Source organism: Crotalus tigris, unplaced genomic scaffold, assembly GCF_016545835.1.
Source record: "Crotalus tigris isolate CLP2741 ecotype Arizona unplaced genomic scaffold, ASM1654583v1 scf7180000019328.220996217465:2438092, whole genome shotgun sequence".
Lineage (NCBI taxonomy): Eukaryota > Metazoa > Chordata > Lepidosauria > Squamata > Viperidae > Crotalus > Crotalus tigris.
Window position 1 is genome coordinate 1,520,863 of NW_024097488.1, and position 72,089 is coordinate 1,592,951.

At 38.9% G+C, this 72,089-nt stretch overlaps 1 protein-coding gene across 6 annotated transcripts; it reads right to left on the reverse strand.

Moving 5' to 3' along the window:
* Positions 1-11,074: 11,074 nt before the first annotated feature.
* On the reverse strand, positions 11,075-57,325 carry WBP1L (WW domain binding protein 1 like). 6 transcript variants are annotated; one of them, XR_005558909.1, is made up of 6 exons: positions 31,893-35,312; positions 21,790-26,616; positions 20,343-20,406; positions 16,803-16,865; positions 16,579-16,681; positions 14,595-14,631 (listed from the first exon to the last, which is right to left on the reverse strand). XR_005558909.1 is itself a non-coding variant. In XM_039361706.1 (5 exons), the coding sequence occupies exons 2-5, from the start codon at positions 21,808-21,810 to the stop codon at positions 12,564-12,566; spliced, it is 1,029 nt and encodes a 342-aa protein (XP_039217640.1). In that variant the 5' UTR covers positions 21,811-26,616; positions 31,893-32,852; the 3' UTR covers positions 11,075-12,563. The 6 variants fall into 6 exon arrangements, 4 of the variants coding, with proteins under 4 accessions (XP_039217640.1, XP_039217637.1, XP_039217639.1 ...); XM_039361706.1 differs by lacking the exons at positions 16,803-16,865; positions 20,343-20,406 and adding an exon at positions 11,075-13,306 and having other exon boundaries at positions 14,470-14,631; positions 31,893-32,852; XR_005558908.1 differs by lacking the exon at positions 20,343-20,406.
* Between the last annotated feature and the right edge of the window lie 14,764 nt (positions 57,326-72,089).

The window sequence follows — 72,089 nt, forward strand, 5'->3', positions numbered from 1 at the left end:
AGCTAGTAGCTTTATCACCACAGTGGTACCTCAGTATTCATCTTTAATTGGTCCTGAGAGGCACAACAAGTACTAAAAAAGGATGAGCACCAAATAAACCATGTGACCTACCACATGACCCTTTGTTTTGATTGGGAAGGACTTCTTATCTGTCCCATTTCCTATGTCAGCAACCTTCCCAGCATGGCTGACTTCCTATCTGCTCTCTGCAGCTGACCTCCCTTTCCTTTTGCAGCAGGACAAGTACTAAACAAACAATGAGTACCAGGACTACAGTTTTGCATAAAAATGCATCAAGTACCAAATTCGACAAGTTTTGAAGCAGTTGAGTACCAAGGTACCACTGTATTTAATTTCTCACCTGCTCCTGCTCTGAATTTCTCACCTGTTCCTGCTCTAATAAACTCTTCCCTCATTGTTACATTTAATCACTACATCCACAGATTAAACTCAGAATAAAATTCAGTATGCTTGATTCCATTCTAAGGGAATGGGGTGACAATTTGCTAAATGCACAGCATAAGGCTGCTGAGTAAGTGTAGAAAGATGCTGTTACACCTTGAAAATCTAAGTGCAGATTAAACAGTATCCGTGAGAAGATTATCTAAAATGTCACAAAATGTTGAGAAGTGAGAGAATTTGCCTTGGTGTTTGCGTGATCACCATGCAAACTTCTTTGAATTCAAATAATTATTTGAATTAAAAGACTTCTTTGAATTAAAATCAGCCTAGATGGTCTATTTCAATTTAGAGAAACATGGACAAAAAAAAAGTGCCTTACAATCAATGGCTGATTTTCCCCTTTTGCAACTTTTCATTTACATTTCCAAACATACTCATCTTCTGTCTCAAAGTTCTGTAAGATGCTCATATAGTCCATCCCTTAAATTCATTCCTGGTGCACCTTTCGCATGATAAGGCTGCTTCCCTTGGACCATTAACATAGGATAAAAAGGCAGATTTATTGCTAAGAAAATAAAAAACAAGATTTATTTCTTTCTAGTTTTTATGTTCCACTCTGGTTTTTTTTTCCAAAAGTGCCATTAACATTTGCATCTTCCTATTTTGCACATTCCTTTTTCATCTCAATCAAGATGAAATATGTTCTTCTTCTAGGTTTAATATTCAGATTCAGATATCTCTTTGGCCTATGTTTATGACCTTGGATGTCCCTTGAGCTAGTAAACACTCCTTCTGAAATCTTGCTAATGGAATGTTGATCTACAGGACAGTCAAGAAGATGGTGCTGAATCACTTGTATCAGTATTTATATCCCTAACAGCTGCATCACAGGTTAAATTCTCGTAATTCAGCTTCAGGATTCTATTCCCTAGCTGTGGTTTGCTGAAGCTCACATTCTGTCAACCACAGTGAATGCAAGGACATGTATATAAAAATTTCAAGAGGACATTTGTCGGACAGGAAAAAAAAAATTAGAAATTAGAGCTCCCTAGGTTTCTCAATACTATAACATTAAATAATACCTTAAGTCAATACTAGGTTATAGATCAAATTAAGGTATAATCCTATAGCTATGAAAACCCAAATTTCAGATGTGGAACAACCCCATATATAACAGTATAATCCAATATAGATAGTCCTCACTTAACAATGGCAATTGGGACCAGAATTTCCATTGCTAAGCAATGTGGATTGTCTTTGTTAATTGGAGATCACAAGTTGTTAAGCAAGGACTTTGTGTGACTGCAACTTGCAATTTCCTGATAGTTTCCAACAACCAAAATTAATAAGGCAGGTAGTTACAAATCCTGGATGGCACATGCAGGCTGATGGGTGAGTGCTATGGATTATAGAGGGAGGGGATGCTGCAGTGCGAGAGTGGGTAGACAAGGGAAGCAATGTTGTGTAATGCAAGCTAGTTGAAACTCCTGAATTGTGATCATATGACCACGGGTGCTACAACAGCCAGAACTTTTAAGACTGGTCACCCTTCATTTAGCAGTTGCAACTTTAAAGGTTGCTGAAACAAGTAGTCATTAACCAAGGATTACCTATAATGGTTTCCAGTCAGAGTTAAATTCTCAGATATACTTTTTATCTAAGAAGTAAATTGAGGTATCAAACCATACTCCTACAATTTAATTAACCATTCTTCCACAGGATTTTATGGTTCCAAAAAAACCATAAAATCCTTGCAGCTTCAACGTACAATGTTAGTTCAGTGTACTTTGAACAAACATATGGTTTAGTGAAATTTAATAAAAAATATCTCAGCTGTAACGGAATTGTAGCTTTCAAAATCTGTTCCATTCTACTATGAATCAGTTTCTAGTATTGTTGAGTTTACATTACCACCAGTTAGGAAAAAGGGATCCAAACTCTTTATTATATTTCCAGCAGTTTTTTTTGGAAAAGAAATTATTCAATTTAGCAATCAAGACTAGAATAATATACCAACAGTAGAACCAATCACTTAAATATGAGCCAGCAGTGTGCTGCAGCTGCCAAAAAGGCCAACACAGTGCTAGGCTGCATTAACAGAGGGATAGAATCAAGATCACGTGAAGTATTAATACCACTCTTCAATGCCTTGGCAAGGCCACACTTGGAATACTGCATCCAGTTTTGGTCACCACAATGTAAAAAAGATGTTGAGACTCTAGAAAGAGTACAGAGAAGAGCAACAAAGATGATTAGGGGACTGGAGGCTAAAACATATAAGGAACGGTTGCGAGAATTGGGTATGTCTAGTTTAACGAAGAGAAGGACAAGGGGGGACATGATAGCAGTATTCCAATATCTCAGGGGCTGCCATAAAGAAGAGGGAATTAAGCTATTTTCCAAAGCACCTGAAGGCAGGACAAGAAGCAACGGGTGGAAACTCATCAAGGAGAGAAGCAACCTAGAACTAAGGAGAAACTTCCTGACAGTGAGAACAATTAATCAGTGGAACAGCTTGCCTCCAGAAGCAGTAAATGCTCCAACACTGGAAGTTTTTAAGAAGAGACTGGACAGCCATTTGTCCGAAATGGTGTAGGGTTTCCTGCCCGAGCAGGGGGTTGGACTAGATGACCTCCAAGGTCCCTTCCAACTTTACTACTATTACTACTACTATTATTATTATTATTATTATTATTATTATTAATACAATTGTACCAATTCTAAGTATGATGTTCAAAGTAAATTTAGTATTCTCCCACAGTAAATCCTACTGTCACATCTCTATAACTGTATTTAGATTCTGCATCCATTTAATCATATATTCCTTACTATTTCAGTTTCTGAATCATACTTCAGTAGTAATTTATAAATTTCATTTAATATTCAGTCTGTTGAATTATAATATTTCCAAATTTAGTTAAGTTTTCAATGCTTGTTTCTTGTTTTTGTAGCTTTATTGTAGTTATTGCAGCACTTGTATTTGGAGATAACTGAAACCAATTAAAAGTAGAGCTTTGTATGCTAAGACACGAGTTCCCCAACCTTTCTGGCTTTGCAGACCGGTGGGGAAGGGAGTGGCTGGCAAGTGCATGCGCGCAGCTCCATTCGCGCAAGTGGATGTAAGTGCATGCGCACACTCGCCTACCACTTCCACGGCTGGGTTCCAAACAGCTCACGGCCCAGTAGTGGGCTGCAGCCCATGGATTGGAGACCCCTGTGCTAAGAGATTCTTGCTTAATCATTTTTATTTTTGTTCTGTTAAAAATAAAATCCTTTAACCTAAACAATTTTTTTCCACTGAGCAAGTTTTTTAGAATCTTTATGAAAGGAAACTTTTAATAATGAAGCGAGATGCAGGGGGAATATATCCTGCCATCTTGGACATTCATTTGTATTAATTTTATACTCACAATAGCATCACTTATATTCCCATTAATGTTTTAAATTGTTGTTGCCAAAGATTTTTAGAAAAGTTTGTATCTTCAACTGACAATTGTTGCTTAAATAATACTTTTTATAACTTTTATTCCTTCTGACATAAATGTTTTATGCAAAACTGAGTAGCACAAATAAAGTAGCACAAATTCTGATAATGTAGTTTGTTTAGGAGCAGGAAGTCCTGCAAGCCTAATCAGAAGTGCTGCTTTAGTTTTAATTTGCCCTTTTAATTTTTAAAATGGTTTTGTGTAAGTGAAACTTAATACCAAAAAGTTCTCCTGAATTTTTGGTTTTCATTATTGATTTTAATTGCTAATATTTTTCCCCTTTTCTAATTTGGAATCATGAAATTACTTATTTAAACAATTATACATTTTTGTAGCTTATTGCAGAAAGGATAGACTTGGTTAAGACCTTGCTCTGCAATATCTTGAGAACAAGAGTTCTTTACCTGAAGATAAAATCATAAAAGTAAGGCTTGATCAGAAAGTATAGCAAGAAACTTGGTTTTCAGCATCAGAAACTGCTTTCCCTTTTGAAGTAGAATGGTCCAATGAGAGGGAATTGTAATGTGTGCAGGTTTCCTTCTCAGTTTTCACTTCCATGAAAACAAAGGTGCTGTTGGTCCATTTAGTGTCCTCAGCAATGTCTACTTTTATATGTCAAAAATTATGTTTGTGTGTGTCTGTGCGCGCGCGTATGTATGTGTATATGTATATATGCACACACACATACACATAGCAGCAAAGAGAGAGGTTTTTTTGCAACTTTTCAAACTATCTCTTTGGTCACCTAGATTTTTTTCACCCCAAATATTACAGCAATACATTAATAAGACTGTGTCACTTTGAAACTGCGAATAAGACAACATATAAACTGGAATAAATAAATGAAATAGTACAGGAAAGCACATGAATTCCAGAAATAAATGGATCTATTTAGAGTTGTCTTTTATTGGCTCTTAAGAGTGTTTCAAGTATTAAACTGAGTCAGATCTTGATACTGAATCAAATTATTCAATTTTTTTTTTGGGGGGGGGTGTCCTTCTCTGCTGCTTTCCCAGTTTAGATATATTACAGTAGCTGCCTAAACTTTAGCCAAAGATTCAAGAATCTACATCAATGTTGCTAATCAATATGTACAGTATATATGTGGCTTGATGCTCTGTGAGCTTGGTTGTTTGCTTCCAGACATTTCATTACCTGACTAGATAACACTATCAGTGTGAGTATGCTGATGCTCTCTCTTTGCTTGCCCTGTCAGTGTGGTAGGATTGTGTTTTTCTCTTTGGTAATTCCTCAATCGGGGTATTGCTGTCTGCTTGATTGTTTGTCTGGGTTAATTCTGCAATTTACTAAGCCTTTTGTGATTCCAGTCTGTTTCAGAACATGACCACCAACAACTGATAGCATGCTGCCTTTTTTTAAAAATAGGGAATATATAAATATTATAATGTAAAATTTATAAAGCAGCCTTAATTTTTCCCAATGTTTTTTAAAAATACATAATGCCCCAAACTATTGTAAAACCAGGAAAAATGGGAAATCATGTTTTCATCCATCAGTATTCATTTAGTATTACCAATCTGTTTATTGAAGCTCTTAGCTTTCTCCCAAAATATTAAACGATTCCTGGCTACTAATTTCTTACTCTTCTTCAAACCATAAATCATGGTTTATAATCTGAAGGCTAGATTCATAAAATTATTAAGTCAAAATCAAGTAAGTCGCATCATACAATCCCCTCCTCACATTTGGCCTTGGTTAACTATGAAACTCTTAGTTTCTTACAGAACCACAATGTAATTTTCTCTGCCTCTATTATGTACAGTGAAGGAAGCCATGTCAAAAATATTGATTTTTGTTTTGCTTTGCTATAACTTTATAAAATTACATAAGACATCCTTTTACTTGCCTTCCAAACCCTTGCAGTTTTTTCTTTTTTAAAAAGATTTTACAGGAATCTTGCTGTCAAAGAAGCAAGAAACAGGAACTTTTTAACAAGGGAAAAGAGCTAAAGCAGACTGACCATAAATTGTCATGAGGCAAGGTGTAGAACAAAATGCTTGCACAGCCAACCAGCTATAGTCCTGTATGCATGTGGTTGGATCAAGCTGAAATATTAAAGAATGGGAGAACATCAGAATACCTCGTGTATCTTCCATTACAGAGGATGACCCAAGTAAGAGAGATGATGGGACATTATAGTTTAAATGGGAGGCCCGTCCCAAAGATAGGAAAGCATCCCGCCTCCTGGAACAAATCAACGCTGCTGGTTGCTGCTGTTTCCAACATCCCTCCTATACCTTGACTTGCCTCAGAGAGATCTATGAAGTAGAACAAATGCTGAGAACAAATTTCAGAATGCAGAAAGAAAAATGCTCCGTCTTAGAAACATTTTAAAAAATGTTTCCCCATGCTTTACTTCTCCTTCCTGTACCATTCTTTTTTATTCCTATCTTGTTTGAGCAGGACCAAACTTGAGAGGCCCAATTTTATAACCATTTGTTAAACTTTAAGTTTTTAAAAAAGTAAACAATAACCTGATTCTTAAATTCATACTACAGCTTACTCAAAGAATGTGAAGGGATGTGGCTCAAAGGCTGTTCCCAAAATGGATTTCCCATAGAAAAATAGGAAATCACATGATGCGTTCAGCTTTTATAATAGAGCATTTGTGCTATAAAGTTATTCCAAAAACACACCATCACAATTTATGCAGAGCCAATATATAATAAGTCTAAAAAAAATGTCAAAATAAACTTGCCCAATACTCCTACTACAATTGTTAGCTATTTCTTAGGATGATTTGCTAAACTTCCCACTGCACTTTTTTTCCAGCATCTTATGATTATAGCCTTTTATCAAAAGGTCAGGAACAAATTTTCTAGCTTGTCTCTTTCTTACACAACTGCCTGCAATTTCCAAAAGAACAGCAGCTCTTCCATAGGGAGGAAGGTTTGGGGAATTTGTCTTTTGCTAACTTCATTCACAACAAGTCACTTCATTCACAAGTCTTTGCAGGACTTCAATACATCTGCAAGTTATCCAAGGCCGAAGGAAAATGGGAAGCACAGCTGTTAGTACAAACATGCATAATTAAGAGAAACTGGAAAGAGACTGAAATATGGGATAGCTTATTCAAGCCCACTATGTCTCTTTCTCAATCTATTAAATAATGTAGAATTTATCAACCTTTCATTCAATAATATATAGGAAGCAAAGACATATATAGGAAAGGACACTTCATAGTCCCTGATAATTTGAATTCTTTGCAAGAACTGCATTTTTTCTTTTCTGGTTTGGCCCTTGAAAAGAACATCCATCTAGCTTTTTGAAATAAGCAATACACACATCAGCATTTCCTGTAACTTGGGAGTGACACTTTTAGGGTAGTGTAATTTTGCATCTTAAAGATGGTAATGCATCACAGGTCAAACTAAAATGCATTTAAAACGATTTTCGGATTTAGCTATGCTAAAGTTTATTGCATAGAAAACTAATCTTGTATCCGTTACAGAACTTTTGCATTTTTCAGGTGCTGCAATATTTTTATAAACAAAATTCCTCAGAAAGAGGAAAATGCATTCCAGTTATCTGTGGAAATGAGAAACTAATTTTCAAAGTAGTTCCACAAATACAGAGCACATGATGTAGAGAGTAAACAAATTTTATGCGATTGTCTAAAATCAGGGCAAGCCCTAAACACAAGAATTTCTACATCTGCCTTACAAACAGCTCCTTAATGTTGTGAAGGGTGTGTGTCTTCCCCTTGGCAGCAGTTGATACAGAGGAGCCTCCCAGATCAATGAGCTATCAACAATAGCCTGTTGTTTTGCATGAGGAGAGGGTGAGTATGCATCAAGACACCTGAGATCAAGACACCTGAGATAATTCTCCCCATGTTATATAACAGGCCCAGGGGACATATTAAGCCATGACAAAAAGAGGATTATTTTCTTCTAGCCTATGCAGGAGGACGTAATAGCGGATGGAGAATAATACTGAAATACCTGCGGGCTCCCTAAACTGGGCATGTAGTCAAGTGAACTGGAAAAACATACAACCTCGGAACACAGCTGCTCTTCAATTACAAATAAATCCACAAATAAATTCTCTGTCTCATATTTCAAATGTACTGATGAGGGTTTGGCACTGAGGAAGTTAGTGCTGCTTTGCTTACTTACCCTTAGATATGTACACTAAGCATAAATTGCCCTGAGCATATACAGAGGAATTTGGCACCTTTCAGATGAGCTTAGATTTCCTTCATGTGGGCTTTCCAGAAGTAACAGCCACTTGTACTGTCATCACAAATCATTCACAGAACATATTGCGTTCTATATTATTTCTCTGTGATTTTAAGGCTCCTCTATGATTCAAGTGCAGTACAAATGTGCTGTGAAGATCAAAATGATCTAACTTGATGAAGATACAATAAAAGCACAAATAAGGCAATCAACATTAAATGTACACTTGCTGTATATTTGGGGAAAAAAGCTTTAGCAATGTCTTAACTGAAAATAGATAAGAACTTGGCTTTAGTAACTAATTGCTACATTAACTTAGTAACAGAGTTGATGTTTCATACTAAGCCAAACTGTCATTCATTTGGGCTTGTGTTAGCAAGTGTGAAATCAACCTCCATAGTTAATAAATTAGGCCACTAGTAAGGTTTCAATGGACTATGGTAAAAATAGACAAGGTATGTGAACTTGTCATGGTGGCAATGAAAAAGATAAATTTTGTATGAGGTATTCTTGAGCATGAAAAATAAATTTATACTGCATTTTTGTATAAAGCTACAGTGCAATCACATTTGAAATACTGATAGTGTAATATAAGAGCTATCTCAAAGCAAAAATCCATTTGAAAATGTTTCAACTACTTCAACTACTTAGAACGAGTAGTAATTATTCGACACAGAATTTATTAAAAAATATGCATAGTAAAAAGAATATGAGTTTTCTTCAACCAATGGGCAAGAGTACTGAATTAGACATCCTAAAGCATGTTGCACAATGTATAATGTATGAAACTTCTGATTACTGATAGAAATTAAAAGTTGTAGACCAACATTCACTGTATCTCTTCAAACCTTTTCAACAGGATGGTATTTGCTATTCCTAAAATACCAGATTGTTATTGGTATTTTAACTCTTAACTCCTAACCTAATACTTAGTTTTCAGAGGAAAGTAGGTAAATTACACTATATTTGGAAAAATGAGGCTAAATAATCAGTTTTTGTAAAACAACAGCAGACATTTCTTTAAACTGTGGAAGTTGTTTAGTTTGGTGTTAATGTGCAATTAACACAATAGAACATTTTGTCTCATATGTACAGAATATGACAGGAAATGTTCAGTATGACTTAGTTATAATTATTTTGTTACTAGGGATACTGTTTGAGAGGTAAAATGTGATTTGGGTTTGTCTATTATTACCACATTTTGGATAGAAATCTACAGGAATGACAATATAACTAAAGTGATAAGGAATGCATATACTCCTCTTGGTGTGTCTCCAAGACATTATGTCAAGACATTAGAAATGTGTATTTCTTATATTCAGGAAGATGGCAAAAACAATTAAAATATAAGCAATTTTTCAATTCCTGGAGTTTTTAGATTTCTAGGGTTAAAAAAACATCCTATAAATCAGTGGTTCTCAAACTTTCTAATGCCGTGACCCCATAATACAGTTCCCCATGTTGTGGTGACCCCCAAGTGGGTGTGGCCACCAATAAGAGGGAGTAGGACAGCTAGGGAAAAGGGAAAAAAATGGCGGACAGCGTGGTTTGGCGACCCCCGTGAAATGGTCGTTTGACCCCAAATGGGGTCCCGACCCACAGGTTGAGAACCACTGCTATAAATGTTGCCAGCACTAATGTATATCATGATTTTATAAAACAAAATTGTTGGATTGGTCTTTACTGCTGTATCAAAACGATATTTTGGTACCAGCAGTAAAGACAATGAAATTCAACAATCTTCTTTTATAAAATCATATTTTGGTACCAATTTAGGAAGGCTGTGTTAGATACAGTGCATAAATTAAGTCTATTAAGGCCCATTGGTCATGAGTGCTATATGGAACTTCCATTGTTGTAAATACTATTCAGTTTGAAACCATGAAAAGCTGTTCTTTCAAAACCAGTTTGTAGACAGACTCAAAACATGTTCTATGAAAAAAGAATGTTGGATTATCAAACTTTTCTCTAATTTAGAAATGTTCCTACAAAATGATTTCTGAGGTTTCATTTTTGGAAGAAAAATATTAAAGCAATAAAATAGCAAAATATTATGCAATCTGTTCTTCCTGACTAATACAACTATGGATGTGTAGTATAAAATTACTTATTATGGATTACTTATTAGTTTTGTAAATAATACATTAAAATTTACCCATACAGCATATAATGGGGAAGTGTGTAGGATCCAGAAGATCATATGTATGGTGAATATTTTTCTTTTATTTATGATCCAGGTATATTTAAGATGTAGGATATAATAATTATGGTCTATTAGGAAACATAATCAAGTCTCATAAAGTACCAGAATGCCTTATTATCTTATAGATTAGTTTGTGTTTCTCTTCAGTAGTGCTTTCTTGAATTATTGGGCCAAGTGGTATATGCATAAAATGGCTGGATATGGCTCTAAAGTGCATAATAGCATAGGTATGCACTAAAAGACCAGCATGTACAACAGCTCTGATGCAAATGAAATTCTACCCATCCCAATTGTTCATTTCCATTCACTAGCTATATATAAATAATGATAGCTAGTGATGTTCGGACACCAAGCAGTTTCATGTAATGCAATTCAAACCATAAAGTTAGAGTGGGATTTTGATCACTGATGAACAAATATTAAAACAAATAACATCAGGTTTCTTTTCTATTTCTACATAATTCATAAATGGAAAATATTCTTCCAAAAGTAAGACATTTGATATCTACTTATTTGTTACTGTTTTTCCATGGTAGTAAGCAAGATGGGAAGAATAGTCTAGTGAAAAAGTGCAGCTCTTGCTTCTACAGTATTGCTATTTTCACTATATAGCTGTATATAAACAGATACCTGCTACTGACAGTGTACCTATTAAGCATAAAGTTGTATCTACATTACTCTGTATTAAGTTATGTTCACAATTCCATAATCAAATGTAAACAAACATTTTTCACTGTGATATTTCTGCTCTATTTTCCCCAAAGAAAATGAAACACAAGGAATTATCAGAAAAAAGGCATTATATTTGGGTTTACACCATATTTCAAACCGATTTTGGTTTCAAACAATCAAATTTGAAAGTCTACTTTATAACAATGAGTGACCCAGACAACCGTAATTCAAGAAAAACGAAAGGGGAAAATAAAAAGAGATGTCCATCACACTTAATATAGAAACCAAGGGTTGGTCTCTTCCACAGGAACACTCCGAGGAATGTTAGTTTCAGTTGTTTTGAGTTTCTTTCCCTTCCCTTTGGTGTTGTTACTAACAAAAACTCCATTGTTTGGTTAAAGCAAAGCAACAGTCTTTTTTTTTCTGCAGTCTTACAGCAGCAAATTTCATCTTACCAGTAGGAAACACACATGCGCGCGCGCACACACACACACACACAAACAAACTCACAGACATTGTACAGTAGCCTGTGCTGCTTTCAAGAAAGCAAAACACAGACACTCAGTTCTTTTAAGTGGTCACTTGTTAGATCATACTAACTTTTAGACTAAGGAAAGAAAATACTGCACAGGTCTTCCACATTAATGTTGCAAATTATCCATTTGCAATGCATTGATTTCCCCATTTGTTCAAAAAGCATCGCTGAAATCTGAAGGCACCTAAAGACAGCCCTGATCTTTTGTATGTTTTGGTTTTGTCATTTTAACTAGTGTGCTGGTCTGAAATTGCAAAACCCCTGTCCTTTTGCACTGCAGCATACTAGTTGCAAGTTATGTAAGGACCAAGTACTGGAAAAGGAGAATTTCTTCAAGGAGTCTCAACTTATAGCTACACATTTGCCTTAAAAATAAAACAAAGGGCAATGTTTGAAGGCCCCTCTTGCATAAATGCTGTGGTTTTGGTTAACATTTTTTTGGGGGGAAGAAACTGGTCCTTTACCAGCTTCAAGAAGAAAACATGCATTACAGACCGCTGTAATCTAAATGCATCAGAGATGCATTGTATTGGCCAAAAGAAAAAACCGTAAGAACCCGCTCTTTTGAGTATTGTTTTCAACTTCTCCATAGTACTACCTAAACGTATTGCCAGGGCTATCAAATGCCACAAGCTTTTGGGAAGACACCTGAAAAGAGAGGTGGGGGAAATACACTAATAAGTGGGGGGAGGGGGCAAGAGAGGGATGTTAAACACTAGTAGTCCTTTTTCTCACACGTTTGAAGTTTCTGATCAGAAAATAAAGCAGATCCTGAAAACGTTTAAGGTGACATCCAACCAAATAAACATCACCAAAATCAGCAATAGGAAGTTTTTTTTCTCTTCTCTCTATATAAATGATCACACTTTAAATCAAGTCCCTAACCAGTCGGAGGACAGAAGCGGCAATTTTAGCACAAAAAGAAGTAAAGAAAAGCCTAAACATGTCTGCCCCCTCCTCAACAGATTTTATGTTATTCCCATAGTTACATCTGAAGAAAAAGAAGAACCAATTTGGTTTTGGTTATATTTATAATTTTGCAGATCTTCCCTTCTGATGTTGTTTTAGCTGGGAGACGTATTGGCATAAGAGTTTGGAGAGTCCTGCTCATTTATGGTGTTCAGGAGCACACCCACAGGTTGTCTGGAGAGGTGGTGGTGGTTGTGTTCTCCGTGCTGTTCATCTGAAGCACTGAAAAGCCCTTCTTCCTCATCTCCATGGGGTGGATGGCCACTGCAACTATCACAGAAGTCCATGGATCCATCATCAATGAACCCATCTAACTCCTTGAGATCATTATCATGGTGGTCCTGGTTACAGATACAAATTTCAATGCCTGAATCTCCAGTGAACCTTCGGTGCCTGCCTGGTGTCTTGTCTTTAGCATCTGAAAAAGCGCTGTTGGGATCTAAGCTTTCTGAGTTGTAATCCTTAAGCAATTCTTCCTTGCACTCTGACTCCTTGTCAGACGTAGATACGTGGTCAGCCGCATCTTCTAATTCCACTCTGCTGTTGGAATGCCTTGGCTCACCACATGCTGCTTTGGTAGCTGATTGCTCAACTGGCGGACTGGAGGATTCAGAATGCCCGATGCTTGGGGAGGCAGCGCTGTCCATATTTCCATTATTGCTTCCTGCTCCTGACAGAGTGCCTGCCTGAGCTGTCTGTAGGTTTCTTGTATCTGGTGCTGTACTGCCATTGCTGGGTGGAATGCATTGCTGATGTAAGGCACTATATGGTGGGGGAGGGGTTGGAGGTCGATTCACCACTTCCTCATATGGAGGTAGTAAATAATTTGGCAAAAATCCTAAATGGGGAGGCAGGGAGGACAAGTTACTTCCATATTTCTATATAGATGAAATCTAAATCACATTAAGACCCATTTTGTTCTATATAAGTACTTTTCTAGTGATTTTACTTTTTACAAAATCTGAATTTCTTACTTCATTTAGGAAGCAGCAATTGCTTATGCAATAACATGCAGGCAATATTCAAACACAGAAATTCATGTAAGCAATTTATGTGGCCTTTGAAACAAGTGTTGCTAAATTAGTTATCTGACCCATGACTAAACAACATTCTGGAGAAGAAAAGGAAAAGATAAGAAATATCTTACCATCCATTATAAAACTAGAGATCCATTTAACTAGTATTTCTCAGAAATAAATTTGACACGTAAATACTTTCCTTTACTTACTTTTTCTTTCTATATTTCCTTTGCTTATCCCTTACCAAATTTAACACTGGTGTCCTGCAGATATTTTGGATTACAGTTCTTATAATCTGTGATATTATTTAGGATTTATAGGAATTCACTAAGGAACATTGGGAATTCTCAAGTTGCCTGCTCTTGATTTACTAAATATATCTATATTTTTTAGTAGAACTCAGACAGAAAAATGGCATCCGTCACTATTACAAATACTAATAATAAGAGATCTTAGATATCAAGCTCCTTTTGCATTCTAGTGATACGTTACAACTCCTTTTTATTATAGATCTATGACACTGATGTTGTTATCAGTCACAGAGGAAAAAATATGAAAAATAAAAACAGCTCAGCTTTTATTACTAGTTCTGCTTTTGTTCAGGCTAACCAGCACCTCTTGTTCCTTTTTACAGCAGAATCTGAAAAATAACTCAAAAAGGAATATACTGCTACCATGCTTGATACAAATTTAGTTCATGGTTTTATCTTTCTGTTTCAGTCAGTCACCTATACAACTTAAATTTTGCCCATATCAATAAAGGTTAGCTTCAACTAGATCAAGTAGCTAGAAAGGATAGAGCACAGCCTCTCAGGATAGTATAAACCTGCACTCTGTCCTCATCAACCAACCTTTCTGTACCATTTCTGCCACTTTTTTCTGGGGGGGGGGGAAATCCCTGTTGTATTCATGTCCCCTCTCAATATAGCAATATTTTGGTCTTGATCTTTGAAGAGAGCTACTCCTTGCATGCAGTACATACGGAAATAAAATGGCAGGGTGGAGTAGTTATGAGCTTCGCGATAGGCAATCAAGTTAATTTCATGTTGCCTTTGTTGTGCCTGAAGTCTGTGTTTGGCGCGTCGGTGGTGGCAAACACAACAGCAACTCAAAATGATGATGATCGTCCATACTAGCCAGAACCCTGTGGAGAAAGAAAAAGGAGGACGGGAAAGTAAATTTTATTCAGAGCAGTTCTTCAGAAAAAAAACTTTATCTATAAACTACTGCATATGTGTGTAATCACTTGCAGAGAGTCTGCATCTGTCAATAGACCAACTGTCAGGCAACATAAATAGAAGCAACATGCAGAGTTACCGGGTGTTTTTACATATTTATTCCAGTCAACTGTAAATAAGAGTCATCACAACAACTAAAAATGAAGATTTGAATGAAAGTGGCCTGTGGGAAGCCAGTTGATATCATGGAAGTCAAGTGAGAATTATTGCTTCTGCCAGAAAAGAGAGAATATTTTAAGGCTGACTTCATACCAGGTAAGATGAAAAACAATTAAGTATGAATGGGAGAGAAAGATGAGATAACCAAGACATTAAATATATGGTTATTATAAAAAAAAGATTGTTTCTTTCATTAAGAAATAACAAAGTATCTTTAAGGTAGTAAAATGCTCATGATAAAACAGCCAAAATTATCAGCTATTTTGTTTTCCGTTTGTAGAATTACAAGATGGAAATACTATTTAAAAAATCCCAATGTTTAGCAGAGAGAAGGGAGGGAGGGAATGGAGAATATCATAGAAGTGTTATACCTAATGCTGAAAAAGAAAGCTAGTTGTGTGACTTTGGGCCAGGCTTTCTCTCTCAGCCAACTCACCTCACAGGATTGAGAAAGGAGTATTAGGTATGTTTGCTGCCTTGAATTACTTAAAAAAAATTATAAAGGAAGATATAAATATAAATATGTCCGTGTGTGTATGTGCGCATGTGTGCATAGGTTTGTTTTTTCCTTCTTATATAATGCCTGAACTTGAGACCTCAATACAGCTAGATTCTGAACAAAGGAAAGTACTTTACATTTTCAAAAAATATAATTTAGGATAAGTTATGTAATCTTAAGAAAAATAAGAACTGTAATCAAATTGGTACATGCTACCATCTCTGGTGGCAATGCTCATTTAGTTACTCATTTAGGGCAAAGGTTTTGAGGAATGGGAAAATTACTCAGTAATTGTGTTAATTAACTCAACTATATTTTTTTTTCATTGCAACCGTAGCACAAAAATTAATTCAATTGTTTTCTGTTTATTGCAAGCTCTCCCATTGCAAATCACTAAAAATGTTAAGTAATATCTTCTTTTGGATCAGAGTAGCTAAAATCAGAGTAGCTAAAATTCTTTTGGATCAGAGTAGCTAAAATTAGTTTGCATGATTTTTATTTAAAGATTTCTTATGATTCAGCCAATAGTATTGGCTGAAAAAATTACATAAAAGCAAAGAATCATAAGAAATCTTTAAATAAAAATCGTGCAAACTAATTTTGGTTTCCAGTGCTTTAGTTTTTTTCAAAGAATATCTTCTAGCTGAACAGCTTCATCTAAAAATATGCATTTCTGAGCAAAACCATGAAATGCTTATATTCAGTATTTCTTAATAAAATATGAAAAGAAAAAGCACCCTTCATTCATTGTCTTAAGGTGTCATAGAAGACCTTATTTCTTAACTGAATCACTGCAGTTGATAAGTTAGCCCAGTTGTTAAGTGAATCTGGCTTCCCCATTGATTTTGCTTGTCAGAAGGTCACACAAGAGAATCACATGACCTTGGGACATTGCAATGGTCATAACTATGAACCAGTTGCCAGCTGCATCTGAATTTGGATCACATGATCATGGGGATGCTGCAAAGATCATAACTATGAAAAACGGTCCTAAGTCACTTTTTTCAGTGCCATTGTAATGCTGAATGGTCATTAAATGAACTGTTGTAAGTTGCGGACTACCTGTAGTCAGTTTTGCCAGGCTTCAGTTTCAATCTATAAAAACATTTCTTGGGGGGGGGGATAAGGATAAAATCAGATTCTAAACCCAAGAGTAGTTATGATTTGCATTATAAAATGAATTTTAAAAACCTACACCAGAGTTCATAATAGTAATTGCAGCATTGAGACTGTCCACAGCAATGGCCTGTTTCACAACTGTAACTCTGATTGTTGATTCCTATGCAGGTTTCTTTGTCCTACAATGCAAGAAAGAAATATGTTACTAACATAGCAATTTGACAAGTGGGGAGGCTCATGTGAGTCTTAATCCCACAAACGAAGGTTTGTGAGACATGTATTAACCCAAGTTTTAAATACCTGTCAATATTCTGGATATAGATTATGGATTTCTTCTATACGTTATGGGTAGCTTGTAGCTATCTGAAAAGCACATAAAATTAAATAACCCTTGGAAATGAAATGAAAACCTTAAGTTTCCTTGATATCATCAAATTTAAAAAAATGCTATGTTTTTAGTTGCATTAAAATCAAATATTTTCTATAAGTATCTATCTGGTCTCATTGCTCATTTTCCCCTGTACAGGTAGTCCTCGACTTACAACAGTTCATTTAGTGACTGTTTAAAGTTACAATGGCTGTACAATGACACTGAAAAAAGTGACTTAGGACGGCTTTTCACTTAGGACCATTGAAGCATTCCCATGGTCACATGATCAAAATTCAGCCACTTGGCAACTCACTCATATTTATGCCAGTTGCAGTGTCCTGGGGTCACGTGATCCCCTTTTGCGACCTTCTGACAAGTAGTCAATGGAGAAGCCAGATTCACTTAACCACGTTACAATTTGACAACTACAATGATTCACTTAATAACTATGGCAAGAAAGGTGGTAAAATGCTGCAAGACTCACTTAACAAATGTCTTAATCAGCAACAGAAATTTTGGGCTGAACTATGATTGTAAGTCGAGGATTACTTATAGTTTTGTCTAGAAAAAGTCTATATATAGTTCATTTGCTACTGATTTTACTCCATGTTTTCATACTACACTTTATTTAGTTGAGATATATAGGTGTGTTGGCAGGGCAACAATTAGAATTCCTTGCCAACATGATCAATGCTGACTAAGGATATTTCTCCAATTCTTTCATTTCCAAATCTGTTTCAAGCTACTTTTATCAAGGTTTATCCTAGGTATATTTTCAGTGGGTTTAATCTTTTTTAACAAGCTGGCAAAAGTATAAGAATTTCCTCCCCGACCACGGAGCATCACCATAGGAAAGGGTGTAGCCTAAAGTTGGATCAGACCAGTCCGTAAGCGTTATAATACAATATTCAGATGTCTTTTCAAGGTAAAATATGTTTTAAATTAATGCATTGGGAGCACAAAAACATTCAAACATAATAGTTTTTTTTAACTTAATAGCCTTAATTTAGCTGAAATATTTACTGCCATAGAATCTTATTATGAAATAGTTCCTATCTACTTAGCAAAACACAGCTATAGTACCAGAAGGCACTAAGTTAAATAAATACTAAAGGCAAGGTAGTGGTTTGGTGTTATATTTATAGCATCATTAAAGCACATAGTGCCTTAGATCATAAGCAAAAAGGTTAGATCTTTACAATAAAGAATGATAATGAGGAGAAAGCAAAGAGAGGAAGTGAAGTGAAGAGTAAGTGATGAGGCAAGTAATAGAATTTATACAAAATGTTTCCTGGGAACTGAAAGAGTTAAAATTTAACCCATCTGGAAAGTATCAGAGGAAGCCTACTAAGGAGATATATAATTATGATTTGAACCAAGAATTTCTTGGCTTGTTGGTTAACTGATGTAAGATACCAAATAGCTTTAATTTAACTGATAATAGAAAAATAGCATTTGTGGCTATTTTTCAGGATATTGAATATGAAATACTAAATAAATTAGCATCATCATAATTAGGAAAACATTTAAAACATAACACTGTTTTGGAAAGCATCAGAGTTATCAGTCAAAATAAAAAAGGCTTTTTCCTGTCGAAAAGAAATAAGTAAAGACTAGAAAAACGTGAGAGGATTAAAAAATAAAAAAATGACATTAAGCTGGATCTCTTCAAAATTCAGAGTAAAAGTCTCACCTGGAACAAGCCCAAAAATCTTTGAGATTTTTTTTTTTTTAGTAAATCCCTTGAAATTTTATATAAACAAACATGTCAAACTAAATTTATTCCATTAAATTTTAATTTCCATTAAAATCATCAAACTGATTTTAGATCATGTAAATAGAACAATTTTGTTATTTCTAAAGAGACTCATTTTACATTTACCGTATTTTCTGGCGTATAAGACGACTGGGCGTATAAGACGGCCCCTGACTTTTGAGAAGATTTTCATGGTTTAGAAAGTCATCTTACATGATGGAAAATACGGTAAATCCAATCAGGAATCTTAGCATTAAAGAGTTCCACCAACTCATGTTACCCCAAAAGAAGTTAGCACTCATCACAAAAAGCAAGACAGCTGGCATCATTTTCAAAGTGCTAACCTCAAAGTACCAGTTTTTAAAAGGGGAGGAGGATTCTTACCCATTACATGGAATATTCTCCCTGGAATCTGTAATGAGCTCAAAAGTTCACATAAACCTTCACTGTGTGTGAATATACACTGACATTATTTCTCTTTCACAAATCACAACACTGTGCTAAGTGGGATAACCTGGTTACCAAAAGCTTATCTCAATCTGTTTTCCAGAAAACTCTCCTCTTCTATCCCAAGACAAGGCTTATGTAGGGCTAGCTAGGGAAATCCTTTCAGTTTTGCCTTGGCAAAACTTTCTTGACCCCTCCCTTCTTGAAATTAGGATTCCAAATAACCATATTTTTTTGTTCTATTTTGTTAAAGGGGAAGGTTAGTGGGCTATTTTCTTCCCTGGTGTACATGCTACCAGGGAAGTTCTACTGATGAAAAAAAGTTGTTGATTCCTTGATATAGTACAGTATGTACAGTGATGTCTAACTTTTTCAGCTCAGCATTCAAACACTTGACTTTGCTGGTGTGTCACCCCAACACACACAAAAAATAATAACAATCTTTACTATAACATCTAGGAGTGCCGTATGAACAACATTTGGTGGCAGCATCGAGACTGGGTATGAAGGTGAGGCTCAGGCCTTGACATCAACTCTAGCGCCACTGCTGCCCCTGAAAAAGGCTGCCTTGTACCATTTTCCAAGATGCAGAAGCCTTGGCGAATGATGAAAATGCCCCCGCAGCCCAGCATTGCCAGGATCTGCTGCCTTCCATTTACCTCCAGGCAGTGTTCTTTTTTTGTTGACAGGCCCCTGTGGCCTACTACACAGGCTGCTGTAGGTCGCACAAGGCCTTTGTTCTGAAGTGTCTTTGGAGAATGCTCTTCCACACACTCTGCAGAAATCATGTGAAAGCATGCTCTGTTCTTGCACGATTTTCGGAGGTGTAGGAGGCCATGCAGGAGCATGCTCTCTCACATGATTTTCAGAGAGGCTGGAGACTGTGTGAGAGCACACCCCATTCTCATGCGGCCTCCACAGCCTTCAAAAATCACAAGAGAATGGATGTGCTTTCAATAACAATTGTTGGTGAACACTGGCATATCACTTTTGTCTCATGTGTCATAAGTTCACTATCACTGGTATATACTATGTAGATATTAGCCATCTGACATGACTGTAAAATGGCCTTCTGTGAAAGCATCTGGAATGATGGCTAGTTCATTCACTATAGTAACCCTCTTGTAATAATTTATAATAAAGTAGTGCAGCTAAGAATGTGGTACATGAAACTCCAACTGCAAATACATTCACTTTAAATGATTCAGGAAGATAGCTGTCTTGGGCAGTGAACAAGGCAATCACATTATGTACTGTCCAGACCAACCTTGAATATCTGCCAACGGTATAATGACAAAGCAATTTTCAAAACTAGTTGAAGCAATGTGGTCCTAACGGTGAAAAGATAGAGCTTTTAAATGTTAGTGACATGTTAAAGTGCTCAACATTTTCCAAAATAGAGCTCCCCCAAACTTCAAGGGCTATTACATACTTCTTGTATAACAAAACACAGCATGAGGCACAGCCTATCATAGTATTTTAGACAGAAAATATAGGAAGTATATACTTTTGTTTGCAATTTATTAAATTTACTAGACATAAATTTAACAATTCTCATTTAAAAAGTTATAAATGTAACAAAAACTTACTTTAAATCTAAAGATTGTTTTTTCCACTTAGGATGCTCCCTCATGGAACCAGCATAAATAGCAACATATTTGAAGCATACATATTTAAACATTTTAAGGATTCCTTTGCACTGTTTTTTCCATTACAAATGTTCAATATGTTCAATATGCTACTTGAAAATTTAAAACAATATTTGTAGAGAACTCTGATAAAAGGATTGTAACTCTGTGGTAGAACAAACTTCACTTGGAGAAGATTTTATGCTTATCTATTATGTTTCCAATTAAAAGATAAAGTAGGAAACATTCTACATCACCAGCTTGAAATTCTAAAGAGCCATCGCCAATCAGAACAAATAATGCTGGGCTGGATGAACAAATAATCAAGACTAATATAGAATAACTTGTTTCTTATGATTTTGAATTCTAACATTATGATAGATGAGCCCTGGTAGTGCAGTGTTTAGTTAGGATGCAGTATTGCAGGTTAACTCTGCCCACAGCCTGGAGTTTGATCCTGACGGGGCTCAAGGTTGACTCTGCCTTCCATCTTTCCGAGGATGGTAAAATGAGGATCTAGATTGTTGGGGGCTGCCCAAGGAGTGCTATAAAATGCTATGGGTAGTATATAAGCCTAAAATGCTACTGCTAAATGCTATATGATATAGTAAAGGAAGATAACTCCTTTGGCCAATAACCATTTTTAGAATTTGGGGAATTTGTTATACAGTGGTACCCCCATAGTCGTCAATAATTCATTCTGGAAAATTTGATATTAAAACCGTCGAGTATCAGGAAAACCACATGGTCTGCTATTTCAGCCAGAAGAAATAGTGAGTCATGAGGCAGCCAACTTCAGCAAGTTCTTCCTTGTGCGTCGACTACTGGGAGAAAGATGAGTGCTAGGACAAGATATCCGCTTCAAAATGCATTGTATACCAAATTGAACGACTTTTGAAACAGAGTGGCAATAGCAGAGTTGACATAAAGAAAGCTATTTACCAAAAGGCAAACTGGTGAAAAGTGCTTCTCCCCTATTTTAGATTGGCTTGAACAGTATCAGAATATTAATGTAGAAAAAGTCCTCACAATTTAAAATAATAAAATACAAGGATTAAAAGCAAAATAGAAGGGGTGTTCTCTTACCTGAACGCCTTTTCTCAGCATGACAATGGAATATCCACCAATGGGTTAGCTTTGTCTTCTGCTTGGATATACTAAGTCAGCCAAGTTGCCATGCCTCCCTCCCTGGAGCAGGACCCCAGTCTCGACTGAGGTGCAGCTGTTGGCTATGGTTCAAGTGTGTTGGCTCATTTTTTTCTGACACAGACCCTGATAGGCCCTAAGGGTGGGAGTGGATTCTCTATCGTCATGCTGAGAAAAGGCGTTCAGGTAAGACAATGCCCCTTCTCTAGCATGAAGAGTGGAGACTCCACCAATGGGATGTATCAAAGCCTCACTGTCTGTAGGTGGGAATCAGTTTGGGCCTGTGTCCCACTCTCTGAAAATAAGCATTGGTGGGCCCTCCTACCAAAGGAGGCCTCCGCCGATGCGAACCTATCTAGTTTATAGTGTCTTACAAAAGGGGAAGGCGACGCCCACATTGTCGCCCTGCATATTTCTTCAATCGGCGCTTGAGTCGATCACGCTGCTGATGTTGCAGTGCTGCGGGTTAGAATGGGCGGTGATCTGATTAGGGACTGGGAGCAATTGCCCTTGGTTTGTTCCTGCTATGCAATTCCTGATCCATCTGCCGATTGTGGATGCCGTGACCCTTCAACCCCTTGAGAGAGATTGGAAGGATACGAACAGGACCTCAGACTTGCAAAATGGTGCAGTTTGCTTTATGTAGTGCCTTAGGGCCATTTGCCATTTGCGTTCCAATTCATGGGAAGGCTGAGGAGAAAAATCTGGTAGCACCACCTCTTGTGACCTGTGGAACAAGGAATTGACCTTTGGAATGAAGGAAGGATCCAGTCGTAGGATCACCCTATTTGCGTGGAAGATGTCCTCCCTAACTGATAGTGCTGCCAATTCTGAGATGCATCTAGCCGCAGTTACGGTGACCAGAAATGCAACCTTAAGTGTCAGGTACTATAAGGTGCAGGTCCGGATAGGCTCAAATGGGGATGAGGTGATGGCCTGTAGGACCTTGGATAGATCCCAGGAAGGATATCTGTGGACCACGGGTGGTCTGTTGTTTGTTGCGCCTTTAATGAAGGAGCGCATCATGGAGTGTTTGGCCAGTGGTTCAGAGTTGCCATATGGGATGATGGTGGATAGGGCGGCCACCTGTCTACAAATTGTGTTGGGTGCTAAACCCTTCTTAAGCCTCTCCCACAAGTAGTCTAGGATCCTTGGGATAGTAATTCTAGAAGGATCTAAATGCTGTCTTGCACACCAGCTACAGTAATTTTTCCACGTGGAGTCGTAAATTCTGTTAATTGTAGGCCTTCTCGAGGCCTGGATCGTGGTAATGACGTCTGGGGAATAAGATTCCCCTATTAAGAGGCTCCGTTCAAGTGCCAGGCGGTTAGTTGGAGCCACTGTGGTTCTGGGTGCTGTAAGGCCCCCTGGCTGAGGGAGATTTGGTCGTATGGAATCCTCCACGGAGGACATATTGAAAGACTCACAAGGTCGGCAAACCACGGCCGTCTTGGCCAGTGTGGAGCAATAAGTATAATCTCTGCTTGTTCCTGCAATATTTTGCTGATGGTTGCTTGCATCAGAGGAAGAGGGGGGAAGGCATATAGCAGCTCCTTGGGCCAAGGCCCCTGGAGCGCATCTGCTCTCTCCGCACCTGGTGAGAGGAAGCAGGAGAAAAACCTTGGAAGCCGAGCATTCTTGGGACTGGCGAATAAGTCCAGTACTGTATGGCCGAACTTCTCTGATGCCTCTCTGAAGAAAACTGGATGCAGGCTCCACTCTGAGTGGTCTACTGTTGCCCTGCTCAGGAAATCTGCCTGCTGTTTTGCCTCTCCTGATATGTGTTCGGCCCTGAGGGAGATGTTGTTCTCTGCCCAGATTCCCACCAATTGGGCCTCGGCCATGAGAGATCTGGATCGTGTACCCCCGTTGGTTGATATGGGCCTTTGCCACCATGTTGTCCGTGAGAACTAGGACGTGCTGATCTGCCACTGAGTTGCAGAAGTGGCGAAGGGCCAGGTGTATGGCTCTGAGCTCTAGCCAGTTTATATTGTGTCTCAGATCTGCCTTGGGCCATTGGCCCTGTGCCAGCTGTGATTGTAAGTGTGCTCCCCAACCGAATAGACTGGCATCCGTGGTCAGGATGCCTCGGGTGGGTTCCTTGAACAAGTATCCCTTTCCCACTGCTAGGGATGACCACCATTGGAGAGACTTCAGGACCTATGATGGGACCCTTACCTTCTGGTTGGAGGAGCTGGTTCCTCTTTTCTGAAACAGGAGCAGGAACCACTGCAGGCTTCTGGAATGTAGTCGTGCCCAGGGCACGATTGCTATGCATGAGATCATCTTTCCCAGCAGGTGGGAGAGTGTGGCCAGTGTGGTGGACCGTTTCTTTCGAATCTGACTGACCAGAACTCGAATGTTCGTTCGACACACTCGAGATAGGTAGACCTCGCACTTCAGTGTGTCTATCACAGCTCCCAGATGAAGAAAGCGAGTTGATGGAACTGTCTGTCTCTTCTGGAAATTTACTGAGAACCCGTGGTCTTGAAGGATTCTTAGGGTCAATGCCAATTCTGACTGTGCCGCCTGTACTGATGAGGATTGTATTAAAATGTCATCCAGGTAGCACTGATACGTACGGGGATGGTTCGTAAATGAGCGGCCAGAGCTGCCAGTACCTTTGTGAACACTCTGGGGGCTGATGACAGTCCAAAGGGTAGAGCCCTGTATTGAAGATGTTGGCTTGTGTAATAGAACCTGAGAAACTTCCAATGCTCGGGAAGTATGGGGATGTGGAGGTAAGCCTCCGTCAGATCTATGGATGTCAAGAGGTCTCCCCTTCTGATACCGGCTAATATGAATTGGAGAGTCTGTATGCCAAGTGATTGTTCAGACTTTTTAGGTCTAGAATTACTCTCCATCCCTCCGAACTCTTTGGGACTATAAATAAGATGAAATAGAATCCCTGTCCATGTTGCCCCGTTGGTACCGGATCTATAGCTTGAATGACCAAGAGATGCTGGAGGCCTCTCTTGATCAGATCCTTGGGTGATGGGCAAGGAACGAAATGATTCGAGGACTTGGAGGTGAATTCCAGTGAGAGGCTGAATCTGACGGTGTTTAGAACCCAAAGGTCCGTGGTGGTGGCTTGCCATCTGTGTGCGAAGAGGGCCAGCCTGCCACCAATGGGGGAGCTTTCCCCGTCACTTGGATTTACAAAAGGGGCGACCCCCGCTCCTCGAAAGGGCCGCTTCAACTGGAATTGCTGCCTAAATCTGTCCCTATTGCCGGATCTGTCAACCTGATGGTCTGATCTTAGGCCCATCGCTTAGAGGAGATCCTGATTGTTCTGCCTCAGCCTCTGTTTCCAGAGGTTCCTGAATAGACTGCAGTAGGCCGAAAATCTCCTCCTCTGTGTAAGCAGGGGGAACTAGTCCATCTTCTGCTGTGCTTTGTTTCTTTTCGGCTTTAGAGAATTGTTTCTCCAGAGCCTGATGTCTTCGTTTGGCCTTCTTATCAGCGGCCTTGGAGGATCTTTTGCCCGATATTGCTTTGGCTTTGATCCTTCCTGCTGCTTCCTGATTGGATGATCTTGGCCTCTTATGTCCAGGAGGACTAACGGAGGAATCCTGCGCTGCCTGAGCAGCAATGGTATCTGCCATTGATATAAGAGATATCTCAGTGTAGGGACTGAAAGGAATCTCCAGGTGAGAGGCCTGGTGATAGGTCGTTCTAGGTGATGACTGGAAGCAGTCCAAAGTGGCAAGGCCAATAAATGGTATAGCCACACCTCTGTGCACCTTTGATCCAACACTCTGTTGTGTTGTTGTTAGCGGCAAGATCAAATTAATGATACGACCCGCACATAATTGTTGGGCAGACAATTCAGGTTGTCGTGACTCTTCCTCTTCTATCTCACTTCCTCCTTTAAAATAAAAACAAAAAAATTCAAAGGTGTGGTAATTGAACTTGTGCCGGATTGTGAGTGACTCAGCAGGTACGGGGTGGTGGTATTCTCCTGTACTGGGATGGCTTGTAGCTGAGGAAGGGCGGCACACACTTCCCCTTTTCTCCCCCCCCCCAGTTCAGAACCTCTCCGGCTTGATCCCTTCCTGATTCAAATGGAGAAATTGAAATCCTCTACCTTGTACCTGTCTGAGCCAGCTGTTGCTGACCAGCGCTATGCCACAGGCAGAAATTGATGTCCAGCCTGTTGGGATCTGAGCAAGCTGGCTAGCCAGTTATTTTGAATTTTGCGGCTTGAAAATGGTGGTCGCAAGAAAAAAACGCTGTTTACAGCTGGGGGATGGTGAGCCGGTATCGAGTGGTCCTGCTGTATCGCGGAGGCTAGGAATGGCTTCTTTCCACCCAGGGGGAGATTCCTCCCTCAATGGCTTCCTTCGACCCAGGGGGAAATTCTTCCTCCCACTCTGAAGCCACACGGTGCCAAAAATGGCGACTGGCTCTTTGTTTTCCCCTCCGATGATCAGTTGGGGCTGAATAAAATCCTGCGGTCCGCTCCAATCAGCTGGAAACGGCGACGAACGAACGCCTGCTCGTTTCCCACCCCCCGCCTTAGGTAAAAGGTAAGAAAAAAGTTAAATACGACCTGATCTGGTGATCTGTCCTAGAGCCAAGTTTGTGTGTTCTTTCGGGCGAGAGACTAAGTCGAGACTGGAATCCTGCTCCAGGGACGGAGGCGTGGCAACTTGGCTGACTTAGTCTATCCGGGCAGAAGACAAAGCTAACCCATTGGTGGATTCTCCACTCATCATACTGGAGAAATGCTCTTTTTAAGGTTCTATTTTGTTCAGAACAGCAACACTTTTAGGCAGAAGGAGGAGGAGAGAAAAGGTAAGAAGGGGAAAGGTTATTTATTTATCAAATTGTACCTCAAATACTGTACTTTCAGATGCTCAGAGAAAATAATGAAATGCTGGAGAATGGAGAAGTGACTTTGAACATAACTGGAAATCCACATGCTTTGGTTAACCTTAATTACTAATCAAAATTGCTGGCTGAAGCTGATTCTGCCTCTCTTTGAAAATCTAATTTATTCTAAATTTTCTAAATCCTTAATTCACTATTATATGGCTATGTGAAATGATTATGATTTTAAAATGTATACACTCATATATATAATCTTGGCTATTTTTTAATTTTATTATGCTATATCAACAAAACAAAAGTATGAACACATACAACATTAAAGGGTTAACCTCAAAATCTATAGCAAATAATAAAGGAAAATAAACAAGGCGTGGAATTGTTTTATAAAATGAACTACTCTAAAATGACCATATTGTTTGAAAATCATCTTTGTCAAAAATAGTGTGTACAACATCAACAATTTATTGTTGCAAGTCAGGTGTACCTTTCACTTTTGAGCATTACAAAATAATTCTTTTAGTTAATCCTATGTCCCCAAATGAATATACAGATAGTCCTCGACCTACAATTTATTTAGTGACTGTTTGAAGTTACAATGGCACTGAAAAAGTGGCTTATGACCTTTTTTCATACTTATGACCACTGCAGCATCCCAATGATCATATGATCAAACTCATATTTATGACAGTTGCAGTATCTTTGGGTTATGTGATCACTTTCTGTGACCTTCTGACAAGCCAAATCAATGGGAAAGTCAGATTCACTTAACAACTTGCTGCTAACTTAACAACTGCAGTGATTCACTTAACACTTGGGGCAAAAAAATTTGTAAAATGGGGCAAAACTCACTTCAATGTCTCATTTAATAACAGAAATTGTGGTCATAAATCGAGGACTATGTGTAATCAGGAAGAGCACATGTACAGTGATCAAGCAAGAACAAGACATGACCAAAGCATACAAGTTAATGTACCCAGTTCTAAATTACATGTCCAACAATATGATTTTGAACAATTTTTATGGAAGATACGCTGTAGTATCCAAACACAATCTATCTACACTGTCATACTAATTTAATTTTACATTCACAGAAAACTAATTTCATGTTAATCATTAATTGATTTATCAGGATGGCACATTCAAACTAGATATTCTAAATATGATTTATCATACTGTATTTCAAGTGATTTTATTACATGAATCATTAACATCAATTTCTTCTACTTCCTAAAAAGATGGGCTATAGCAGTGGTTCTCAACCTTTCTAATGCCGCGACCCCATAATACAGTTCCCCATGTTGTGGTGACCCCCAACCACTTATACATCACCGGGTGCCAGGGGCGTGGCCAAAGAAAAGGGGGAAAAAATGGCGGATAGCCTTGTTTGGCGACCCCCGTGAAATGGTCGTTCGACCCCAAATGGGGTCCCGACCCACAGGTTGAGAACCACTGGGCTATAGGCTTAAAAAACACAACAATTCCTCTAAAACCTTGCTTACACTGGCTAGCTAAAAAGTGCATTTTGGACTCTAATTATCTACTTAATTTATCTGATTTAATCCACTTGCCATTTTTAATCACAGTGAATGTGGAAACCACTAGTAACAAATATAATAAGTATTAAGTTGAATCTGGACAAAGATTACTCAGAAAATTGTGAAGCAATTTCCATTTCCCCGCTTCCAAAGCTAAGAGGAAACTAAGGGCTGCCAGGCAGATGCCTGGCAAATGCTTGTGTTTTCTTGTTATATGCCACCCCCCACATAAGCAGGAAGAAATGCTGTCTTGTACCAGCTGGCCTTTTCATCACTAAAATTAAGAATTATGCAGAGGGATGATGCTTGGCACCTATTTTTTAAAAGTATGTGGAACATTTTCAGATGGCAAGAGTCCAATGAGATATACTCTCCACTTCCCCCAAACCCTTCAGCTGTTTGTTTTTCTCAAAGAAAACAGCAAACAGTGGCCAACATTTTTGGACAATCAGTATTATGGATAAACCTGCTGAAGTTTCTCCCCAAACCCTTGCAGAGAAATTTTTAAACCATAATTTTACAGAAATATAAACAAAAACCAAAGTAAAATTCTTCTATAGTCAATTTTATTGGACAATTTCTTTTAATGATAATCTCAGATTCATGTGTGATTATGGCACTTGCTTTTATAAATTTTTGATTATAATTTGAGCTTTTATAACTTATCCACATTCTGATTTGTTAAGAGATGTGGAGAACTCTTAATATAAATCAGAAATTTAGCTCTACAGTGCTCAAGAAAAGAAGCTGTTCTCAACCTACTAATTACAGATTTCATATACTATAGTTTATGGACGTTGATTGATAAGTGAGATATTTTCTGTAGAAATCCTTGTACAGTAAGGACAGTTTGAACTTATGCCATATTATGTTGTTTGAAAGGCTAAGATTAGTTTTAAAAGTACTTTTAAATAACAGGGGGAAACTTTTTCACATTCAATTGTACTTTCCTTTAAAAAAAAGCAGGATCAGATTCTGTTGAACCTTAGTTCAGAAATGGGTAATACATGCATCCTGCAGCCCTTTTCTGTAACCCCTAGGGCTTCCCAGAAAAGCAGTATTCAAGTTCTACAGCAAATGGCTTCCTTTCTCAAATTTTAATCACTAGTTAACTGGGGCTTGGCTGGTTTAAGATGCCAAATGACATAAAGAACAAAAACCCATTAGTTAAATCACTGCATTACTCCAGTGTTTCCCAAACTTGACAATTTTAAGGCATGTGGACTTCAACTCCACATGCCTTAAAATTGTCAAGTTTGGGAAACACTGCATTACTCCCTTGCCTCTTGCCACCTCTGGGATACTGGCAGTGGAGTGGGATGGTGGGAGAACCTTTTAAAAACTGAGAAAATTGCCTGTCTCTGTTCAATAAAAGAATCTGTGCATGCTGTCGTTTAGATGAGAAATAAAAGCTTTAGTGTTACATATTAAAAATTAGCTAATGAAACACTACTAAAATATAACTTTTCCTATTGGCCTACTCTATTTCCCAGTTTCAGATAAGGAGAACATATCACATATTTCAGTAAAACATTAATTTAGCAAGTTTACATATACAACCTAATGGCTGATCTCAATTTTGCCATAAAGCACAAGAACTGACTCAAATTGTAAAATTGTAAAAAAAAAAAAAAAAAGAACACAAGAACTGACTCAAATTGTAAAAAAAAAAAAAAAAGAACAAAAATCCCTAGCATCACTTGCATTCAACTATATATCAATAGCTTTTTTGGGTTAAGAAATTAAATTAGTATTACATTTCTAAATAAATCTGAAGATATCTTGAGAAAAAATTGTAAAAGAAAATGTTTGGGGATATCTAATTCTCTTCTAAAGAAAGGATTACATATTTTGGGTTACTCTGAACCATAATATTCATTTTATCTTTAAAATATCAGTGTAGAAGAAAATGAGTAGAAAAAAAGGCATAAAATTCTATCACACAGTAATAAAAACTAGATTTAGTCACTGCAATGGAAATTTGATGTGAACATTTCAACCTTATCTTCAGCCTAGAACTTTGAAACGAACTGGGCAGCCATTCATTCAGCAATCATTCGAAATTACAATGGTGCTGAAGATGGGAGGAACTTACAAATGATCCTCAAAATTCCATAAAATTTTCTGCTAGGTGTTTTTGTGTAATGAAAGAAAAAGTTTGGGCAGCACTGGTGTAAGATAGGTAATGGTGAAAATGAATTCTGAAATTTGGAACAAGAATTATTATTTTATTGATTGGCCAAGTTAACCTCTGGCAGCCTTATCCCAGAGTTTAAACCTAATGTTTGGCTTCTAAAACAATTGTTGTGTTCATATATTTGTTATTTGTTAAATTTACCTGCTGACTATCTTACCATGGGGCTACTCTAGGTGGCTTACAACAATCAAAAGGAAGAAATGAAATGAGTATGAACAGAAGTAAGATAATAGAGCAATAAAATAAACAATAAAAAAGAACAGAATAAGAAATACAACTACATGGTTAGAAAAAAAGATGGACGAATAAAAGCGCAAAGAACAACGGGGGAAATATGTACAAATCTGCTGGGTGATACAGCAAATTTAGTTGGATTTCAGGTAAAAAGCTACAAGTGAACAAAAAGCAGATGCAAATATTAGCCCACATAATAAGATTAAATGCAGAAACACCAAAAATAGGCAAGTAAACTTGTTTCAGATATTGAATCTTTTTTTTACCAGTAATAGAACTGAACAGAACACATAATCAGAAGGTATCTACTACATTTCCTTTTAGGAGGTGCATCTGATATGAAAGTATTCAGAGGTCACCGAGTTTATCTCCCATATATTTTCTAGGGATCTAATTTGCTGATACAAGACTTAATATGTAATACAAAATATTACCATATTAAAATTTCCATAATCTTATTTTTATTGAAAATAGTATAAATAATTTAAAAACAATGTGAACACCATGCTTCATGTAATCCTTGCAGAAGAGATAATTCTTACTTTAATTATTTGTGTTTTTAAAAACTAGGCATCTATAAATTAAAAATAGCTATTTCATTCTTATCAAATAATTTGCTGGTAGTAAATATTTTAGATAACAAAACATTTAAGGTTCACCACATCAGTTGATTTTTTTTTTTACAAAATAAATACAGGTTAGATGAAATATGCAAGAATCATCATTGTTTTCACAGCAAATGAGCAACATTAATTAAAGGACAGGATAATTCCTAAGCTGTCATTTATTAAATTTACTCTGCTAAATTCTGGATCAAGAAGAGTAAGCTGGCAGTGTTCGATGCCGTTTAGGAATCAATTAATTTGGTATTTTAAAAAGACAAACTTCACAAATATTTTAAAAGTATACGTTAACTCTGACAGTAACTTTTGATTTACAGGAAAACAGTAAAAAAACAATCTTGCAAACAACTCAAATTTAGAAGAGATTTAGAAATATTTGAAAGGGAGAACACATTTTTATGCTGACTCTGATTCTTAAAAAAGTTTTTCAATCTTCAGGATTTTTCAGTGTTGTGGTATAAATATCTTTTTCCTCTCAAACAGACCCCAGTAGAAATATGATCAAAGTGAATTTTGAATCAGCAACTCACTTGACAAGGAAGCCTGGAAGCTTTAAAAACCAGCAAAACTTCTTATTCTCCACCCTAACCAGTAAAAAACAAGAATCCAAAAACAAGTTACCTGTCGTAGGCCCAAAAGGAAAGGCATTTTGCAAACTCATAATCCAAGCTAAGAGTGTAAACAAAGAAATTTCGAAAACCGCATACTCATTTCTTCATCTGATATAGAAAGACTGCATGCACAATCTTTTTTAAAGTAGGGTTTCCTTAGCTGGGAATGTTAAATAAACAGGATCCCAGGACAAGGCATGCTCTCACTCTCTTCTCTTTCCCCTCCCAGAAACCAATTTCAAAAACAGCAGAGCTATCTGTCCGTTTGCCAAGGGGAAAGTGACATCACTAACAGCACTGCCCAGGAAAAAAAAAACTTCTTTAGACAGCTGCTGATTAACAATTCAAAGAGGACTACTACCTAGAAAAAATGCACAGTACTTAGGAAATGAAAAACAAATGCTTGGATTAAGTATTAATCACTACTCAAAATGACTTTTATATCTCATTATTTTTAAAGAAAAATAGTATTTGAACAATCTGGAACATGTTTTCAGGACCAATACATCATGAAAATATATATATCTATTCTCTAGAACACCTGGAAACAGTTATACCAAAACCAGAAATATTAAAAACAACAATGCTCTCTACCCTGACATCTAGGGCTTGAGGCAGAAAAGTGGAAACTCAGTTTTGGGGCCTCACTGGCAGTCTGGTGCAGCCATGCTCAAGATAGCTGATAAAGAAGTACCGGTATATTTTAAATCATATCGAACCTGGAGTGGACAGTCTGAAGTTCTCAGCCCAATTTCAAAAGCTACCTGCAAGCTAAAGTCTATATTCTGGCAAAATATTATGCTAGAAAAAATGTACTGAATGTACTCAGTCAGCTGAATGACTCAGTGAGAAGGAAGAAAGCAAAATACAATTTTAGAAAAACTGGCTCAGAATTTTAGGAATGCTGTTTAAGTACTAACAAACCTCTTAGCATACATGTACTACCGTGTTTTCCCCAAAATAAGCCCTAGCTTGATTTTTACACTTACACCCAATATAAGCCCTACCCCAAAAATAAGCCCTAATTTTGGGGCGAGTTGCACACGTAAAAATCAAGCTAGGGTGGGAGTGGGGAGGTGGAGCTGCCCCATGTGCCCCACACCCGCTTACCTTAGGATTGCTGTAGCTAGGCCTAATACGCCTTGACATCTGTTGCACTATTACCCGAGTTCTTCTGTGGCTGCTTGCAGCTGCATGCCACATGGTACATCGCGCCACTGCTGCCAGTCACAGCAAGAGGCCGCGAGGTAATCGAGCCGGTGTTGCCACTCATGCCAGGAGGCCGCGAGGCTTGTCCTGCCAACTGCACCTGCTAGCAAGTGGTAGCAGCAGTGCGATTGGCACAATGCACCACGTAGCCTATCGCGAGCGGCAGTAGCAGCACGATGAGCCTTGTGGCCTCATGCTGCAACTGGCAGCAGCAATGCAATTGGCACGAGCCATGTGGCCTTGTAGCATGAGTGTCATGATGCACCACATGGCGTGCAGCTGCAAGCAGCTGGAAAAGGACCAGAGCAGCAGCGTGACAGGTATTGGGGTGTGGGAGACCTGACTGCAATGGTTCTAAGGTAAGCGGGTAAGACATCCCCTGAAAATAAGACCTGGTGCCTCTTTTGGAGGCCAAAAAATATAAAACAGGGTCTTATTTTTGGGGAAACATGATATATTCTCTATATATTAGCCTGACTGGTAATACCAACAGAAATTCACAAGGATGTCAATAGAATTCTAAATAAGGATGCACATCTGCATAAAATTTGTACTGGGAATTTTCTATCTATTAATAATTTTCATTTATTTAATTTAATAGATCTATTCCCATCAAAATCAACACAAAAATAATAAATGTGGATGTTTTATTTTTTTTAATAAGCCTTTTAAACATGTTTCTTAAAATGTATTAAAATGAAATTTGGAGTACTGTGTAGTAATGTCTCTCAAAAAGGAGAGGGGTATGTGATGTACATACTAATATTACAGGACACTGGAAAACCAAAGTACCCAAGTAGTGTTTTTAAAATGACAGAAAATACACTTATTTCACTCCAGCCAATCCTCTTTTCTTCCTTCACATTCCATTTGGTGAAGTGACCTATGGAAACATCACTATGCTCACTATGCTTTTTTCCCCTAGTGAGCTTACTTGCTGTGTAAGAACAAACTGGGGAGGGGGAAGGAAAATTGTATGAAGGAAAAGATTAACCCTTATCCCATGTTGCAAGCCTCACCGACTCTGCAGCACTTGACAGAGGAAACGGATTTGTACTGACATAAATGAGTATCCCCTTTTTAAAAAATTTGAAAGCAGACTAGAATAATGAAAACAGACATGGATGCTTGGAGATTAATAGAAGAGTGAGTGTGACAAGACTACCTCTGAACTAGATTCAATGTTCAGTGATCAGGTCATGAGTTCAGACACAGCAAGGTTTCTGTTTTTCAATACACTGCTGAATAAATAAAAACAACCGGTCACTATTTTCACCAGGAGTGATATAAATTATTCAAAAGAAAATTCTAAATCTATTTCAGTTTCTTCTCTATTTTATACCAATAAAACAGTGTTTGCATTAGCAACAGAATACATCAAATTTCAAAGCAGTATAGATATGAAAGAAAGTGATCTAAATTTAACTCTGCTGAGCCTTTAAAGCAGAGGTATAGCAATATTTCTGGGCTTCTCTTAAACCAACAGCTGTTCTTGCCTGTCATATACTGATCTAGAAGCCTCACAACTCCCAAGTCTAGAAATATAGAATACATTTTAACCAGAGGATGGGAAGTTCCCTCTTATATTGTTTTTCAGTTTCAGGTCTTGATTTAAGTAGTTTAGTTTACTTAAAAACATGAATAAATCATTAAGTACAAACTTGGTTGAAAAAAGTTTAAGATACTAATCTAATGGATATACAAGGGGCATCAACATTCCCTTACCAGGAAGACATGAAGACCCCCCCAATAACCATTTTAAAGAGCATGGCCCCATAACATAGTCTTATCTCCAGACCAAATTTGAGGCAGCTTAATTCTGTATTTAAAATAATATATTCTCTTTTCTATAACTTTTACCAAAAAAAATTAAAAGAACATAAAAATTAACACAAGAAAAAAAACAAAGAAAAAGAGAAAAAGACTATAAGGAGTCAGAACAACACCCCCCCCCCACGAGAATGAAATATTTTAGGGAATATTAAAAAAAGGCAGGATAGAATATTTCCCATGAAGAAGAAATACAGGAAAAAATCTTAAGGGAGGCAAAAACCAGCCCCAGAGGGTCTCCCTGCCTCAAGCAGAAACTGAGGAGGCTAGCTTTTAGAAATGCAGATTTGGTAATCCATTCAGGAAGACCTGGGCCATGAAGGCTGGAGCTGATGGGATTAGAAAAACAAAGACTCCTAAAATCTACATTCCCCCATCCAGCTCCACGGCCAGGACATAATAGGATTAACCACCACCATTAGAATACCAAAAGGGTACACTCAAGCTCAGGTCAAAATACACTGCACAGAACAGTCACCTCAAATACAAAGCCCAAAGAAGGTATAAAAACCCACCCACTTCTCAACTCCATTCGGTCAGCTATTTCAGAAACACATGCAGTTGCTGGTTCTGCTCATGAATAAATCTTCTTTCCTAAGCAGCTTCCATTTTTATTTCCAGCGTCTTAGCCTCCATTTTATTTACTCCTAGCTTAGAACTGGACCTGATGATTTTTCTTTCAATAAGACAAAAGTGCCAAAAGGGAGAAAGCTTACAATTTCCTTTGCAGCAAATATACTCCTTTTATAATTACAAAAAAGTTCATTTTTTTCTATTATACATTTTTTTAATAACCAAAACCACAAGTCATGTGCATTTTTTTGTTTCATACAAAAAAACCTAAAAGGGGTTTCTTGTTGTTGTTGTTAATTGCGAAGTCGTGTCCGACCCATCGCGACCCCATGGACAACAGGTCTTCCTGTATTCTACCATCTTCTGGAGTCCATTTAAGTTCACACCTACTGCTTCAGTGACTCCATCCAGCCATCTCATTCTCTGTTGTCCCTTTCTTCTATTGCCCTCAATCTTTCCCAGCATTAGGCCCTTCTCCAGTGAGTCCTTCCTTCTCATTAGGTGGCCAAAGTATTTGAGTTTCAACTTCATGATCTGGCCTTCTAAATAGCAGTCGGGGTTGATCTCTTCTAGGACTGACCGGTTTGAACGCCTTGCAGTCCAAGGGACTCGCAGGAGTCTTCTCCAGCACCATAGTTCAAAGGCCTCAATTCTTTTGCGCTCAGCCTTTCTTATGGTCCAACTTTCACAGCCATACATTGCAATTGGGAAAACCATGGCCTGGACTATACGCACTTTTGTTGGCAGGGTGATGTCTCTGCTTTTTAGAATGCTGTCTAGATTTGCCATAGCTTTCCTCCCCAGGAGCAAGCGTCTTTTAATTTCTTGGCTGCAGTCCCCATCTGAGGTGATCTTGGAGCCCAGAAAAATAAAATCTGTCACTACTCCATTTCTTCCCCATCTATTTGCCAGGAATTGAGAGGGCCGGATGCCATGATTTTGGTTTTCTTAATGTTGAGTTTCAAGCCAACTTTTGCACTCTCCTTCTTCACCCGCATCAAGAGGCTCTTTAGTTCCTCTTCACTTTCTGCCATTAGAGTGTATCATCTGCATATCTTAGGTTGTTGATATTTCTCCCGGCAATCTTAATTCCAACTTTTGATTCATCTAGCCCTGCCTTTCTCATGATGTGCTCTGCATATAAGTTAAATAGGCAGGGTGACAGTATACAGCCTTGCCGTACTCCTTTTCCAATTTTGAACCAATCAGTGGTTCCGTGTTCGGTTCTCACTGTTGCTTCTTGACCCGCATATAGGTTTCTCAGGAGACAAATGAGATGGTCTGGTACTCCCATCTCTTTAAGAACTTGCCACAATTTGTTGTGATCCACACAATAAAAGGCTTTAGCATAGTCAATGAAGCAGAAGTAAATGTTTTTCTGGAACTCCCTAGCTTTCTCCATGATCCAGCGTATGTTGGCAATTTGATCTCTAGTTCCTCTGCCTCTTCGAAATCCTGCCTGTACTTCTAGTAGTTCTCGATCGACATACTGCTGGAGTCTAGCTTGTAGGATTTTAAGCATAACTTTACTAGCATGTGAAATGAGTGCAATGGTGCGATAGTTTGAACATTCTTTGGCGTTGCCTTTTTTTGGAATTGGAATGTAAACTGACCTTTTCCAATCCTGTGGCCACTGTTGAGTTTTCCAAATTTGCTGGCAAATTGAGTGTAGCACTTTTACTGCATCGTCTTTTAAGATTTTGAATAGCTCAGCTGGAATACTGTCACCTCCACTAGCTTTGTTGTTGCTCAGATTTTCTAAGGCCCATTTCACTTCACATTCTAGGATGTCTGGTTCGAGGTCAGTGACCATCTCATTGTGGTTATCTGGGATGTTAAGCTCATTCTTGTATAGTTCTTCTGTGTAGTTTTGCCATCTCTTCTTAATCTCTTCTGCCTCTGTTAGGTCTCTGCCATTTTGGTCCTTTATCATGCCCATCTTTGCATGAAACGTTCCCTTCATATCTCCAATTTTCTTGAAGAGATCTCTGGTCCTCCCTATTCTGTTGTTTTCTTCTATTTCTTTGCACTGTTCATTTAAGAAGGCATTCTTATCTCTTCTAGCTACTCTCTGGAATTCTGCATTCAATTGGGTGTATCTTTCTCTTTCTCCTTTGCCTTTCGCTTCCCTTCTTTCCTCAGCTATTTGCAAAGCTTCCTCAGACAGCCATTTTGCTTTCTTGCATTTCTTTTTCTTTGGGATGGTTTTAGTTGCTACCTCTTGTACAATGTTGCGAACTTCCATCCATAGTTCTTCAGGCACTCTGTCTATCAGATCTAATTCCTTAAATCTATTTGTCACCTCTACTGTATATTCATCAGGAATATGATTTAGTTCATACCTGAGTGGCCTAGTGCTTTTCCCTACTTTTTTCAATTTAAGCCTAAATTTTGCAACGAGAAGCTCATGATCTGAGCCACAGTCAGCTCCTGGTCTTGTTTTTACTGACTGTATACAGCTTCTCCATCTTTGGCTGCAGAGCACATAGTCAAGCTGGAGCCTGGCGCTGATCCTGGTGCTTCTGCTAAGCCCTAAAGAAGCACCATTCAGCTGGAAAGCAGCAGTGATCCTAGTGCTTCTGCTGAGCCCAGAAGAAGCGCCGATCAGCTGGAATGTTGCAGCATCTCCAGGATTTTGTGATTTACATTCAGATGCTTGGCAAATGTTTCATATTTATGACGGTTACAGTGTCCCAGGGTCATGTGAAGTGACCAAAACCTGCTGCAACTACCCAGCAGTCGGGGGAATAAAAACCAAACACCCCCCAGCCCACCTCCACTGCCAATCCTCGACAGAAATGCTCACAACAATGAAAACCTCAGACAGGAGGAAGAGCGCCGCCGGGTGGGCAGGCAGGTGTCTTGCTCGGGCTGTGGCTTGGGAGGGCACTTTTTACAGTGCCATTGTAACTTCGAAGAGTCACTAAGCGAACTGTTGTAAGTCGAGGACTACCTGTACTTTATCACTTTTTTCCTTTTTGGGGGGTCATCAAGTTTTTGACACCTTGCTAGGCTAGGTGGTACTCGGATGTTGCATATCCTAAAAGTGGTACAATGGGTGAAAAAGTTGAAAAGCACTGGTATAGTAATCTTGTTACAGTTTTCATGTATAAACACGTCCCACACTTTTTCTAGGTGTCTGTTCACTAATTCCAAAAGAAAAGTCTCTGGTTTCAACTGTACATGAATCTTTAAAAATCTTCTATCCAAACTTTTGTTTGGCTTTTTTGCATATCCATCAGACCTGATAAAATGTCTTTTCATGTTCACATTTCCTTTCATATATTCCAACAATTTTTTCTGGTTACAAATACAAACAATACATTATTTTATTAAAGAATCTCTTTAACACTAGAACATAATGTAAATTTTGATATTTGCAATTACATATTTTCCCAATGATCTATTTGTATATATTTTAGGCAATTTTAGCCTATTTTATCATATATTCTTTCACCTTTCTTCTATCTCATATTTCAACAAGTTTATACATTTTAGCAATAACATGTTCATCATTTGTATATAATTTTACTTCAAACTCAGTCATCTGATGTTCAAAAACATAAAATTTTCTATGTACTTTTGATAACTGCACATAAGAAAACCATTGACTGTAAGTATATCTTTGTTACTAAATGTTCTCTTAATTTTATTTTACAGTCTCCTTGAGAAAAGTCTAAGACATCACTGCAAGTTAACCATTAATGCTTACTTACTTTTCGGACAATTGTTCTCTATGCATCAAATGTTTGCTTATGATTATTTTTTGTTTTTAACATTATTCAGATTCAACTTTTTCTTGTTTTTAATGTGATATACCACTCAGAGTCCTTTTAGACTTACGTAAATGAATGAATAAATATTTTTCACTAATTGCAGAAAGTGTTGGAGTTCAATTGCTGACATCTTTTTTAAACAAAGTTCTGTATTTTTGACAGTCATTAGTCACAATTTCCAGTAATATACCATTACTGTTTAAAGATACGGTTACATGATTCATTGCAGAGATTTAAAAGATCACGAAGCAGCAGGAATGTTGCTATTTCCCAATACACAAGGCCCCACTAAGCATGATCAGAAAACTACTATGAATTACTTAAAAGTTTCTGCAATATACTTTTGTAAAATATTAAGAATTTTAAATTCACTCATCCCAGCTTACAGGTAGTCCTCAACTAATGGCTTAGTGACTGTGCAAAAGTCTGATGGGCCTAACTCAGGGTACTTACAACCCAGATTTGACATTCTGATTATCGGTTCCCCTTGCAGTCACATTATTGTGATTTGGGCTCTTGGCAATTTGTTTGCACTTATGACAAGTTTCCAAGCCCTCTGTGATCATAAGGTTGCTATTTGCAATCTTCCCAGCCAGCATTCTCAGAAAATCAACAGGCGTCTGATTCCTGATGACTGACTGAAAATAGATCTTTTTCAGCCAGCCTGAGAACAGAAGGCTGCCTGCCACTATCCCTCTGCAAAGCAGCCCTTACCAGGCTGATTCTAAACACTCCATGCTTCAAGCACCTGGAGCTAAAATCTCACTTAGTTTTGTTCTTCAAGATACTGATAGTCACAGTAAACTTAAACAAATATATCACATAGTTGTTAAGCAAATTCAGCATTTCCAATGGGCTTTTTTTGCTGCTTTCTGCAGGAATATAGCAAAAATGTTATCAATTGTGACCATGTGACTGCAGTGTACTGCAACCAGTCGTAAATGTGGGCCAGTCACCTGAGCCTGAAATGTGGTCACATGACTTTGGAGTGGTGGTGGTGGTAGTGGTGCAACAATTGTAACTTTGAGGATGTTACAAAAAGTAGCTTTTTTGAAGTCCATCCTAACTTCAAACGGTCATAAAGCAACTGGTTATACCTGCACTTTCAAATAAATACAGGGATTTACATCTAATTTTTCTTTGTTCACTCTATTAACAAATCATCACCTACCAGCAGCCTTTCCTGGGTCTTGAGAAAAGATGGGTTGACTAAAGAAACTTGTCAACAGATCATACGTGCATGCCCATATACGCTCCAAAGTATGTTTTTTTCCTTTCAGATTCCAAAAATGCACAGCCCTAATATTTAGTTCATTATTTCAATTAAAACAACTGATGCCTGAACTTGTTTTTCCTCCTTTTCCTTCTCATACCTCGTCTTTCTTTTTGGTTACAACTATCATCAGGGACAGCCCTATACAATTTCTCATTTAGCAGCCATGTTCCATTCTAATCATTTGGTTGTTAAGCAAAATAGTTGCTAAGTGAACATAAGACTTAGAGACAGAGGCTGCAAATTCATTGGTTGCTACCATCTTTTTTTTTTGGCCCCTCCCAAGGTGGAGAAATTATTTAACAAGCTATTTCTTCCTGCACTGCTTTTCTTTATAACACAGCACCCTAACCCTAACCTAAAACTGCAGTTAAGAAGCTCTGATCTGTGATATTAATTAGTTGATTAGAACCCTCTGGCAAATTTCTGCTACTGCCTGAAACTGCCTGAAACTATACTTTAATCAGTTTCATAATTATAGTTTTTATTGCCAGGCAGCATGAAATTTTGTTTTAAATGTGTGCCTAGTCAAAACATGATTTTTTTAAAAGTACTGTTTATTATCATCATATTTACAAATAGTCCCTAACTGAGGCAGATGCTGAATGAAGTGATCTGTATTCACCAGCAAGAAAGGTCTAATACAAAGAGAATATCTTGGAATATAACAAAAGAGACAAGCTTTGGTACCAGCATAGGCTCATACAGAAGACCAGATATCAGCATTTCACTCAATTACCTTATTTTGCCTTATAAATAGTGTACATGGTGTACATAGTGTACTTTAACCTATTTTAGGGAGCTACTTCTCAGTTATTCCTTTTTACTTGATCTTTCAGAAGAATTATATTTCAGTGATTTTAAGGCTAATTTAGACAAACTTCTTCCAAAAAAGAGAAAATACACGGCAATAAAATGTTTTATCAGAAAAAGTATTTATGTGAGCAAATGTATCTTCGTAGCTTGCCATATTTATTATACATGCTTTCCCAATTTTCTTGGAAACAGTCAAATTTGGGGCAAAAAATTCTACAGGTCAAATATTTCTTCTAAATCATTTGTGTCAAGCGTCCCCAACCCCCGGCTGTGGACCAGCAAGGGGCCGTGGCATGCCAGCAACTGGGCTGCACAAACAAACAATGCCCAGCTGGGCTTCCTGGCCCTTGGTGTCCTCCCCTCCGGTCTTTTGCAGCTTTCCGCAGCGTCTATTGGCGTATCCGACGCCCAGCTGCTGTGTCCAGCAACCGGCCTTTCTCCCAGCTGGAGAGATGCATTCCCACCACCCAGCGGCGTCTCTGACACCCAGCTGCTGTGTCCGGCAACCGGGTTTCCTCCTGGCTGCCGGCAACACTCTGTTGGAGACAGTGGCATTCCCGCCCCCAGCTGGCCATCCGATGACCAGCTGACGTCCTGGAGACAGGTGGCTTGCGGTGGCAGCATCCTGCGGAGAGGCGGTATTCCCGGCGCCCAGTTTGCCGTCCGTCAACCAGCCGATGCACCGGAGACAGGCAATGCTCAGCAGTCCCCTTTCCAGGCCAGTCCCTCCCTCCATGTCAATAGGCCTGGATGATCCCGCAACCATGGGTCATTTCAGACTGCCGTTTGTAGCTCCAAGATCAGGTCGCCCGCCACTGTGCACGGAACTGCTCGAGCTACACCTTGGTACGGAGGCATGATCGCCTACACCACCTCCTCCCGTTTGCTATGGTACTGGGGCATGTGTGATAATGCGTCGGCCAAAAGGTTCTTTCACCCGGTACGTACCTCAAAGCGAAACGGAAGCAGGTGAAGTACTGTGCCCACCGGACGTGTTTGGGTGACAGGCACCTTGGTGTTTGTAGTACCTCGAGGTTTTTATGATCTGCCCACACCTCAAATGGCTCTTTTGCCCCTTCCAACAAGTGCCTCCATGTTGCGAGTGCGCACCGCATTACAAATGCCTTTTTCCATGCCCGCTCAGTGACCGTGAACTTTCGTGACATATAGGCACATGGCTGTAACACCCTGACTGTTTTGTTGAAGTAGCACCGCCTCCACGGTGACATCACTAGAGTCAGCCTGCACTACAAACGGGGTTTCAGGATCCAGGTGGAGCAAAACCGGTTCTCTGGCAAAGAGGGCTTTCAGGTCCTCGAACTCTTTTTGACAAGACATGGTCCCTTGCTCACCATGTGTTTTGTATGTAGTAGCTCCGTCAGGGAATGGGCTACCATGGCGAACGAGGGGATAAACTGCCTATAGAAATTGGCAAACCCCAGGAAGCTCTGGAGGTGGGCGACGGGTTCTGGGCGCCTGCCAGTCCAACACTGCTTTTACCTTGTGGGGGTCCATTTCTATGCCGTCCTGAGATTCTGTAACCCAGGTAGTCCAGGCGAGTCCGGTGGAACTCACACTTGGAGAGCTTTACGAACAGGTGGGCGTCGAGCAGCTTCCTTAGTACCTGCTGGTCTAGGTGGACGTGGTCCTCTAGGGTGGTGGTATAAATTAAAATACCTGGTATAGGTTTTCGTGCAATAACTGGTTAATCAGTTGCATGAATACTGCAGGGCCCCCCTGCAAACCAAACAGCATCACCCGGAATTGATAACTGCTGAGTGGGCAGTTAAACGCCGTTTTCCACTCATCATCTGCAGACCCTGTAATACACCTCCGGCATATCTAATTTCATAAACACACATCCCTTACCCAAATAGGCCAGTAGATCTTTCATCAGAGGGAGGTGATATAAGTGTTTTACACACACCCCATTAATCCCCCAGAAATCAACACAGAGGCCAGGCCCTGCCCCCTGTGGGTCTGGCGCCCGCCCAGAGGGTGCTCCCCATGAGTCACCCTCTGACCTACCTGGCCACATGGACTGGGACTGCATGAGTGGTGCACCTGGAATGGGGCCTTCCCCCGCAGGGGCGCCCAGACCCGGAGCCGCTCTTAGCCTTGAGCTGGTCAGATGGAAACGGGCCAACTCGAGTTGTCTCGATAGCACCTCTGACCATTGCCACGAGGCTGTCTCATGTGTTGCTGCCTGGCTTGGCCACGAGGGGGTTCCTTGGTACCCAGCCTCCCCGAACCGGTCCCGCAAAACCTCCATGGTGTATTGTCCAGGAGCTGTGGAATAACTCCATTCCTCCTTGTCATTCTCCATCAGGCGCCTCTCTTGCCACTTGTTGCCACTCCGGGTGCCAGAAAGGGCCTGGCACCCGGAGTACGTGCTCGTCCTGCATTCGGGTTGGCTAGTGCAGGGCTGTGCCACCACTCCCCCAAAGCTCCAGAAACTCCAATCTCCTGAATCTCAGGCACAGGGACTGTGGCCCGTGTCTCCAACACCTTTGGCCAGCTGCACCTCCTGGGCCTCTGGGCCAGGCACGGGTCCTGTTACTCCAACTGGGGCTGCACTGTCTGCCTCCAGTGGAGCGTCCTGTTTTCCCTCCACCATTCCCGTGACAAGCAAAGGTAATGGGTAGGGAACAGAAGAGGTTGAGTGCTGACTTACTGTCAAAACTGTCCTTCGTTGTCTGGGGAAACAGAGTCCAAGAATGCAGGTACAAGGTGACCAGCAAGATTTATTTCACGCAAAATTAAAGTCAGCACTGGGAGTGGTTTGCTCCCAGGGCTTTACATAGAAGTGCCCTGCCCTACAACCCCGCCCCAAGCAGCAAGCCAGCATCCGGTCTGTAAACATAAAAACCCGCAGTTCCTTTTCCAGCCTTTCCCTGGCCAGACCTTGCACCGCTATCACTCCCTCAGCCGTTCCTGCCTTGCCTTTGTTGAGTGCTTCCTGCAGGCTACAGGACTGGCTCCCCCACTCTGGTAATAGTTCGCAGCACATGGAGGCGTCTGGCTGCGTCTCCGACGCCCAGCTGGTCCTCCTGGCTGTTGGCGCCCTCCCCCAGTCTTTTGCAGCTTTCCGCGGCATCTGGTGGCGTCTCTGATGCTCAGCTGCTGTGCCCGGCAACTGGCCTTCCTACTGGCTACCGGCAATGCTCCATTGGAAAAGATGCATTCCCCCCGCCCAGCAGCGTCTCCAACGCCCAGCTGCTGTGTCTGGCAACCAGGTTCCCTCCTGGCTGCCGGCAACGCTCCATTGGAGATGGCGGCATTCCCGCCGCCCAGCTGGCCGTCCAACGACCAGCTGACGTCCTGGAGACAGGTGGCTTGCAGCGGCAGCATCCTGCGGAGGGGAGGAGGCATTCCCAGTGCCCAGCTGGCCATCCGTTGACCTGCCGATGCACCAGAGACAGGCGACGCTCAGCAGCAGTGCCCAAGGAAGGGAGGCAGCATTCCCGACGCCAGCTGGTTCTTGGGAGGCAGGCAGCCGTGGGGCTTGACAATAATTAAAAAATGTAACTGAACAAATGAACCAAACTTAATTTTATCATGCCTTCACAGAACCACTCTAAAATAAGTTTTTCCTCTGACAAGAGTTTAAATAGAGAAAGCTAGTTTTTCTTTAAAGTAACAAAGAAAAAACAGAAATACAAATCTCTAACTCTTTATTTTCTAGGATCAAATTTCTAATAACTTTAGAAAGTTGGTGTGGGTAAAAAGGAATGACACACAAAATTCCCTATTATCAGTTATAAGCTACAAATGTTCAGGAATCCAAGGACGTTATATAGTCTTTCCTGTTACATCTCATATTAATAAATGATTTGACTATCATCATTCTACTAGAAAGAAAGCAATGCTTGGCTGAGCATGTTTTGAAATTATGCTTATTTGCAAAAACTACTTATTCACCAGTTCAGCTTGTCCCTCTCACAAATATAGTTAACTGTAGTGTGTTAATTACCTCTTGGAATACCTCTGTTATTACTGTGTATGCCGGCGTACAAGGCGACCCGGCATATAAGACGACCCCCGTCTTTATCGCCGGGCCGCATTCCTATAATGTCATCTTATACGCCGGAAACTACCAGTATTTCCGGCGTATAAGACGACTCGGCGTATAAGACGACCCCCGTCTTTGGCGCCGATTTCAGCGCTCGCGGCAGTCGCCTTATACGCCGGCATTTACGGTACTTCTTTGTTAAAAAGGATGCAGTCGCGCAATGGTTTAATGATGGTGGAACCTCTGGCCAGAAATGGTCTGCACTCCATTGGTTCAAGCCCAACTCTGTGACATGGAGTTAGCTACTGTCACTCAATCCCTCGCTCCTACATTACGAAAGCATGCAATGTTGTAAATAATAAATGAGTACCACTTTGGTGGGAAAAACCTAGTTGCGTTCATGTGTGTGGAGAGCAGAAGCCAGCGCTGGACCTAACCAGACACGGGGCAAGGCTGGTGGAGGAGCCCAGAAGAGCCAGCAACCTGAGCACTGTTACTCAGCTGGTGTAAGTTAGTTTTCCCCTATGATGCACTAAGGATAGGTGTGCAAGCATTGAACAGAATGATCTAGCAATTTAGGCTGTCTGAAGTGCATTGTGTGTATAGCATGTATCAATTTCCTTGTCATTGTATACCATCTGCTAAAAGAATAACTTCATTTTTTAAAAAAATATTCTGTAAAAATACATAGGGCCAGAATCAATGTCATTAAGGACACAATGGTAGAAAACAAAGTTTTATCATGTCTTCTGTATCTTCAATTCATCAACTACAGGAACCTGGAGGGAAAAATTATCAATTTAATGTCAAATTTTCAAAATGATAGTCTGTTCTCTTCAGAACAAATTCAGTCTCCAGATTTCTTTTCTAGGCTAAGTTCCTATGAGAAAGGAGTATTTGTTGCCTGGAATTAACTGCTACTGCCTACAAGATATACTTCACGCTGTGGGATTCTTGACCCCACATGTTACGATTTCTAAAACATGGTGGGATGCTTATTTTTGTTTATAGTAGAGCACTGTGTCCCTGGGAGTTTTCCAGAAATGTAAAAGTTTGCCTAGTAGATAAATTCAGCTTGCTGCATTGAAATAAACAGCCTATTTGACGGCATTCATTTAGTTTTAAATCTATTTAAACTGGGATAGCTTCCAGCTAAAAAATCCCCCGGGGGACTTTTGTTTTGTGGCATAAACAGTGAGAACATTATTTACAAGGAATTCTTATCTCAAACGATTTCCCACATTCTCAATGGGAAGTGAAAACTATTAAATCAGTGTGGCAATCAATATACACATCAAACCTGTCACAGTCGTTTTTAAAAAAAATAATCTTAATTTTGTTGCGCTTTAGCCCAGAGAAGCCCAAAGCTGTTATGACAGCTAGCCTGGTATAGTATTTAAAGTTGCTAGATTAGGAGAGGGAAATCTGAGGTTTCGTCCTCACTCAGTCACAGAAGCTCATTGGGTAATATTGGGCCAGTCTTTTTGTCTTAGTCCAATATGCTCTACATGGTTGCTCTGCTGAGGAAAAAACAGGTGGGAGAAGCATCTGCATCACCTTGAGCTCCTAAAGGCAGGATATGTCAAATACCAAATAAACATATAACCTTGATCGGCAAAACAATAGAGTAGAATAAAATAAATGAAAGGGTTAACTTAAATGCAATGAGAAGGAAGGATGGAGACAAGAAGCTTCCTTTCTTTCCAAAAGATACCCTTCCCACCAACTCAGCCACCCAACTTTCAACCGTATCTCTACAGTTCAGAGAAAAACAGTGAATGCTTGCCAACTCCATCCTCTAGTGACATGAAAGTATCCGAGGAAAGCTGCAATGAATAATATTACAAAAGAAAAAATGGGGAGTTTTTTTTCCTTGTTCCTTGTAAAAGTTGGCAAGAAAGATGTCTATGGCCCTATCAAAGAACTGAAAGATACCTAGAATGGCAGCTGCTCTGGTAACCACAGCACTCTCATTGAACCAGAAATGAGCAGTGAAACAACTGAGAAGGGTGGGTACACAGCATTGGTGAACAAGGCTCAAGCAGCATATGAACACTGACAGCAGCTGAAGGGGCCGGAGTACGCACAGAGCAAACTGAGCCCAGTCAGACCCATCAAAACAGTAACTGGGTAATGCAGTTAACAACACATCTCCAGCAGCAAAAGAAGCAAAAAGAAGGCAAGAAAAAGATGAAATGAATTAAGAGAACTAAACAGAAAAAAAATATCCACTCAGACACAGCTTAAAAATTAGTCTTGATTTAGCTATTATATGATTTTACAAAGTTTCAACTCTCTCAGGAGCTTTCGCTGCCAAGGATCAGGGGTTCATTTGTTTAACATCTGGAGCACATCTATTGATATTTACATGGGGTCTTTGTTTCCAGTTCCAGGTCTGTATCACATTTGAGATTAATACACTTTGCACCTGGTTTTTTTCAGTGCTGGTACTGAGGCTTGGTTTCTCAGCATAGGAAATGCCAGATTAATTAACTTGATTCACTTCTGAAGTCTAGACCATGATTATACCAGCTATAACAGATGTACTATTCAAATCTATTATGTAATCTCGGTTAAGATATTAACTTGAAAGTCTCAACATCAATCAGGAGAATAGTAGCATTAGTACATTGTCAGCTTGAGGCCATCTATGTTTTGTATCAGATTAGAGCAGTACTACAAATGAACTGTTTTTCAGCTTGGTTGGATTCAAGTAACATCCTAAGTCATACACAATGGTTTATGAACTACAATTGCTAAGAGTGCATAACATACTATATTAAAAACCTAGTGTGATATATAAGTCAGGCCTAGAAAAAGATATACAATCTGGCTTTTAAACTCTTAAATTCTTCATACTGTCCTTGCTGGTTGGGACTGCTGGTAACTGGAGCTCACCAGGCTGACTATCCCTGATTAAAATTAGAAATATTCCATTTCACTTTCTTTTGCATAATCCATAGTTCCCTTGGATTGGGGATATTAACACTGAAAGGCGAGACATAAATGTCATAACACAAAGAGGGGTTTCCTTTCACTTTTTAAAAACAGATTTCTGTAAATAGCCTGATCTAGTTTCATTTTATAATAATAATAAATGCTAGACATTAAATACTGAATTCTATATTCATCTGAAGTAAGAATGCCACCTGCTGGATACTGGTATTTCAAGGCTAACTTGCTCTAACCCAGTTTTGTTTGCAAGATTAGACATGACCAAATGTGCAAGAAGAAAAAGGAGAAGCAATTAACTCAGATAACTGGAATATAGTTTTATTTTAAAAAATTGAGTTGAATAATTGAAATTGAATAGTTATTAAAATTGAATTGTTAAATAAACTACTTTTGGGGGCAATGGATTCTCAAAAGCTGCTTTAGTTACAGGAAAACTAAAAAAAAGCATGTTGTAACAAAAGAGAAGTGAAAAGAGGGAATTCTAACTAACTTAAACTATCTGATTGGAAAAAGGGAACAGCATGATGTATATATCTCACAACTGCGTTTATAAGTAAGCAAGTATAAATATATTTATCTGTAAAGAAACATCCCTTGATTCCAATACTATTGAATGGGGCTAACTTTGGGAAACTCTATGCTAGTTTCCTGCCACTCAGCTACTGGGTTATGATTAAGTATTGCTGCATCTGTCAAAACTGTTTCATTTGCCAAAATAATGCTGACATTTTCAATTACCCCAAAAATATTTTTTCTGCTCTACTCAGAGGGATTTTTTGTTATATCTTCTGGTAAAGGAAACATACAGATATAACTGCTACATTTTACAGGAATTTTTAAGTAGAATATTTTGTTTTCCTAGTAATTCAGTAAAATGTTCTGCTATTAGGATTTCTATCTAAATCAAGTGCTGAAAACCAGAGTTAAGCAAGATTCACTCCTTCTGCTTTAATATTACTGTAACTCATATTCTTTGTCACATATAAAATGAGAAGACACAATTGTCAATATTTTCCATCTAATTCAGTGGTTCTCAACCTGTGGGTCGGGACCTCATTTGGGGTCGAACGACCATTTCACGGAGGTCGCCAAACAACACAGTCCGCCATTTTTTTCCCCTTTTCCTTAGTGTGCTACTCCCTTTTATTCTATTGGCTTTTGAAAGACAGTAGAATAGACTCTCTTGAATAGAGTCTAATTTTATTGGCTTTCAAAAGCCAATAGGAATTGTCCAGGCTGTCTCTGCCCTGCTGAGCCCGCCAAAAGTCCCATTCTGCAAACGGTGCTGCACCAGTTGAGTAGTCCTCGACTTATGACCAGTTGAGTAGTCCTCGACTTACGACCGGTTGGGGGTCGCGGCATTAAAAAGGTTGAGAACCACTGATCTAATTCATAACACTGAATATCTAAATAAGTAAAAAATAGTACAGTAATTACACAAAAGATAATTCACATCTAAATTACTTAGAGCTACTTATACATTATATCTTCCATAAGATTCTATTATGCTAAAAACACAAGCACTCAGAAAATTTTATCTCAGGTTGCATCAATGTATGGAATACAGATACTTCTCAATTTACAACCTTATGGAGCCTGCTCATTAGTCATAAATTGTGACAACTGTAAAGCAGGAGCTGTGACTGGATCTGTTTTTACAACCTTTTGGGGGGGAAGTCATTAAGTGAACACTGTGGGCACTAAGTGAACCCATTTGCTAAGGGTCATTTTTGCAGAAAACTGGAAATAAACATTGGTTTTCAGAAAAAACATTGTAAATTATGATCATGTGGAAGGATGCTACAAACATCCACAAATGCAGCTTGGTTATCAAATACCCAAAATGTGGTTACATGACCACAGGGACTGGTCATCCTAACTTCAAAGCCAGGTTATAAGTACTTTTTGGGTGGGGCATCCTATCTTGGAACAGTTACTAAATGACGAGTTGTAAATCAAAGACTACCAGTACTGTAACTTATCTATCAAAATGTCTTTTATGTTTTCTCATTTAGCAATAAGCAAGTCTCAAACATGGCACGGATCTTCAAAAAGAAGGAATAGGCTGTGACTAAAAACTAATTTTAATACAAATGTTCAGCTCTCACCTAATCTTGCAAATAAATCATTAAAAATTTCAAGCATACATTAGCTCATTCATTGTTAGGCATTTATTAAATAACAAATTAAGAAAAGTTTCTTATTTGGCCCTGTTTGCCAAGAAAATATTATGCATTCCCTTGGAGATTGTGTTTGCAACACGATGGACTCTGGTTCCAGCCAGTCAAAAAGGTCTTTTATAGATGAACAAGATATATAGACATATAAACAATGCTTGAGCAGGGTCCATTGTCTGGGATGCTACACATCCGCTTCATGACCTATTTTCTTTGTTACCTTCTGGGAGGAGGCTTCGTGGTATCCAAAGCAGAACATCTAGATTCAGTCTTAGTTTTATTCCATATACCAGGGCTTTTCAACCAGTGGTACGGGTACCACCTGTGGTACATTGGCACCTGGCAGGTAGTACGCGAACATCCTAGAAAAGTGGTAGCGGGGGAGGGGAATGAGCTGAACCGGTGGCAGCACCGCACAAGCCTGAGCGAGAGATGGCTGGAGCTGCAGGGCTGTCAGGGCTCAGTGGAAGTGCCAGGATCAGCGCCAGGCTCCAGCTGGAGCTTGGCGCTGATCCTGGTGCTTCTGCTGAGCCCCGAAGAAGCAATGATCAGCTGGAATGTTGCAGCCTCTCCAGGGTCTTGTGATTTACATTCAGATGCTTGGCAACTGACTCATATTTATGACAGTCACAGTGTCCCAGGGTCATGTGAAGTGACAAAAACCTTCTGCAACCACCCAGCAGACGGGGGGGGGGGAATAAAAACCAAACACCCCACCCCCGCTGCCAATCCTCAACAGAAATGCTCACAAAAATGAAAACCTCGGACAGGAGGAAGAGCGCCGCTGGGCGGGCAGACAGGCGTCTTGCTCGGTTGTGACTTGGGGGGGGCACTTTTTTCAGTGCCATTGTAACTTCGAACAGTCACTAAGTGAACTGTTGTAAGTCAAGGACTACCAGTGCTTTTATTACTTTTTTCCTTTTTGGGGGGGTCATCAAGTTTTTGACACCTTGCTAGGCGACTGGTGATACTCGGATGTTGCCATATCCTAAAAGTGGTACAATGGGTGGAAAAGCTGAAAAGCCCTGCCATATACTATTTGTTCCATAGTATCAACCTTGTGAATTCTCAAGTTTCTTCTTTCTGCTATGTATTCAAAATGGACAGTGATTAATATCTATATGTATGTATGTATGTATGTATGTATGTGTGTGCGTATGTGTGTGTGTAGGTATATATATGTATATAGCATGTGTATGAGTGTGTTATGTATGTGTATGGGTAGATATATACTTTCTTTTGAGAACAGGCAACAGAATTTCATTTTTAATGTGTACTCACATGATAACAAAGGTTATCTTATGTAAGTGAGTCAAAGAAAATCCTGGTTCTCCAATTCCAGAAGGAGAAAAATGTTAACTGCTGTTGAAATGGAAAAAATGTATAAATCAAAAGAAAATCAACTAAAATCTCTATGATAATGAAAAATCATCATCAGTTGTTCTCCCATGTTCAGATTGAGAAGCATCATCATCAACCACTAGACAATATATGACCTGCTGTGTCAGTGTTTCAAAAATATTTCTTTACCATATACCTCCAAATCTTCAATTAATTGCTGCCAGCTTCCCACAGGACTGAAAAAAGCCAGACACATAACAACAACAATGGGAGAGCTTCTAGTGTACTGTCTTCACTGGAAAAGTTCTTAAAAGTTCAGAGATAAATCTGCCTTGAAAACAGCTCATATTGAACTGTATAGCACAAACATCAGCAGTTTTATGTTATAAAATGTTTTATGATAATTTTTATACCTTAAAATGTTTTATAAAATTTGTCAAATTTCAATTCTACTGGAATCATGAATTCAGGAGTTTGGATGCATTCTGTAAGTTAGCACATTTAAAGTACTTCAAAAATTGTTGCCCTATGATGCATTGATTTTGCAATTAAAAGTTACAAACAGGTGAGTTTAGCAATATACAGATTGATAGAATCCCATTACCTACAAGACAGGATTACAAAATCATAATCTATACTTTGATATATATGTTTAGGAGCAACTTTCCCAATATGATTTTTCATATCCATCAAGAAACTTGATTTGGGGACATGACTCACTATAAAACTGTCCTTCATTAATTATTTTGTTATTCCAAATATACAGCATGTGGCTTTTTGTAACTTTTAAGAAAAGTTCTTTTACTTCCAAATAATTCAAAAGCATTCCCCGTGTTTTAAACACAGCAAGCTTTTACATCATGCATATCACTGAATTTTCAATTATGTTGACAGGTTTAACATTTTACCTTAAGCCTGGTTACATTCAACCATGTTTTGATGACTAACCCACAATTGGCTGGGTTCTCTCATTATGCTAAACTAAAGCCACATAAAACACACTATATTCTTAGTCCATTAATCTGCAAACTGTTAATCACAATGTCCTGTGCGTTGTGAAAAATTTGAGGAGTGTGAGAATTTCTGGCTAGTCAGAAAGATTGTACACATGTGAGAGGACAGCATCTGCATAGTTCCAATTCCTAGGAAAATCAAGAGGGAAGGAACTCATGTCATACACAATTAATGGGAAACAGGACCAAGACAAGTACACTTCAGAACTGGGTAGATAACACAGCACCAACTTCAACATGTTGGGTAGCTGCAGGTAAACCAGTGTGCTTTCTTAGCTACTTTTGCCATTGCCAAGAATCTTCTCAGGGCTTTCTTGCTATCTGATATGCTACCTGTGACCACCTGGCCTCCTTAGCAGTGAGGCTTCCACAGCACTCCAACCAGCTTGCTTCCAAATATGGAGAAAACTTCAGATTCTATCATGCCTGGCCATCTGGTATCTGAAGCTTCTAGAATACAGTGTAAAAATTCCACACAAAACCCCAATACTGTATTATTTATATACACACAAGTATTGTCAGTATTATTTTACAGAAATTGCAGCACTACAGATTTTGAGATCCATTAGCTTAATGCAATAAGCAAATTGAGGCAGTGGCTAAATAAGATCACAAAGAGTAAAATCCAAACTAGACTGCACTTCTTTAGAGTAGTTTTCTCAAAATTTCTGTAATAGTGGATCACTAAATAACATTCAGAAAATGCAGGAATCATTCCAATATTTTTGTTTTTAAGAAAATCAGCATTCCTTTTTTTTCAGTAAATATCAGAGTTGTAGTTGCACCTTCTACTTACGGTAGTAAAAATATTTTAGGTTCAGTCTGCCAGTAAAAAAATCCAAGTACTACAACTGAAAAATGAATGTTCTTTAACAGAGTTTTTCTGATTCTGTCTTGGGAGTCATTCTTTTCCCAAAAAATATGCTCAGACAAAAAAAAGCTTAGTGCAAATTAAAGACCTGGGAATTAAACCTGAACAAGTTAAATATGTGCAAAACAGTAATTCACCAGAAATAATTTAAGTGTTGTAATGAATAGTAAACTAGTTTGAAATACATTTGACTTTTTGTGATATAGTCATTATTTAGATGAGATAGCTGTAATTAACAAGTTTGATACTAGTTCTCAAGCTTCTCTACTCCCAGACTTTTAGTTTAAGGATATCAACCTAAAATGCCTAGGGATGAATACAATGTTTCTACTATTTCTGGAGATTTTCATCTGTTGCATGCATTCACTCATTCAGGAAAGAATTGTGTTATTTCTCTTGTATGCATTATACATCTGGTTACAAAACTATGGAAACTTAGTCTCAAAATTATTCTTTCTGGATGTGGCACAAATTTTTACGTTACTATTTCTTCCATGAATCTTTTCAAGGAGTGTTTTATACTTAGGTCTGGCTTATAGTCTCTCTTATAACAGGATTCCTCAAACTGTTGGGCTTGCAAATTCAAGAAATGGGATGATATGTATGCAAAGTAAAATTTAATGTAGAATAACTGACAGTCAACTTATCAAGGCAAAGTAGAAGTGAGATCTGACAGAGCTCCAGCTTTATCTGCCCAAGTGTGCATGCAAATCCAGAGTCTTATCAAAAGACACTCCTGCTCTACTTGGACAACCTAGGTACAAGCTAGTCTAAACAAAGCAAAGAAGAAAATCTGGATAATGATTTGACAAAGATCTGGCTCTGTGTGCATACGCCATTTCTCCATTGCCCAAACTCATTCTCATTCTGCCTTAGATATGCAAACTTGTCCAAACAAGACACCGACTGAGTTCTGACATTGCCCCAGGTTTGTATCAACAGGTCTTATGATTTATACAACCAAAGCTGAATCACTGTCAGAATCTGATCCCACTCTGAATGTTCCTGATGTAAAGGGCAAATGTCAATTTTCAAAAATGAACATGGAATGGGAGCAACTAAATCAAAATTAAAGTATTACTGTATGAAAAACTAAATATTCACTTTTATAATTTATTATAAACATTCAAAGAATAAAATGTTAGTTTAAAAAATGCAAAACTATACCATGGCTTTAATCTGATTGTAGATAAAAACCTAATTATTTTAAGTAGCATATTTCTTTACTCGTCCTAGCCTTAATAAAATAATTAGCTTTATTCAGGGTTAGGATTCACATAATTTCATATACTATTTTAGAAGATGAGGGCAATGACAAATTTAATGAGAATCAGCTTCACAAGGCAAGGGCACATTATTATTTCTCCACCTAAATGCAAAATACTACATAAAAAAAACAATTATGACAATATTTGTGCTGTTTAAATAATCTTCTCCCCTCAAAATGGGAGACTACACAAAAACAGTAGTCTAGGAGACTGAAAGTGACAGAATTCTTTATCACTGTGTACAACTTTGTTTTCCAAGTTAATGACACCAACACAAGGACATTAACTGTTCTGCTTTTTTCCAAAAGTTTAGCATACAAGTTCCAGATAGGGACTTTCCAACATATTGGTGCAGCTGGCTGTCCACAACCAATCATTTTTAGTCATTACAAGTCACAGGCTAATATAAATATTGTAATAACAATTATTCTAAATAGAAATAAAAAGAAATGATATTCATGGAATAAGGTAAAGATAAAATGAACATAAAATTACAGAGTACAGGACTTAAAACACAAGAGAATCCTATAAATTATGTAAAGTTTAATTTTTATAATAATCTAAATACTATAAATAACTAAGATAGATAACTATAAAACTGTATATTAGAATTTATAAAATACTACATCAATGTAAAGTGTGGCACCTTATATGAAATCTACTATTTGCTGAAGCCCTGCTACTATTTATGGCCCAACTAATTACAACAAAGAAATAGCAAAACAGAATGGTATGTGTACATTTAAAAGGAAAAGGAAAAAAAGGAGGGGGAGGAAAGAAAGAAAAACAAAGGAAAAGAAAATATACTCAGGTATGGAAGCCTAGACTGTCCACAAATAAGCCCCTCCTATTATCAGAAGTCAAAAATTGTGGTATTGATGTCATACAGACCAGTTGCCAGCACCTACCAGCTTCAATTATCCCATGCCCTTCCTCTTTGAGAAAAGATCAAAGATAACTGAAGATAACTAGAACCTAGAGTGCTTGCCTACAGGGTAACAGGGCTAACACAACAGCAGTAAAGTCAGTATTCATGATCTAGAATCTGGCAAAAACCAATAGTACCACAACAAATACCAGCTTTCTTTCTCTTGAGTCAAATGAAGATTGGGAAATCATTTTTCTCTTATTTAATAATCACATTTTTATAGTAGCAATTGTGAGTTCTTGACTTCTACACACAAAGCTAAAGATGATGCTTTGCAAAAATAATAATTAAACAGCATCATTTTTTGGCACAATTTCTTCTCAGTTATTAAGGAGAGGATTGCAGAGATCACACCTGTTTTGTGTGCATGCATGCACATCAGTAGTTCAGTTCACACATGCTGTCCAGAGTTTAGTGAATCATAGTTTACTAATTAATTCTATTACCATTTACACAACATATTGATTCCCAACGACCACAATTTGCTCTACCATTTTATTCCAACAGTAGTTGCTTCCACGCATTATGCTAAACCACAGCTTCCTCAATCCTTAGTTTACCACATATACAAGTATGGACTTAGAAGCATATTAAACCACAAACCACCATCTACAAACTGAATCACAAACAATCGTGAAAATATGCGTTTCCACCATAGATTTGGCCCCGGTTAATGTCTTCCTAATGTATTCAGTTCGATTATCGGAATTTCTCCAAAGCACTGAACCATCAACTACCCATAAACAATAGGTTTATCCAAAACGCTAGGCTAAATTGAAGTCCGCTAGTTTTTAGTTTAGAGCGACTTTGTTCCAACCTATCACGACGACGAGGTGCTGCACTTAACATTGCCCAATTACAGCCTGGTTTGCATTTCAGATCCTGTACGCCTGAGATAATATAACGCTTACTATAAGCTGGAAATTTCATATCCAGCCACCATCACGCTTTTTGAATCAAGTAGTTCTTTCCAAGCTTCGGAAGTCTTTTTAGAGCGGACCCAATCCTGTTTCTCAAGGCTCCTAGCGAAATGCAACTCCCATGCGGGCAGAGGCCTGCCCTCGGTTTCCGCTGCCCTCGCCCTGCCTTCCGCTCTCGTTCCTACCCGACCCGACCCCCTTCAGCCTCTATGCCCGGCCCTTCGCTCTTCTCGCCTCCCGGCCTGAACCCCGATTTTCCCCTCCTCGTTACATCCGTCTTACCTGCGCGGGCTCCGTGCTTGCCGGCATCCCTTCGGGCAAAGCCTGGAAGAGGAGCAAAGCCATTGCACCGAAGAGCCTCCGCTCCATTCCCCCCCACCCCCCGCTCCCCAGCCAACTTCACCCAACTACTGTGAGTCTGGCAGAGAACGAGCGTACCCCAAGAGCCTTGCTCCACCCATGCCATTGCTTCCCATTGGGTACAAAGAGGCCCTTCCTTTCTTCCATTGGCTTTCGCTGCTGCTGTTTAAAAAACTGCTGTAGAAATGGGAGTATTAAGAATAGGTTCCTCCTTTTTTGCCCACGGAGGGAGGGGAAAAAAAACCCAATGAAGCGCCGAAATGGCCATGTTAAGTGTGGCGGAAAAATGCATAGGTGGCGGAGGCAGCGCGTTAGCTTTCTGGTTTAAAGCGACAGAAGACAGAGACTGGAACAAAGGGAGGTGCGATTGTGTCTTTGGAATTGGGACAACCGGTTAATTGTAAGAAACGGGGCAGAGGGAGCGAAGGATGGAAGAGAGCTCTTCTTAGACGCTTTGATTCTGCAGGAACGAGAAAGAATCTTCTCAAATTAATGTCCATGGGCACAAGAGCAAGAAATCCAGGGCACACAAGCCTGCCTAGTACAATTCTGTATGGCCCACCCATTGTCTGGGTGCAACAGCAAAATGCTAAGAAAAGCTACCTTATTTTTTTTATCATTCGTGCACCTCATTTCACGTACCACTGATGTGATGATGACCAAATGCAACTAGTGATAGAGTTCATACAATATGCTAAACCTTGGTTTACTTCACCTTAGATATTTATGTTAAGAATTATTTGGATTCACCCTAAATCATAGCCATGTTTGACAACACACAGTTGCTAGGTTCACACAATATGTTAAGCAAAATCAAATTTATTTACTTGGGACCTTATTGTGAGTTATAGCTCATGGTTTATAACTAAGCCAATCAACCATGGCATCCTAACCATGGCCATGTTGGCTGGGAATTCTGGAAATCCCATTTTTGTAGAGCAGCAGGTTTGGACCGGCACTTCTATACGGTAGGTACTCTTCAACTTATGATCATGGTTAAGACTAGAATTTCCATTGCTATGCAAGTTGGTTGTTGAATGAATCGTGCCCAATTTTATAATCTTTTTTGCCATGGTTGTTAAGCAAATCACTGTAGTTGTTAAGTGAATCACACAACTATTAAACAAATCTGGCTTCCCCCATTGACTTTACTTGTGAGAAATCATCTGGGGAGGTCACAAATGGCAATCACATAACTCCAGGACACTGCAACTATCATAAATACACCCCTGTGCCCAAATACATGACTGTGGACTACTGCATTAATAGTAAGTTTGAGGAACGGTTATAAATCACTTTTGTCAATGCCATTACAAACAGTTGTAAGTCAAGGATTTCCTGTACATTGTGCTATCCAGTGCAAGAGAGGTTGAACCAAAACAGAGGTAGCTTCTAAACAATATTTGGGGCATATCTCAGCCTCTGCCATGCTATCATGCCATAGTTGTTCCAGAAGCAGCACAAATTGTGCACATAGAGATCAGTAGGAAGGATAAAATATTAAGGGAAGCTGCTGATTGAGGGCCATGATAATTGCTGCTTAGACAGAACACCTAGCTATCATTATGACTAAAGTATAAAAGGCTGAAATCCAGAATGCAGTTTATTAAGCCACATTATGCCACAGAAGAGCTCTTAGTCTCTTGTTCATATGAAGAAACCATTTTGTTGAAACATGTCTGACTTTGGCCTATGTTTGAGGGGAGATTGCTTCAGAATCCCATTTATATTGTCTTGAGTTCCAGATGGGTTAGAAATGTATCAAGTTTAAAATAGCTTGATGAAAGCTGCAGATCTAACCATAATTAATGTTGATCTAGCTGAAACTTTGTTTGAAGCCTTACATTAGGGATGTCAAACTGGTGGCTCGGATGCATCATACACAGGCCACACCCACCCCGGCTCCACAAAGGCAAAAACATCACAATGCGTCACGATACATCACGTGATGTGATCGAGTATGACACCTATGCCTTACATCTTTTCCAAACTCACGTATTTACTTGTCTACCCACTTGGTTTTCAGTGAGATCATCACAGTATTGGCCATTTACAGATTAGTAGAATAATAAGGATTAATAGACTGTATTAAACCAGCAGTCCCCAATCTTTCCGGCTCTGTGGACTGGCAATGGCGGCAGCAGTGGAGGAGGGGGGATGGTTTCATACGTGCACCCGCAGTTTGAACAAATGGAGCTTCACACACTTGCCCGCCACTTGCGTGGCCCAGTTCCCAACAGACTGCAGACTGATACCGATCCACAGACCGGGGGTGGGGACCCATGCATTAAAATATGATTTATTTAATTCATGTTTGTCTAGATCCATACAACACATTATAATAAATTATGGTAATTTTGGTATAATCACAATGGCTGGGATTATATCACAAGTAAACCAAATAAACCAAATTGTAGATGATGCATAGTCAGTATTACAATATCTGGTTTTGTTTAGTATAATAAGAAAATTATGTTGCCTCATAATGATTCCTCATACTTGAAGAGGTGATTGCACTGCTGATTATTTAACTGACTGATGTATTTTATCCCCTTATTCCCACAAAAAGTATTTGGCAACTCTGGTTCCCTTAATACTCCAGATATTTTTTCATTGCCAAGTCAGAGACCGATAGCATGCATGTATTCTTGTTTTCTTTCTAGCTACTTGAAATGTAATGAGTCAGACATAAAAATGTATTTGCCAGCCAGGTTTTGTTTGAAAACAAGGGACTCAGCTGCAGCAATAAAAAGGGTTGGTTTTTTTACTTTAAAAAGACAGGAAGATAACTCTTCAAAGGCTCTGGAAGGCTATGTTTCTTGGAAGAGGCTATCATGGGAAAGGAGAATTAAACACAAATACGGGAAATGGAAACCCAACCCTTGAAATCTGAGACACTGAATCTAGCCAAACATGCAACACATTTCTAAGTAATTCAAAACATCTTTAATACTGAATTCAGATATAAGAGTAAACACTATTGAAATCAATAAAATTGAATTGTAATAAAACTTCTTCAACATTACACAGGAAGTAAGCTTAGTAGTTTCAATCTTTTAGTGAAAGAGAAATCTTTCTCCTTCACTGTATGTAAACAAATTTCCAAAGTATGCTTGTTTGGATAAAGGTATCACTCATTAATATGATGTAATGTGAATACTATTGCACCACCGAACTAAACATAAAGAGCAATTCTTATAATGCAACTGTGATAACCATTATGTAATATACTTGAGAAGGAGAGAAGAGGAAATACCTAAGTTTGTTGCGTAAGAAGGCAAAGCTGCTGTTGGTTCTACACAGAAAACATCTCTGTTAGGTACCTCCCTTCGTTAGCTACAGCAGAAGGAGAAAAGGAAAACAGGGACACTCCCTGTAAAGCTCAGAAACCAGTGGCTCTGGGGTCCTCTGGCTCCCGATACCATTAGGCCTGGAGCCAAGCATTCAGCAGAATGAGCAGGAGACTTCCCAATTCAGCAGCACTGGTTTGCAACTTTTTGAAATGAAGTATTATCTAAAGAGCATCATTTCCTACTTAGTTACATTTAGATTTAAACAACTAATGGCACCATTGCTTTGGGCTATATCCGTTTTAGATGGTCGTTATAAAAACTTTGTTGCTAAGAAAGTTCTGCTTGTATTTCCCTTCCTTCTTTTTTATGTTCTTTTTATATTACATCTTTTGGATTAGATAAACTTAAGGCAGAGGTCAGACCTATTTGTTGTTACTGATCTCTTGGGGGTGGTTTTGTGTTCACATGAATTCATTCTCATTTATTTCAAGATAAAACATTATTTGTCCATTCAGCCTGAAGGCAGTTAAAGATGCCTTAGTTCTAGATCAGGCACGCTGGCTGAGGAATTCTGGGAGTTGAAGTCCACAATTCATAAAAGGAAAGGGCCAAGTTTGAAGACCCCTGCTCTAGATGCTGAAATCTGCAATCCAGCAATTGGTATGTTCCTTGTGAAAGACCAACTACATATTATATGAAGTAACATCTATTACAGGTAGTCCTCAACTTACGATCACACTTGAGCCCAAAATTTATGTTGCTAAGTGAGACAGTTAAGTAAGTTTTGACCCATTTTATGACCTTTCTTGCCACAGTTGTTATCACTGCAGATGTTAAATTCATAACATGGTTGTTGACTTTGCTTGGCAGAAGGTCACAAAAGGTGACTGCATAGCACTGGGACATGGCAGCCATCATAAAGATGAGCCAGTTGCCAAGGATCTGAATTTTGATCACGTAACTAGGGTGATACTGCAATGGTTGTAAATGTGAAAACTGTCATAAGTCACTTTTTTCAGTGTCAGTGTAACTTCAAATGGTCCCTAAACAAAGTCGAGGAGTACCTTTGGGGATACACTATTTTTAGAAGGCAACAATGCACCTTAAAAAATAGATTATTCTTTCATTTCCATTATCTTGCTTGCTTTTATAGATTAAAGGAAATCCTGTCTAGGCGATTTTCCACACCACTGCCCTAAAGCATTTTAATCCAAACCACTGTCAAGTCCTCAGCTGCTACAGGATCCATAGTAAAAGAAAATCTCTTTACCCCATAGGAAAAAAACAACAGTCATCCAACAACTTGGCAGTTTATCTTCTACTGAGGAGAATTGGCAAATCCAGCAGCACTCTTGTCTTTGGGCTACTAAGGGGAAACTGCAAAACATTCAGTTTAGTATGTCCCAATGCCACCTGGGCTTCAAGAGCTAGGAGAATGAGAGAGACAAGATTTGTTGGGTTCTTGGAGGTTTCTCAGCTTGGTTGTTTTACTGCAGATGTTTCAGTACCAGGCTAGGTAGCGGCAAGGCATGAGAGAGTGAAGCTTACTGCTTGTTTATATACACCAGTGATGACGAACCTTTTAGAGACCCAGTGCCCAAACTGCAACCCAAAACCCACTTATTTATCACCGGGTGCCAGATGGGCATGGCCGCGTGGGTCATGGCAGACTGGGTGGACAGGACCACAGTGGCAGGGGCCAGTCCCTCGCCATCTCCAGGGCATGGCACGCATGCCCACAGAGAGGACTCTGAGTGCTGCCTCTCGCACATGTGCCATAGGTTCGCCACTACTGATATACACTGTAGTACAGGGGTCTTCAAATTTGGCCCTTTTATGACTTGTGGACTTCAACTCCCAGAATTCCTCAGCCAGGCATGCTGGCTGAGGAATTCTGGGAGTTGAAGTCCACAAGTCATAAAAGGGCCAAGTTTGAAGACCTCTGCTGTAGTAGTTTGCCTGTTCATCTTGGTTGGAATGTGTTTTTTAATGGTTATTTATTATAGTTTCTTCCAGTTATCTGATCTTATTTCCTTATCTGGGTGTTGGCTACTAGGGAAGATGTGGGCTGGACTGTTTGTTTTCCCCCTTGACCTTTGATTTTAACATATATTCTCAACCAGTGGGGAGACAGAGAGGGAGAAAGGTGTCTTCCAACATGGAAATGGAGCCAGAGAGATGCCAAACAAACAAGCCTAGCTTCAAACAAGTTCTGGCTATACCATAATTGAACCATAAATACATTGCTTCAGCTTTCAACCTGGCAAAGAATCTTCTTGTGAAAATCCCTGTTCTCTATAAAGATAGGTTTCCACAAATACCTTCCAAAATATCTAGTATTTTTGCTGTCTTAAAGTCCCATGTGAATTTTCTTAGTCCCATGTGAATTATTTTCAACTTAAGCTCTGCATTAAAAGCCCTCATCTGGATTTCCCAGTTGGGTAAAGTTAGACACGTGGGGAGATATAGCTAATAGATGAGACAAATCTTACCCTTCTTGCCTCTTGTCTCTCCTAGTTATCATGAGCATAATCGTGGGAGAGACAGGGAGGGAGAAGGAGTAGCAATGAGATTTTCTTTTCCTGTGGGTAAACTCTGACATTTTTCTATTGTTATTATCAGTGGGAAACTAGTGACTTGGTCACTGATAATCAAATAATCAGATGATTGGTGGAGAATTATTTGCTTAGCTTCCTACCATTAATAGCAGAGGGAAATCAGCCATTTTTTCCCAATTTGCTGGCCAATAAGAAAAATAGATAGGGCTGCTTGCTGCTTCATTTTGCAATTGATAGGTCTATGATGTAGAATAGATGATTAAACTATAAACTATAAATAACAACTATAAATATAAACTATATTTCGTATTATGTTTCAATCTGAGAATACAGAAAATAGCTAAAGATAAATCTCTGCAAAAGTTTGCATTGTCACCACACTGAACTGCACAACCAGACTGATCCTCCATGATAGGACATTAACTATTTCTTAAGGGCAGGATTCACAACATTTTGTTTGGTCGCAGAACAACAGGAAAGCAACGTTGTTTCCTGCTTATACATCTGGAGAAGTGTTACCAGCCCTTTTAGGTAGACCAGACTAGGAACCAAAGTCATGTAAGCCAATACTACTTTTATTGTAAAATTATAGTAATAGAAACTTGCAAATTTGAATGCTCTGTCCCTTCATCTTCGTGTGAACTAGGGAAGGCTTGCATGAGATATTTAGGTATATACCTGCCCTCAGATCAACTTTCTTTTATCTGACCATTGCCTTAGCAGCAGCTTTTCTTCCTATCTCTCAAGGTCATTACCTCTGCCCATTACTTGTCCTGACTCAATCAGTACTATCCAGCTAGCATCTAGTGCTCCATTTCATTGTAGGCAAACACTTACACTTCAATTGGGTGTTTTGGCAGGAATGCCTTTTCCCTCCAGTCATGCTCTCCATTGCGATTTTTTTCCTGAGCTGCTAGGCTGCCTATCCCCTTTTGAAGGGAACTTGGCTGGTAATTTTTGTTGTTGTTGTTGTTTTACCAATGAACTGATAAACTACTATTTTATCTTATTATTCAACTTTAACAGCAAGTGAAAGGCTGTTTTTAATTTTTTCAAACCAGATGAAACTGACAAAGATTTTAACAGTTTCCTCTGGTAGTCCAAGGGGAAAATGGTAAAAAGGTGGTCTGTTTTTCCTTTTTCTTTTTACTGGTCCATTGATGGATGTATTGGATGGAGAGGTTTCAGTCATAAAGGGGAGTCAATCAAGGAAGTCATACAAAGGTATTTCAATTTGCCACAGCCAACTTGCGCCATGGGATAACTCATCACGGCCAACTTGCATTGGATAACTCACTGTGGGACAAGAGATACACTAATATCAAGAAATGGTGGAATCGATTCATTAAAGAAAGGATGTAAAAAGAGGCATAGAATGAAACGTGAATGACAAAGATTAAAATAATTTTTTATTTATTTTAAATAATTAAATTGAATTGTTAATTTGTCCTATGGTCCTGCGGCTATGGTGAGTTGGCTGTGGCAAATTGGCTGCGATGAGTCAGCTATGGCAAGTTAGGTGCGATGAGTTGTCCCATTCCGATTCTCCAGTGTCTGTCATGTGAAGAATAATAATTGGTGCTTGCTTTCTCATCATGTATGGGAGGAGTAAAGAAGCAGAAGAATCCATCAGTTTGGGACTTTGATAAGTGTGGTTAAGACAAGCTATTAACATGGCCAAAAACAAAGCAAGGGTGGAAATCTGGGAATAAATTTTCTAAACCAGATTAATAGCCACAATGGGAAGGCAGCAGTTTAAGGCTGCAGTGCAGAAAATCTCACTGTTGCAACTCCAGGCTTATGTTCAGGTTTGAAGCAAGAATACTTTTAAGTCAAACAGGCCATGGTATCTCTCCTCTGAAGTTGAGAATTCAACATGTAGACATTCTGCAATAGTTTTGTAAAGATCTTTTGGTAATAAATATAGAGCAATTGTTTAAGAAAGCTTGGAGCCAAGTTAGCTTTGCTCACTACTCCCGGCTATGTTTGTGACGAAATTATCAAGGTCTGAATGTTGCTGTTCAAACATAGACAGATGAGGAGCAGAACAGAACTCAGTGTTCCTCAGGAAGAGCTGGCACAAATTCATGTATAATTTTGTATCCAGTATGTATTGGACAATCTTGTTCCTATGGTAAATGAGAGAAGATCATTTGGTATAAAAATCTGTAATATTTGTTTGTGGGTATAGGACAGGGATAGGCAACCTTGGCTCTTTTATGACTCGTGGACTTCAACTCCCAGAATTCCTGAGCCAGCATGGCTGGCTCAGGAATTCTGGGAGTTGAAGTCCATGAGTCATAAAAGAGCCAAGGTTGCCTACCCCTGGTATAGAATAACCTTCCTCAATTTGTCTTTGTGATAGAAACCTCCTTTACCCCAGCCATCATGCACATGGGTAATAATGAAGGCAGTAACCATACATCTCTGAAAAATATTCCGTTGGAGAAGATTGGTGTAAGATTAGCAGCTGTGTGGAAGAAAATTTAGACTGGAAAATTATCAAGTGGCAAAATATTTCAATTTCCTTCTCTGAATGCTATTGCTCTCACAAAAGACTTTCCCTCTTTCCTTATGACTGATAAGCCATTGTGGATCTCTTGTATTTTACCTAGTTTTCCTTAGAGTTTTCACATTTCACAAGTTGTATAGTTCAATTACTTACTGATCACCAAGTATGTTATCCTATATATTCAAATGAATGTGGAGCTGCAGTAAAACTAAACTTAGCTGCTGATATATCTAGATTACATCTTCAGCACAGAGAATTGAGATTTTTTTGAAAACAAATGCCTTAAGTTTGCATTTCTGAAGCTCAAAAAAAATCCTTCAATATATTTGAAACATTCTCAAGCTTTGGATGCACTATATTTCTAAGTATTAGTTATGCAAAAGCACATATTTAGAATACCTTCACTGAGATTAGTTATAGCAGAGGCCCCCAACGTTTTGAGCACCAGGGACCGGTTCTATGGAGAAAGATTTTTCTGCAGACCTGATGGGGCATGGCTTCGTATGCTGCCTGCATCCAGTGGATGGGGCTTCTATTTGTTTGCGCAGCCCGGTTGCTGATATGCTGTTGCCCGGTGCCAGTCCATGGACGGTGGGTTGGGGATCCCTGAGTTATAACATTACTGTTAAATGGCCTTGAGCCTTGCAAAGATGTTTGTTTTTACATTTAAATTACATTGGCAGGACTTCGCAGTATACTGAAGTTGGAAAGCCATGCAGAACTGATCATCCTATTTCTGGTCTAAAATAAGTTTTTAGAAGGTGGCTGGAACTGTGAGGATTGCAAAGGATGGAATCCTTCTTTCATATGACTCAGTAGGCGCAGATGTCTACCCATGATTTATTTCTAACTGAAATTATTCAGCTCTTGATGAAATGTTCCAATCATTTACAATTATCAACAATCAAACTAGCAATTGCCAAGTTTCTGTAAACAAGCTAGCTGATTGGCATCCTTCAGCCCAGGGATTGGCAGATTAGCTTGAAATATTGTTGGCACATACCGTATGTTCAAGTACTATCCTGTTAATGATGGCCCATGTAGCACTTTCGGATAGGCATACAGATCCAGCTTGTACATACAACTTCAGGCTTGGCTTGCCTTGGGCGGTTTCCCTATAGGAATCAATGCCCAAACAAACAAGAAACTTTTTGTTTTGTTTGTTTGCAAAAAGCTAGAAAAACAAGGGATGGGTTTTGTTTATTACTTTTCTCAGCTCTCGGTATGGAATGATACCAGCTGGATTTATAAATTCAGCAGAGCATAGTGACTGGATTACACTTTGTGTTAAGTTGTAGCATGATTTGTTTGGTTTTGGCATGATTTGTTGTGTGAACCCAGACAATGGTAGGCTATTAAACAGTACAGAGTTCTTTCTTGTGTCATATTCATATGTTGCCAATATGACTGTTGTTTGACATACCATGTAAGATTTCATGAATTGAAATAAATATGTAGTATAAGTGCTGAAATTTTGACTTATCAATTTATTAATTATATAAGCATACTACCAAATCTGTCAAGGACTCCTGGCAGTTTGTAATAATCCCCAAAGAATTATACTTCCAAGGTAATATGTAAGATTTTATTTGTGTGTTGTGCTAAAATGCAACTATTTTTATTATTGGCATGGCTGAAAAAAGCCAAAAGGAATGAAAGGCTGTGACTAACATTGAAACAAATTCAAAACAATGGGTTTCACAATACAGGCTTTTATTCTGCTTTTATTTTCAAAGATAGGTTGCTCCAAATTCTGGAATTGCTATCTTCAAAATTATATAGGATCTGAAATTCCAGCCTAGTAAAAAATGACTTCTGTAATCTGAAACTTCTGAAGAAGGTAAGCTATATTGATACCACAGTATAGTATCACTGAATTATACTGTGCTGTGATACAAAATCTTAACTAAGATGGAATGAAAATGATGGAAGAAGGAAGAAAATAGGTAAGATGTTACTTAATATTCTATTATTTTATTTTATTCTTCTCAGCCATTTCAGAATCAGGTAAAGAACTGAAATGGGAGGGAAGGAACAAAAACTGCCATAAAATAAGTATTTGTTGGACTGGTGACATTTATAGTTAAAGTAAAAGGAAAAACCTGGGGGGAAAAGATAACAAGCTACCTAACGTAAAACAATCAAAAGCAGAAAAGTTGTGGAAAATTTGGTGCACCCACATTCCATTTGAAAGAGAAAGGGAAGATAAGATGCAGGCTGAATTCCCAGATGACATGAAGACATTAACTCTGCTTTACAAAGTGTAGTAGTTGGATTTACAGACTATACGAAGCCAAAATGAGGAAGACACATTATGATTTAATATGATGTATGAACCTAGCCCTGAGTTCAATGGTATATAGTCTTAGGAAATGAACAATAGTATTAATTTATTTCAGGGATTCAACTTAAGAAATGTTTGTTCATAATGATCTATTGGTCTTTAAGAAGATAAGGTACATAATTTATTTATAAATTAGTTGTATTTCAAAGTCTCTATTTCAAGATCAACTGAATACCATACAAAAAACCAGCTCTTGCTTTTTCTGAAAGACCCTGAATATGTGGTTTTTTTTAATGGACCTGGGGACCACAAATGGAGATGAAACCACTCAAGTGGTTGATTTGTGATGCTGCTGCCATGCACGGGGAGGATTATAGGTTTTTATGTTGTGGATTTTTAATGTTGTAAGCTGACTAGAGACATTTGCGAGTTAGGCACCATGTAAATTTGTGTAATAAATGAATACATTTATACCATCTTGGTCTGCTCAACACACTTTCTTGCTTGGTAAAATATATTCTGCTTATCTCCCCAAAATGTCAAGCTTTGCCTAGGCCCTAGGGCATTGTCAAACTCAAAAGTTAACAGGCAGAAATTCAACATATAACTCTTTGATAAGCTAGCTTTATTAAGGATACCTGTTCTAGAAAAGGCCGCATTACAATAAAAACCAACATCCATGTTCAAATCTTCCATCTGCTTTTCCTGCCTGTGTGTCCTAACAGACTGACAACTGGTTGCTTTTCAGAGAGTTCCTTGATACTGGTTCATTGTCACTGTAATGAACCTCTTGGGTTCCTGGTCCATTTAGCCTTCACAAAATATTGTATATGAGACAGCCTGAGAGTAGTAGAATGGCAGAGGCAAAACATCATTGTCCTTTCAAATCATTTGAGAGGTGATAGTACTAGCCATTTTGGAAGAATTATTTAAAGTTTGTGTTATATTTATATTGAGAAAGAAAGGATACTGGCCAGACACATAGGTATACTCAGTGATCAGTAGGATTATGAACTGAAATGAAAGCATGAATAAACTAGTTGTCTCATTCCAAAATTGGATACAAGATAAACAATTCAGCCAACTGATGTAATTCTCTACCTCAAAGAAAGATGGAGATTCTTAACAGAGACTGGAATGCTGTCCCTTATAACATTTAGCTTCAGGAACAACAATCAAACTAATACAAGATAAGTATTAGAATTGCAACAATAGCTTTGGTTTCTGAAATTTTGCTGCTGCTGCATTACTTTTTTTTTTTGCAGCTAATACAGGCATATATCAATATACCACAAATTATTACAAGTATTAGATTGGTTATATCTGCTGTTAAGCTATAGCTATGGAATTCAATATATTGAGATTGTAGCTAGCATTCTCTTTTCCTGCATATCTTGGCTATTTGTTGCAGATCCTCTTTGAATCCCATTAGCTTGATAATTCATTGAAGGGTGAGATAGATGAGTAGTGGTAAATACGTGAATATGAATTAATCTCTACTTGATGAAAAATCAACTCACATGAGCTTGGAGCTTAGAATTTGCACCCTAGACGACAGGAAGTTGGCAGAGTCACTGGGCTATCAGCCCAGGGTTTCCTCAACCAAGATCATAGACAGCTAGCATCCAACAAATAAAAACAAAAGGACTGGAGCAAGAGTTGGTTCATAAAACATAATCTTGCTAAGCATATTATAGTTTAATGGAATGCAGCTGAGCCTGTCTAGAATGTTTGAAGGGTGTATTGATATTAATCAACCTATCATCAAATTATGGATTTGCATGTGCAGACCATGTGATAGAAATAAGAGAAATAACCTTTTCAATGTTAAGCCTGTACATTATATGACTGACTTACCTTTGCTGTCTTCTGTTATACAGTACCTTTACTGGATGAATCTATATTGTTATAACACTGCGTTGTGATGTCCCTGTGGGCTCTAAGAGAATTTTTATTGTGATACACAAGAATATTTGTATAGGACATTATTTTTGCTAACCTGCAAACAATGTTTAAAACAGACCATTAAAGTATATGTGATGGTTAGATGCCATCAAATCCTGTCAATTGTACAGACCACTGTATGCCATTTCAGTTTATCCCTGGTGATAATCCACAGCTCATCCAAGTACATTCCAGTGATTTTTCTGATTCTATCATTTACTACTTCAATACTTTACGAAATTGTACTTGCCACTGATAGCTGATATTTAATTGTAGATAAGATAACCTTTATTGTCATTTTTATACTGTGGGCACAATGGCACACATCAAAAATGAAATTTAGTTGCCCGCTCTCAAAGTGAAACACATACATGACACACACCTAAACATACTACGAACAACATATGTATAGACCCACATCCCTACATATATGTAGCAAATAAATATTAAATATTGTCCATCTTGAATATATAACAGAAGGAGGAAGCTTGAGAGTTCGCAAGATTAATGCTGTATGGAATGAAACTCTGGCTGAATCTGGATGTTCTGCTTCGGATACCACGAAGCCTCCTCCCAGAAGGTAACAAGGAAAACAGGTCATGAAGAGGATGTGTAGTGTCCCAGATAATCTTATGGACCCTGCTCAAGCAGCGCTTCTATGCTATGTCCTGGATGGGAGGGAGGGAACTGCCAATGATCTTTTCGGCCATTCTCACCACTATCTGAAGCAGTGATGCCTCCCAACCAGATTGTGATGCTGTATGACAGGATGCTCTCGATTGTCCCCCTGTAGAAAGTGGTCAGGACAGGGGAAGGAAGATGTGCTTTTCTCCTGTGGCGCAGAAAATGCAGGTGCTGCTGTGCCTGCTTCACCAGTTTCTCACTGTTGAGAAACTCGTTAGCTGCACACCCAGGAATTTGATGTTGGTAACCGTCTCCACAGGTGAATCATTTATGCACAGAGAAATGTGGCTGTGCCTGCCTTTTCTGAAATCAACAATGATCTCTTTGGTTTTTCTGGTATTTAAAACTAGGCTGTTTTCCTTTCACCAGTTCACCAACCCTTCAACCTCCTTGCGGTAAGCTTCCACCTTGTCATCCTGAATAAGGCCCACTACTGTTGTATCATTTGCAAACTTCACAATATGGTTGGTGGCAAACCTAGCACAACAATCATGGGTCAACAGGGTGAACAGCAGCGGACTTAAGATACAACCCTGAGGAGAACCTGTGCTCAAGAAAATGGTATTAGAGGTATTTGTTCCAACTCGCACATATTGGGGCCTGTTGGTAAGAAAATCAAGAATCCAGTTGCACAAAGGAGTGTTTAAGCCTAAAAGGCCCAGTTTGTCTACTAGATGTTGGGGAATGATTGTGTTAAATGCCGAACAGAAGTTGACAAACAGCAAATGCACATGACTATTTCTTTCCTCTAAGTGTTTCAGGCTCAGATGGAGAATGGAAGAAATAGCATCCTCCGTAGAGCGATTTGGTCGATAGGCAGACTGAAGCGGGTCAAAAGCTAGCGGGAGGCTAGATACAATAGTGTCCTTTATCAGCTTCTCAAAACATTTCATGATGGTGGATGTCAGTGCAACCGGACGGTAATCATTGAGGCTTGTAATTGTGGACTTTTTTGGCACTGGCAAGATGATGGCCGTCTTAAAACACGATGGGATCACTGCCTGCTGCAATGAGAGGTTGAAAATATCTGTGAGAACACAAGCCAGTTCCCCTGCACATTCCCTGAGGACATGTCCAGGGATGTTATCTAGGCCTGCTGCTTTCCGAATGTTAACTGTCTGCAGTGTTTTCCGGACAGAGGTGACATCAAAGCTTGGCACTTGCTCATCAGGATGGGGCTCTGCTTTCCTAGCAGGAGTGCTGTTTGATGCCTCAAATCTACCAAAAAATGCATACAGTTTGTTTAGGAAGTCTGTGTCATCCTTGCATCTCGATGGAGCCACCTTGTAATCCGTAATGGCCTGGATCCATTGCCACATTTGCCTAGTGTTTGTTGGGTCCATGTATATGTTTTATTTAGAATGATTATCCATCTACATTGCCCAATGAGCAAATCTTATCTGTATTGTCTTAGAGACGGGGAGTAATGTATAACCACAATGACCATTGAACATCTTTTCATCTTTATGGAAGTGCAAAGTCTATCTGAAGTTGTAACTCTGCAGCCCTGCATAGGCCAGTCACATATCTTCTATAAAATAGAAGTTCTGTTCAAGCTAACAGATGACTCCAAGATTTATAAAAGATGAGTCAGACAATTTTTAAAATCA

Bases quoted from the DNA above. Each gene is read 5' to 3' on its own strand.
- WBP1L (XM_039361703.1), bottom strand. From the start codon at position 57,213: ATGGAGCGGAGGCTCTTCGGTGCAATGGCTTTGCTCCTCTTCCAGGCT. The intron at 16,682-57,126 runs GTAAGACGGATG...CTTGCATTGTAG, and splicing joins CAAGCACGGAGCCCGCGCAG to GACAAAGAAACCTGCATAGG. The intron at 14,632-16,578 runs GTAGGTTTTTAA...CTTTCTCCACAG, and splicing joins TTACTATTATGAACTCTGGT to GGTTCTGGCTAGTATGGACG.